Source organism: Pinus tabuliformis, chromosome X, assembly GCF_031772625.1.
Source record: "Pinus tabuliformis cultivar Carrire ecotype Pingquan chromosome X, CPIR1, whole genome shotgun sequence".
NCBI lineage: Eukaryota > Viridiplantae > Streptophyta > Pinopsida > Pinales > Pinaceae > Pinus > Pinus tabuliformis.
The window spans coordinates 1,301,210,828-1,301,282,916 of NC_142308.1; the positions used below are offsets into that span (position 1 = coordinate 1,301,210,828).

The following is a 72,089-nucleotide window of genomic DNA, read 5'->3' on the forward strand; positions in this document are numbered from 1 at the left end:
GATCCCTTATGAAACTTAAGGAATAAGGATTTTTTCCACATCTTGTGTAGTAACGATCTTGAGGGAGACAAAATGGCAAATTTAGCATGCACCTTAGAAGAAGCAAAATTGGTGATCAATGATCATAAAGACAGGTTTTCAATTCCCTAAGGGTATAATCATGAAGATTAAATTCATAATCAAGGAAAAAACTTTAGGTAGTGAAATGGGATTATTAGACATGACATTGTGCTATGGTAATTATAAATATTCTCAAGACTCAGGCTTTGGGAAGACCATTGGTGGTTGGCTCCTCTTCGAAGACGTGGCAAATTACTCTCCCTAGCATCATGCAAGATCGACACTCTTGAATTCACATGCTTGCTTCATAAAACCTCATAATTGGATCATCATAGTTCATTGTTTCGTGATGGTTCTTATATGACTTTCAAGGAAATTTATTGCAGGAGTTGCAGAGCTTGTGTGGGGTGAAGGAAGCTACGATGAGCCGTTAAGAGGAGCTCTATATTTATTAATATGCCTTTCGATGTTCTCTAACATGAGGGAGTTTAGTGGAAAGGCATAACTTATGTGGGAGCGAGCCATCAGTTGGGAATTATGTGCAAAAGTTGGCCGCAATAGAGGGGGGAGAGAGGTTTTCTAATGGCGATTCTGGTACTTATGGCATGAAGGCTTGGGCACCAGGCGAGATCGATTGAACTAGGTGGGAACAAAGAGACTAAGAAGATTGCGGAAGTAAGTTGGGGAAGGTAAAAAGACTCCTCTTGCCCTCCTTTCTAATTTTTTAGCCCAAGAAGCGATAATTTATCTCTCCAGTGGTTTAGGTAGTTTCCTCGGGGATAATTGGAAGGTATCACATGAGAGGAATTCCACTAGCATGAACTAAGAGCTTCACTTGGGTTTACTGTTCAGAATTTTATCGAGTACCGAGTCTTTAAAAAGATGGTGCCTCAGTCGACTTCCCCATAACCATTTCTGGTGGATTGCTCTGATTAAGTTGAGTTACTATGAAATTATCAAAATCCGTCAAGTCTTATGTAACAAAAGGTGTGGCAACAACATTGTAGACTCACAGATTTGTAACATAACTGCTCTAATGGACACTAACTTAGCCTTGGGTTCCTCCTCAGCGAAGAACCTCTGTTCTCATTGTCGAGATACCCATGAAGCCCTGCAACAAGTAGATTATCATCTCTAGGTACAGTTTTATCAACTGCCACACTCCCAAATTGAATCTTAAGATAAATTGTTGCCACTTCAAAGCCAACTTTCTCGGGTGATGGATGAAATATATGCTTTGAGAAGCATGTTCATGGACATAAAATTCGTAGTGGAGCTTCAGGCAACAACGATTGTGCATGAAGATGGGATGGAACATATGGAAATTGACCTCAACAAGGTTGCATATGGCAATGTTTAAGTTTATTGTTGCATTGCAATTTTTGGTTTTTTGGTCTGCTAGTTTTGTCAATGGTAAATTTTTGGTTTGTAAGTGTGTAAATGGAAAATATAGGTCAAGTTTTGTTAGCCAAGGGAGGATATGTAAAGTATACAGATCAGTTCTAGAAGTTTGAAGGTCTAATGCAAGTCTGTCAATTGTTGGTCTTGTCTGATTTCGGTCAAAGTAGCTCTATGAATTGAGCTTATTCTCTATGAATTATGAGTATGTAACCCCGTGTAACATGCTACGACGGGGCGTAAGTTTTCAATAAATATTACTTATTTTTGTTTATGTATATATAATAATTCAAGTGATTACAGAGAATATTTTTTTTCACTTTGCTTTAATTTTTATACGTAACTTTTTATATTCATTAAATGAATGCATTTTTGTAATGAAATTTAGTTTTTTTCTCTATAAAATTTGAATTTAAAACTTAATACATAAACAATTTCAACACAACATTATTACATCAATATTTTTAACACAACATCTTATAATTTACTTGAGATTATTATTGTTGTATTGTATTATATTTTATTTATTTATTTTTAATTGGAAAATTTTATATTTCAACAAATAAATATTACATTGAGATTACATCCATAGCCCGAGCATTTTAATGGCAGTATCAAGATTACATCCATAGCCCAAGCATTTTGATGGTAGTAAATAAGAGCGCAAAAACAAAGATTTCCTCCCAACAACAAGAGAGTTAAACATGACTTGACTCCTCATTTCTTCCCAACAACAAGAGAGTTGGATTGAACTAAACTTCACACAACAGTCTCCCGTTAAAAAAGAAACCCATATCTGTAATCCAGAACCAATGACATCACATAAATAAGATAACAATTTTGACTAAGTGCCTTGTAACCAAAGGTCAAAGGCAACCGAAGAACCATCCATTTTACACCACTAGTAAAAGGCACATGAAAAAGTCTAATTGTGTACCACTTGCAAGCATCCTTACCCGCAATTCCAATGACCAACAACTAACAAAGGCATGGTTGAAGTTTTGAAGCAATACCCAACCAACGCTTGAAAGGAGCAACAAACAAGTGAAGCAAATGAATTGAGACCAACTATGAGTAGTCAACCTCGCATCCCTATTCGCACCAGAGTGGTTACAAAACTAGGAAAACCACATACTGTGAGCATTAAGAATGGCATGTAAATTGAGCTTCAGTTCCTCGCTCACACCAAAACATTTGCAAAGCCAAGAAGAGAACAAAAACCACCATAAGATTCCACTTGCCCCTATTATGAAGATTAAGAAAATTGCCAACATCCTTGGAGTAAGCCTGATAAAAAGCAAACAAATACTTTGATACCAGCTACACTAGATAATAGCTAGATCTTGAGAACTGTCTACTGGTGGATTAGTGGGGTCAGGAGGACCAGTGAGATCTTGAGCACAGTCTACTGGAGGATCAATGGGGCTAGGGGGATCAGTGAGATCTTGAGCACTGTCTATTGGTGGATCAATGGGGTCAAGAGGATCAATGAGATCTCCTGAGACTGAATTTGGCACCAAAAAACCTTCAACCCAACTCAAATAAGAGTCAATATTTCCTAGATAGAGCCTATGATTCCTTAGCATGCATTTAATGTTCTCCAACATAGAACAAACATTATAATTTTCAACTTGTTTGTCTTTAAAAATTAAGTGTAGCAATGTGTGCATTTTTTGGTGGAGGGATAAAGAGTGTAGGAAATGGAGTCTTTGCTTCTAGAATCTACTCGAATTTGGAACCCATTTCAAACCGTCTCCAACAATCTCTAAATTAGAATGATAAGGGTGATCCCCTGATTATTTTGACTCCAACAACATAATCTCTCTCCTCACTCCAAGAGGGGCAACGTAAAAAATAGTTGCCATAGAATTGTAGGCCAAGCGTCGAATTCCTTTGAATCTGACACTTAATATGTTTTGGTATAAGTTTTGGTGATGTTGTTATATTTACATATGTATATGGATGTAAATGCCGCCATGAGCTAAGTTATAAAGCTCTAATAAGTGGTATGGGTGTCGTGTTATTATGGTTGTTTTCTTGTCATGTTGTCATGATGTTTTGATTTTGAGCAGCTCTTCCATTGTAAATATTACACTGAGCTAAGTTATAAAGCTCCATGGGCAGTATGTTTGCTTTTCAGCGGTTTTGCTGAGGTCATGGTGTTGTTTAACACCAAGGATGGTATTCCCCAAGGGGGAGGCTTCTGTAACAGCCTTGGTGAAAAGTTCATGTAATAAAAGTTAATAAAGGCAAAATAAGACCACGGTTAAGGGACACTTATTCCAAGCTCAATGTTGGGAAAAGATATCCTAGTAGGCATCATTAGATGTATGTTTTGGCTAAGGAAAGTAGGCAAAGGCTAAGACAAAGACATTAAAAGGCAAAAAGGCATTTGGGCACATTTATTTATGAAAATAAAGGAAATTAGGAGAAAAGTAAGGTGAAAGGTCACAGGTTGCACGTGAGGAGGAAATTGAAGGAAAATAATGGAAAATGAAGAAAATAGAGACCTCGTTTATAAAAAGGCTTATGAGGATCAGCTGGTAACCTTTTGTCAGTTCAAGTTTGGAGCTCTCTCATTATTCTCTCTCTCTCTCTCTCACTCTTAGACACTTAGAGTTTTCTTGGAGCACTCTAGCTTTTGATCAAGGAAGGAAAAGGAAAGGAAAGTAAGGATCAAGGAAGAAAATCAAGATCAAGCAGCTTTAGCAAGAATACTTGCAGGTAACCTTTTGCATGTGTGATTTCCTAGCTGGTTTGGACATGCATGGCTTTGCATGTTGGTATATGGTTTTGTTGGGTTATGACAGTGGTTTTCAGCCTAACCTTGCCTTTTTCCGGATGCCATGGTTTGTTGGGATGTTTATCTCGGTTTTGAGCTTTGGTTTACAGGATGGATTTCAGAATCCGGAGCAAAGGTGGTCTCAAGTTTCATTCCCAAAGGCCTATGAATCCCTTGACCGATTTTGGCGGGATACATGGTAAAGCCTAAGGGAGAAGTCTCTGTTTAGGGCCTAGTGATCTGGGATTGGATTGCGGTAAAGCCTGAGAGACAAGGAGACGAAAAATTCCTCAAGGATAGTGATGGATTCTGGATGGAATTCCAAGTTTGGTTTGGTTGTGATCGGAGCACCAGATTTGGTGTGATCACAATTTGGTGAGGGTGGAGATGGTTTAGCCTCTGGATTCCCTTAGTTGTTCTTGGATTGGTTATTCTATAAGATCTCATATTCATGCTTGGAATATGGCACGGGGGCGATTGGTTGAAAGAGAGGTTTGGTTCAACCATGTCTATGCTCGGGTGGTACATGGAAGTCCTGAACCTAGTCAGATTTGCCTATGATTAATAAAAGCTACGTTCTCTTACTTTTACACTGGTTTATATGTGGATTTAATGGCTGTCATATCTATGATATTTATATGGTTTTATGCTGGTTACAAGCATGGTTATATCACTGGTTCATGTCATGGTTATTTCATGTGTTTACTTGTAATTGTTAAATGGATGGATGCAAGACCTGATTGATGTTATAACAGTTCAATGGAGAAGGTGGTGATCCTTCTGGTTATGTTTCATAAGTTCTTTCAGTCATTCATGCTCTGTCTTGTATCCTAGACCTGTAGGTTGCATTGATGCCAAGTGTTTGACATAATGTCAGTCTTGGTTGGGGATGCTCAGGCCTAGTCCTGAGGTTGAATTTTGATTTGTTTATATTGTCATCATGTCTTTGATAGATTCTCGAGGTTGTAACAAGTTCTGGGAAGAGACCGAGATTTTGGGCTAGAAAAGTGGCTTAAATCTCGAGGACGTTGGCACAGGTTTGCTGAAAAGAGTCCAGGGACGCTGACACATAGGCCTGTGAGAGCGAATTTGGGTTCTAGACGCTGTCATGCCTATAACATGAGAGAAACTAGGGGTTAAAAGGCTTAAAACATTAGTGGGACTCAGGGACAGGATGTCTAAGTGGTTGACATGTCTCATGAGGGTGTTGTTGTTGTTGATGTGGATGGGTTTGTTTGATATGTTTCGTCAGTTCCATTTCCTTAAGGTCACCAAGGAGGTTGAATCCCTTATAGTGACCTCTCTCATCGCATGTTTACCCAGACTGGTCGGTTGCTTGGGTAGACCTGGGAGGAGGGGGTGTTACACTATACCTCCTCTTCTACTTACCATTCTCTTATGAGGAGGCATAATTGCAAAAACAAGGGAACAATGTAGGCAACCACTGATTGAACCACAACCAAAGTAACAATCAAACGAACAAACCACCGACCCTTCAATCCTAGACCGAAAACTACCAAGTCATCCCCTAAGTTCCAAACCAAAGGTCCAAATTCAAGCAAATTTTGGAATTCGCCACACAAAATAGACACAATACATCTAACAAACTAAATCCATACCAAATCCAACTCTTGGAAGTTCCAGATGCCCACACCAACAACACTTACTCTCCCCTTGCTAAAAGGAGATAACACCAACAACAATGCAAAAACCAGATTGTCTAAACAACTTAGGTCTAGAATTGACTGATTGATGGCCCAAATCACAAACCTAGAGTATACCAACAAGGAAAACGAGAGAGGTATGAGCAAAACCTTATTGATGTACCAAAGCTCGATAACCAAGAATAAATTCCCTCAATTTCAATACCACAATGAAATGTAACCAGGATACCAACACCCAAATGTAAGAATTGTATATGGATAAGAGATATCTTGGGAATTGCTATCTAGAAAGGGCGAAATTGAGCAGATGGCCACCAACTCAAAGATAGGCCCAACCTTTACAACGTACAAGTACAAAACAACAAACATCAACTCCACAAACTCTCAAGACTAGGTGAAAGCGACCATAATACCATACCCTCACTAGCAAGTCGAAACTCAACAACATGCAAACATAAAATCAAAGGACTTGTTCTCAGATGACAACATGCGAAGGAGGATGAGGAATGACTCTCACCTCCATTCCCGCTATGAACATACCTCCACCACCCTGGTGCAATAACCATGTATTTATAATGATGCGACATCATGTGCCCTCTCCATTTTTTCTCACCGGTTCGATGCCATGCCATGCTGAGGAAGGGACAAGTGTAATGGGCGCACGACATCCAACGACACACCATTCCCTTCACCGTTCGCACCCCCATTGAGGATATTTGAGAAAAAAAATTACTTTCAAACTTTTTTTTATATAGTGGGAAATCTATCATAACTGAGTTGTCAAATCAATAGTGAGACATCTATCACTAGGTGCTATTCAAAAAGGTAGACTAACTCATCACTATTATTTAAAGAAAACCATGCCATGTGCAATTACCTACTGATGGTTCATAAAAGGGTAGACTTTCACTCTTGCTAGATGCCTTTGGGCCTTGAGCCATTAGTATGTTTCCTTGCCTCCTAGAAAAATAAACTTTTAAGTTTAAGAAATACTACAACCCAAATTTACTTTTCAAACTTATTAACAAATCTTAATCCACTCTATAATAATTTTTTAACCTAAAAATATAATAATGTGTAAAATATATACAAATTCCTCTAATTACGATATCGAAATTACCCACATATATGCATATGATAACAATATCGCTTATTGTGCCGTTGCAAGATTATCGGAAACATTAATAGAAAATAAAATAATAGACAAATTGAATTTTAATCGAAGAGTGCAGATTAGGTCTTGGTTTATGATATGATAGCTAATTATTCGATCGCTGCAAGAGCCCACTCACAACAAAACGAAAAGTACCGATGGCATTTGTGTGGAGCCGTGGATCTCCAGTGTTTTCACTCTAATTTAGGTTAGATTCGAGTCCGAAGAGGCCCCGAGCAACCCACAAGCAAATTGAGGCACAACACTATCTCAATCCATAACACCACAGCTCCACACTGGTTATGACTGGCAATGGCACTCCTCAAGTTCGCTCCCTGCCATGGACTTGGCTTTCTTCCCAACTTTTCTGATGGAGATAACATTGCAAGGAGACCGGATTCAATGTTTCATCTTCCCCGCATCAGCAGCAGAAGTAAAGGGAGGAGAAGGAGCTTGTCGGGCGGACAACTGAGATGCAGTGCAAGCAAATGGGCAGACAGGCTTTTTTCGGATTTCAATGACCCAACTGACTCGAGCTCTGTTGTTACATTGGCCCCTGAGAGACAATTTACTCTCCCAATTGACTTCTACCAAGTATACCCACGTATTATTTATTTTTTTCTTCCGTTTCACCATCTTGGATAAGTCTATTGGAGTATTTATCTACGGGGTAATTTGAATGGTTTCGCAGGTATTAGGAGCCGAGACCCATTTCTTGGGGGATGGTATAAAGAGAGCTTACGAGGCAAGAGTTCGTAGGGTTCCCCATGAATGCTACAGCGACGAAGCTCTCACGGGTCGCAGGCAGATTCTGCACAGTGCTTGTGACACGCTGGCGAATCCTCGTTCAAGAGGAGATTACAACCAGGGGCTCATTGAAAATGAGGCTGAAACCTTGATGAGGGAGGTTCCCTGGAACAAGGTAATTATAGTTTGTTCTAAACTTTCATTTCAAATTTCGTAGTATTGGCTTCTGGGGTTTATGGCTTTTTTATGTTCAAGCCGGCCTATAGTTTTCATTTCATATTTCATGGTTTTGGCTTATGAGGTTTATGGATTTTTTTGTTCAAGCCCTCTTATACTTTTATAAAGAAAGAAATGCTATCCAACATTTGTTGAGAGAATTGGTGATGGTACATATGAGTCTCAATATATTTTGATTTCTATGTCAATGAAAATGTTCACATCAGTGGCCTTTTACTAACGCAATGATTGATTTGTGGAGGGCTGAGTATGACTGTTTACCAAATAAATGCCATCGTACTCACTTTTCTGTGTGTGGTGGAAAATCCTGAAAAGTGAGGTTCTTTCCACTTGATATCATAATTATACAATAATTAGAACACATATAAACACAGGCCCGATTTATAATTATACTAACTACAACACATATAAACACAGGTATGCGTTAATTCCATTGATATATATCTATTCGTTTGTTATGGAGCCAATGGTTGGGATTCCATTGAGCAAAAGCAAAAGGAGACATATACAGTAACATTCATGGCCATTAATGGGACCATCTACCTTTCTCTACACATATATAGTCGCAATATGCGATTTCTGTTTGGTCTACATATATGCAGCTGAAGACTGAAGGCTCCTTCAGCCTGATGTCATAATTATACAATAGCTAGAAGACAATTAAACACAGGTCTGATTTTCACAGATATGCATCAATTTCATTACAATGCTGTATTTTCACAGGTACAATGCTGTTTATTCCATATGAGGAATATACATATATTTTCAGTACTGTCAATATAATACTGTCACTTGTGGGAATTGAACTTGCGGGAATTGAACCTGGGCGGGGCGAATTCCATTCCTTCCTCCCAACCACCTGGGCTAATCCCAATGGACATAAATATGTATTTGATATGGAGCCAATGGCTGGAATTCCATTGAACAAAAGCAAAAAGAGACATATACAGTAGCAATTTTGTGGCCATTAATGGAACTATCTATCTTTCACTACCTAACTTTACATATATACAGTAGCATTCTTGGCCATTAATGGAACTATATATCTTTCTCTACCTATCTTTAGGTACGTACAGTCGCAATACGTGATTTCTGTTAGTTCTACATATATACAGTAGCGGTATGTGAATTCCGTTTTGTTTCATGTCGTTGCCATTCTCTGCACTGTGTTGCGCCAATGGCCAGAATTCCATTGAACAAAAGCAAAAGGAGACATATACAGTAGCATTCATTGCTGTTAATGGGACTGTCTATCTTTCTCTATCTTTCCCTACATATTTACATTATCAATATGTGATTTTCTGGTTCATTTTGTGTTTTGGCTGTTCTCTGCTCTGTATTGTGCCAAAGCTTGGGATTCCATTGAACAAAACCTAGAAGCAAAAGGAGACATATACAGTAGCATTCATGATTTTGTCAATGAGACAATCTATCTTTCTTAGCATTCATGATTGTTAATGAGACCATCTATCTTTCTTTACCTTGCTGTACATATAGTAGCAATATGTGATTTTGCGTTTGGTTATATGTCGTGGCTATTCTCTGCTCTGTGTTGTCTATCCCAGCAGAAGGCCAAGAGTAGTGATGTTACAGCCGCAGTCATCCAACCTGCTAAATCCAGGTTACATTGATCATCATGCACATGTGTATTTTGAGACTGGCCTCCCCTTGCTACCTACCTGATAAACACATGAATACTCTTTTTAGAGTCATGTCATTGTTGGGGCAATTGATCTACCCCCTGTCTCTAATTGTAATATTCATCTATTGGAAAAACCAATAAGCTGTGGTGTGGATTCTGTTAAATTGATATTCTTTCCAACCCGGTGAAAGTGGTCTTGTACTGAACACTGGAATTATTGTGTTTCGTAGATTTTTTTGATTTGTTTTGTTTGTTTTTTTCCTTTAATCTTCGTTTTGCTTCTGGGCTAGCAATGGAAATGTGTACACGATGGATGTTTCCACTATGTCTCACCTAAATAATAATTCACCTGCTACCATATGGTGGTTTACTGGCATTGCAGACCAGGTTAGCAGTTCTATTGGTAGTTCTTTGCTAGAATCTGTTTTAAAGTTGGCAACAAGTGCAAGAGTAGGTTGTTTTATAAAGTTCTACAGGTACCAAAAGCTTTGCCAATTTCGAAGCTGGCTTTGTGGTGCAAGCCCCCAAGGCGATGTGATAGCATCCTCTCTCACTGTGGTACTAACGATGCTTAGAGGTGCCTGTGCACTTTGTAGGACCCCTTCCTTGCGATCTTTGTTTTTGTGATGCCTTCTTAGTTGAAAGTTTGCTAAAAGTAAAAAACAAAGTGTCATATTCCTTGTTGAAGATTTTGTTTCACATTAATATGACTGCTTATTGATAACTTCAAAATTGTGAATGCAATCACCTGAAAGTTACATGAATAAATCTGAGAAGTCACTTTCACAGAAAATTCAGCTAGCTCCAATTCACTCAGAAAGTGATTATACATCCTTCCCTTATTCACTTATATCCTAAAATATTTACGTGAAACTTTAAAAGGCCAAAAAGTAGTAATTAGAACCATTCTGTTGTCAACATATGATTATGCATGTTTTAAGGTTTTACATCCGTTGGCAGGTTCCTGGAGCACTGTGCCTGCTTCAAGAAGTTGGAGAAGTGGAAGTTGTTATTCAGGCCGGACAAAGACTTTTGCAAGAGCAGTTACCCAAATCCTTCAAACGGGATGTCATGTTGGCAATGGCTTTGTCTTATGTGGATATTTCTCGGGAAGCTATGGCTGAATCATCACCAGATATTATCAAGAGCTGCGAAGCACTTGAAAGAGCATTGCAGATTTTACAGGTAGGGTAGATTATGTGTTGCATTTTAAGTGGCTAGAATTTTAATGAAATGATTGGATTGTTAAAAATACACTGTTTTCTTTGTATTATGGTTTTTCTCATTTGAATCCATCTTTTAGATACACACCTGTCTGCTGGACAATACCACCTATATGATCAAGGGTTCTTTTAGATGACGATATAATTATGCTGAAGCACTTCTGTACTAATCATTTAAGGGTGAGAGACAGCAACGGTTTTTTACAACTTATTTCCCTTTAGATTTTCAATGTGGACATTCCATACAAACCTTAACACTGATGGCAGAGTGTGTCTATCTGAAGTAATGGTCCCAGTCACCTAAGAAGATTGGTCGCCAACAACTTGACAATTTATCATCGTGTGTTTTCTCTGACTTTTTATTTACCTTAGAGCTTTGAGATTTATCAAATATTAAGATCTCTAAGCTTTAGCCTTCCACTGTTTTGCCACACTTATTTCTCAGTTCAGCCCAAACGTGAGGAAATAGACAGATTTCTTTTTTATGATTTTGAATATTGATCTCATTATTTAGTAATATGGCACAGTAACATCAGTATGGTATGGAAGCACATCCATATCAACTGATGTTAAGACAAACATCTTTTAGAAGGATACACATGTAATTACGAAAAGATCCTCAAAGATTCGAAGGGTTTGAAATCACTAGGCTGACTAAACAGAGAAGCATTGAACATGGAAGTAACAAGACAGATGGGTGCATGGCGGGGGGGCATTATCTTTTGTGCAAGCACGCCAACCATCATCATGCTTATTCGGGGAATGGCTATAGCAAAGGTGGGGTACTTCATATTGTTAGAATCTGTTTATTTGGTGGCCTTGCTAATATATTGTAGATTTTCTTGTGCTCCCACACATTTTGTTTAATATCTCTAGAGGATCCCTAGCTTGGAGGAATTCTACCGACAAGGCAAGGAGCAGTTGAGTATTTGGCCGTTTGAGAGGATCAAGTGCTATTTGTACTTTTCTGCTTCGTTTGGGACTTGCATAATACAGTTAGTGAAGATAACTTGGTTGCCAATGACAAGTAGAAGAAACTTGTAATTGGGTTTACCAATATCCATATTTTCCTTCACAAAATGAAATAGCATTGCCGCTGTAAGCTGTTGCCATGCCGTCTTGCCAGACAAAGGGCCAAGTTCAGTGAAGAAGGCGGAGACCTGACTTAATTTGAACACCATTGCATACAAGTTATGCTTGTTTGCTTAAATTCAGATTGTCTTTGATCTAGGATACCATTATTAGATTTAGATAATGGGCTCTTCAAGATATGGCATATGAAGGGGGCTAAGCCTATCTTAGAAATTTGGAACAATGGCTAAGATTGGTGAAGTTACAAATAGAATTAAGGTCTTCTTAAGCTTAATAGGGCCTTGCTAGAGTTTCTCAAATCTCTTGAGCCATAGAAAGGTAGACCTAACTTATTCAACAAAATTGTTACTTTTTTCTTCTTGGTAAGGAGGCATGGTTGTTTGCAAGAGAATATTTCAAAAATTCCTCAACTATTTTAATTCCCATTCTTCTACTGATAGCAAGAGTGAAAAATGCTCGATTTATGGAGAAAACATAAAACACAAATCTTTGGACTATAGAGATAGCCCTCTTGTCAATATTGAAGAGTTTTTGCTAGCTTGTTTGAATTTAACCATTTGAGAATCAACATTATAGAACTCAATTGTTTCCTTTTAAGTATTTCTTGAAATGTCTCAAGGCATCAAGTGATGTGATCCTCCACATAGATTTTCCTTTTTAGGTGAGGATAATGTGTATTTGGAGAGGAGTTAGTGGACCAACCTTCAAGTATTTGAAAGCTTACCTCTTTAGTTGTGTTGAATATTCCATGGTAAATAGATTCTGCACTGTAAAATAATTCCTAGAGAAAACTAAATGACCTAAACTAAAAAGACATCTCAAAACAGCTCTCTGCAATAAATGCTACAATTTATAATCATACTGCAGAAAACAAATAACAAAACTCAATAGTTGACTGTCAAACCTGTCACTATTTTTCGTTTATTCTGAACATGGAAAAGTAAACCAGTGAACTTAAAACTCCGTATAAGTAAGTAAATTTGTTAATGTCCAAAAAATGACCACAAAAGTAGGTCAATGGGACTGAAGAAGAGTACAGTCAGTATGACTACAATGTGCGAGTGCAAGCACATCTTCTAGAAAAATGGTAAAAATAACATATAGAGAGAAAGAAACCAGTGGTAGTGCTGCTGCGACATGTATGTAAAATCCGTGGTATAATTCAAAATACTCAATAGTTGCAGCATGGTAATAATAGTAATTAGTGGCCTGTCCAAAGAGAATAAGTGAGATGGCAAAATCTGGCAATGGAGCTAAGAATGTTAGGGGCTCCTGAGTCTGATGGCTGATGGTGAGGGAAGCGGACCAAGTACAGGTTTGCTGTCGAAGTCCCATGAAACCAGTGGTGGATCCGGCTGTATGATCTTGGGGGGGATGTATGAAGGAGGGATACTCCTAGCATTTGAGGATGAAAGGAAAAAACTCTGAATAGATCTCTGGCCACTCCTATAGGACTGGGAGGTAGTTGGACGTTTCCAAGGTGCCCTTTCTGATTTTTTTTTTTTGTGTTGGTCCCTTTGGTGCTTTGAGAACCTGCAAACTGATGTATGGTTCGGTATTGTTGAATTGGCCTCAGTGGTATCTGTCGATCTTGAGGAGGGGAAGACTAAGAAGAGACTTGAGATCTCACCCTTCTATTATCTGGAGCATTCTGAACCTATGTCCATCGCTTGTGGCACTGGTTTTACGAATCCACATGAAAGTATGAGGTGATTCTCCTGGCCATCTCGGGGCAGGGCATGGTGTGTAGGTACTGAGATTTGTGGCTGAAAATCTCCTTGATGAAGAGTGCTAAGCATCATTGATCTTGGTACCTGAAGAAGGTAGAGAGGGAGCCTCTTGAATCTTGATATAGACAATGATAGCATCCTTTGATCTCATAGTATAGGGGGCACCTAAAAATGAGGTGCATCTTTGTCTCTGGTTCTTGTAGGTGGCATAGTTGGCAAATCCTATCTTGCTGTGGTATGGTGGTCCGTCTCTATTCAGAGTCTATGAGAACCAACACAGAACTGTCCCAACTAGATCTTTAGCGTGTGCATCTAATCTCGGTGTGTGTACAATGCCATCTTGTAGCTCCTAGAAGTTCTCTAGGTAGGACATTTTCGGGCCCAAGCTCATTGAAGGTGAGGTCCAAGCGGTCTGAATGTACAATCTGTAGATATCCTCTCTAATGGCCTAGTTTAGTACCTGCTGGGTTGGTAAGAGATGGCTCAATGCATCAGGGGAGACACTGAATGGGGGAAGGTGCTCTAGGGAGATAGTTAGTGATTGGAGAAGTTGAGATGCCACTGAGAACCAACCTCGAGCATGTCCTGACGAGGGAGGATTTGAGGCAAGAACCTCCAATGAGCAAAGAGAAAGATAGGGAAACCTATCCCTCCCAGTGTCTGGGTCTCTGAAAGCACTGACTCTATGAAGGAACAAAACCAAACAGAAAATGATCTTGAGGCAAAATGTGTGGACACCGAACTTTGCTTGAATAATGGGGTTGTGAAATTGTCTATCTACAATGGATGATGCATTTAAGAAGCAGGGTTTAGACTCTCTCTAGGATGGTCCAATTTGTGTGCAACAAGCTCGGTACCCAAACTTCAGAGCCATAGAGAACTGTGGGCCTAATAAGTGCCTCCATGAGGTGAAGTTTGGATGAGATACCTTGAAACTGATTTTGAAAACATTGTCTCCCAATGAGGGTAAGGGAACCATATCCTTTATTGAGCTGGGGCTGGAGCGTCGGTCGCATATCAAAACGAGGTCCTATGAACTGTATTCCCAAGTAGGTGTAAATTGTGGTGATCTCAATCTCAAAGCCTCGATAGTGTAAGTGTAAGTTTGTATGAGATCTCTTCAATGCATTGAAGACCAAAACCTTGGTTTTACATAGGTTGACTGTCAATTGTTGAAGATCACAGATTTTGGACAGTGCATCGGTCTATCTTTGTAGTCCCTTATGAGAGGAAGCCAACAAGACCAAGTCATTGGCAAAAATGAGGAGCGAAATCAACACTTGCTGTAGAAGACAACCATCCCCTTCCTGGATGTGCTCATGTAGGAAAGACTCTAGGTCATTAATATAAATCCCGAAGTGGGTTAGTGAGAGGGGGCACCCTGCTTGACTCCGATGGTGTTAGTTTTTGTAGCATCGGAGGTGTTCTAGTGTTAACTTTGTGGAGAGGCTAAAACACAGGAGTTCTCCATAACCCATAAATAGTTTCTGGAAATTCCACCTAGAAGTGTCTCAATGAGGGTTAGGGAACCATATCCTTTACTGAGCCGGCACTGGAGCGCCGGTCGCATATCAAAACGAGGTCCTATGAACTGTATCCCCAAGTAGGTGTAAGTTGTGGTGATCTCAATCTCAAAGCCTCAATAGTGGAAGTGTAAGTTTGTATGAGATCTCTTCAATGCATTGAAGACCAAAACCTTGGTTTTACACAAGTTGACTGTCAATTGTTGAAGATCACAGATTTTGGACAGTGCATCAGTCTATCTTTGTAGTCCCTTATGAGAAGAAGCCAACAACACCAAGTCATTGGCAAAAATGAGGAGCGAAATCAACACTTGCTGTAGAAGACAACCATCCCCTTCCTGGATGTGCTCATGTAGGAAAGACTCTAGGTCATTAATATAAATCCCGAAGTGGGTTAGTGAGAGGGGGCATCCTGCTTGACTCTGATGGTGTTAGTTTGTGTAGCGTCGGAGGTGTTCTAGTGTCAACTTTGTGGAGAGGCTAAAACACAGGAGTTCTCCATAACCCATAAATCGTTTTTGGAAATTCCACCTAGAAGTGTCTCAATTAGATTATTATCCTATTTTTAATTATTTCTCAAGTCTAAACTTAGGAGAAGGGGTTAATTAATCAGAATTAATTGAGATAAGGTGTGAATCATCTAAAAACTCACATAGATCGACATGGAATTAATCTGGGCCCTTGATTAAGTTTTAATCTTGGCCTTTGGAGGTATAACAAAAGATTATAAGAAGAAGTTGATGGGTAGATGGAGAACACACTTGGGAGAACCACAAAGAGTTCTATTTCCTTGGAGAGTTTGATTTTTTAAGGATTTTTTCAAAGAGCCAACATTGTTGGAAGAGTTCGACCTTTAGTAGGAAAGCAGAGACAAAGAGGGGCAAAGACAGTGAGGTTGGAGCAAGTTTTCCAGATCCGGTGAAGTGCATTACAGATAAAGACCAAAATTACTCCAAGAAGCTACACAAAGGCTTCATTGGGTTCCAGAGGTCGGGCAGAGGTTCCAGAGTGTCGGAGAAGCGTTTTTCGAGTTAGCAGCAGGCAAGATGACTTGATTAGCAGTCGATTCGAGTAGCACGTGTGGCAGGCAGCTTCAGGTTGACGCAAATCCTGCGCAACCTAGTTGAACGACTTGTAGTAGTAGTTAAGTGACGGGATTGCTTGGAGTGAGGGTAATTTCCCTCGGATTATTTTTGCCAATATTTTATTTGTAGGATAGCCATTATTTGACATCCAGATTGTACTAAGATTAATTCACTGCTGCATAATAATATAAAACCCTCAGTTGCTGCACCGGTTTTCTCAAGTTGGGTTTTTTCGGGGACTTTTGTCCAAAAATAGCTGTGTCAATTTTGATGTGTGTGTGCCAGAATATTTCTCAGTTTCCAGTTTATCTTCCACATAATTTAATTTGGTGAAAATTGCAGTAGAGAATTATTCGTTGTTTGTGTGGGCAAATAAATTGTTAAATCAATTAAGTGTCGGGATTGCTTGGATTGAGGGTAATTTCCTTTAGATTATTTTTGCCAATATTTTCTTTGCAGGATAGCTAGTGTTCGATGTCTAAATTGTTGTTCAGAGGGAGCAACAACACAATTTTTCTAGGGACTGCGCAGACCCTAGTCAGGTAGTATGAGTGGCAGAGCAGAAATTTGATTTTAGTTGCGACAGGCAGGGATAATTTGATTTGCTCAGAGGGGCTTCATGAGTGAGCATTGGAGGAGACGAAGGAGCCTAAACATCTTTTAATAATGTTGACTTATTCAATTAACCACCACTGTTTGGTTATCTTAAGCCCTAGTAAAAGGAGGCCCTTGCCTTATGGATGAGGTCATTTATTCTTAAATGAATGTAGGATGCGTCTCATAGGTACACAATATTTGTGATGCCTTCCTTAAGTAAATTGCTCCATAAAATACACTAAAGAATGCTCACGCTTGATGTCTAATGCCCAACAACCATTGAAAGTATGCCATTTCACCACCCCTTGGGGTTTTAGCCTAGAAACTGGGGTCATCAAATTCAAACTTAAATATATCTCAAACCAAAAGGCCACTCGGGGCATTTCACATACCACTGGAAACATCTTGACAAGGAGAATCTAATGATGAGGATCTCTAAGGTAAACTCCATGATTTTCCACTTCGAAAACCTCTAACAAGTTTGGGGTATGTCCTTAGTCTAGGGAACCCAAACCTAGAACTTAGGGTTTTCAACCATCCAACAGTGGAGCTTTCAACTTGATGTAATCCGGACAAATATAAGAAGCATTCATTAACTGTTCGACATCAATGATTGATGTTTTATTCGAATTCAAACCCAAGGGTTGACTTCAATGACAACACCATCCAACACTTTTGGCACATTTTTAAGGGATTTTGCCACAATTTTTGAAGTTATTTTTGGCATCACTCTTGTAGAAGTTTGAAGCATATCTTGAAGTTATTCTTGTAGAAGTTTGGAGCAAATATTGAAGTTATTCTTGTAGAGGTTTGGAGCATATGTTGAAGTTATTCTTGTAGAAGTTTGGAGCATATCTTGAAGTTATTGTTGTAGCAGTTTGGAGCAGATCTTGAAGTCATTCTTGTAGAAGTTTGGAGCAGACCATGATGTCATCCTTGTAGAAGTCTTGAAGTAGATTCGAGTTACCTTTTGAGGCAGATCAACAGTATTTTCTGAGGCAAAGTTTCTGAGGGAGATCTGAGCTACTAAAAGCACAATCTGAGGTCTGTTTTAAGGCATATCTAAAGCAACTGATTGAAGGGTGGAGCTAGGGAAGGAAGTTGTAGCTTCCTTTAGGAGGTTGCCGCCTCGTTCCAATGGATGCTGGTAAACCAGGGTTTGTAGCTCCTTTCGGTAGTGGCTGGTAAATATCTTGGGGTTGTAGTCCTTATAGTTGTAGTTGGTAAACGGGAAGTTGTAACTTCCCTTGTAATATAGATATCTTATTCATATGTATCTTGTGTTCCTTTGGTGTGATGTTATTGATTAATGGTTTTGATACTAAATTGTAAGAAAAAGTGAAATACCGATTCACCTTGTTGAAGGATGTAACTAGTGTCGGTCTTCATAATTGTATTTATCAAAAGAAAGAAAAAGAAATTTATTTATAAAAGAAAATTATTTATTAAGCATGGGTTTCATGTTTTATTATTTTGATTTTAGGTCAAAGCCTCCATTTTAGGCTTCTAGGGTTAATGTCATAAGTCCTAGTCCATGTCATCATGTAATAAACCCTTCTTGGGATTTATTTGTCAAGAAAGAAAATTATTATAATGTAAAATGATTCAAATAACTCCTCCACCAAGTCGGCCTCAAAGAAGACAAGTCGGCCTCATTAAGGACAAATCGGCCTCAACAGAAGCCTCAAACCACTATATATAGGGAACAACTCGACCTCATTTGGAGCACAAGACAAGCAAGTCGATCTGCAGTTGCAAGAGGAGAAAAAGGAGAGCGAAATACCTAAGAAGGAGGAGAAAGTCCCAACGAAGAAGAAGGAAACCTCTTTCAAGCAAAAGTAAGTCGAATTTCTCTCTATTGCCACACGTGTGAAGTTTCTGGGTTGCAGAAGGGCCGAAAATTTCAAAATTGTAGGGAGGCCGAAAATTTGGAAGATGGAGGGCCGAAATTCTGTGTAGCAGCTGGATTGAAGCTGGTTGGCGAGAGTAGACTACTGAAGTTTGCATTATCATATTGGAAGGCTGACTTGGTGGAGTGAGGAAGGTCTTTTGGTCTAGTCAAAGGTCTTGGTCTGTCTTAATTTGATTTGAATCTATTAGTGGAAGAGTTTGACTTGGTTTGCCCCTACATAGGGGTTTTAGCCTTGGTTGAGTGCCTACTTCTGGTATCATTGATCTTCATGCTTTTGGTACGATGATAGCTTGATGAGAAGATGATAAAGAAGAACATAAAGAAATCTAATAAGAATACAAGAATATCACAAGTAATTATCAACATAAGAAAATCTTTCTCCCTTTCTGATTTTCTAACATGGGATCAGAGCTAAGGTGAAAGAAGAGAAAAAAAAGGCAGCTTGACGATCTATTGAGAAAAGGGTTAAGATAAGGTTTCAAAGTAGACCATAAGGAGAAGAACAATATAAAAAAGAGGAAGGACTATTATGGCCACATCAATGAAGACAAAAAACAAACTAGGAGCCACCAACTATAGAGCATGGAAGAAGAGGATAGATTATATCCTTGCAAAACACAAAGTATTGGATTTTGTACTAGGAAAAGTCAAGGAACCCTCAGATGATGCAGGAAAGGAAAAGTACAAGGAACCCTCAGACGATGCAGGAAAGGAAAAGTACAAGGAAACAAACATCTTGGCCATGAATCTAATTGTAGATGGAGTGAAGGATAACTTAATCCCCTACATATCCAATATAGATACTGCAAAAGGGATGTATGAAGCTCTCTCCAAACTATTCACCATCAAGAACATTGGACAAATAACTAGTCTCAAAAATGAACTAAGAACAATAAAGATGACAAAAGATGATACTTTATCTTCCTATTTTGTAAGAATCTCCAGAATAAGAGATGAGCTCCAACCTATTGATGAAGTCACACTAGATAAAGAGCTTGTGATTGTTGTACTACTAGGAATACCAAAATCTTGGAGTGCCTTTGCATCAGCAATTAGCAGTTGGAAATAAACGCCATCTTTTGAAGAAATGTGGAATGCATGTAGTCAAGAAGAAGCTCGCATCTCATTAGCAAACAATAAAAAGGAAGATGAAGAGAACACCACATCCAATGCATATTCCGCTCACTACGAAAAAAAGGTAGCAAGCAAGAAGTTTAAAGGACCGAAGAAGAAGATTGACCTATCTAAAGTAGAGTGTTATCATTGTTATAAGATGGGACATTATTGTTGAAATAAGTAACTAGGTTCGGACTTCATAAATATGAAATGTACTCTTGATTCTTGTGTATTGTGAAAAGAAAGAAAAATTATTATTATTATTTCTTTTGTAAGCATGGGTTTCATGCTCAAGGTCAATTTTATTTGTAGGTCAAGCACCCATTGAGTGCTTCTAGGGTTTGTCATAGAGTCAAGAAGTCAATTGAGTCATCGTCATATATGAAAGACCCCATTTGGCATATTGTATCATGTAAAGAAAATTTATGTAAGTCAATTTGAGTCATAAAGACCCTCCAAGATCAAGTTGGCCTAGTTGCAACAAGCCGACCTACAAAGTGACAAGTCAGCCTCATGAAAGCGTTGCTCAACCTCACAAGAAGCCTATATATATAGAAGCCCGACCTCATTTGAAAGAGCATCCAACAAGTTCGATCAAGGAAGAAAAAGAGACCTATAAGGAGCGAAAAAGGAGAATGAAGGAGACAAAAGAAGAAACCAAAATTTGAGTTTCTGGGCTATAAATCCTTCACATGTGCGAGAAAAGTAGGGCATTTGTTGTAGCAGCAAGACCAAAAATTGTAGTCATATTGAAGGCCAAAATCATGCATGAAAAAGATTAAGTTTGCAGGTCGAATTTTCAAGGAAGAGGAAACTCATCAAGCGAAGGATAAAAGAGACCTATTCCACCATATTCCCACCACACGTGCGAGTTAGGGTTTCTGCAGGAAGGTCGATAATCACAGTCAGAAATTGTAGGTCCATAATTGTTGTCGAAGGAGAGGTTGTAGCTGCTGGGAAGCAAGTTTGATTTGGGTTGACTTTGTGAGAAGCTACTTAATCAAGAAGAGGTTTGACTTGGTCTTTGAGGGATCTTTGTCAAGGGTCCTACGTCTTGGAATTCGACATTTGAAGATTCTATACGAAGAGAAGAATTCTTGTGGGTTTTCCTCTCAAGAGGAGAGGTTTTGGCCCTGGCTTGTAGCCTACATTTTGTGTCCTCTTGTTTCATTGATCTTCATTGTTTGGTAGCTATTTGATGATAAATAACACCAAAATAATCAAGATAAGAAGTTAACTACAAGTATATCAAATTAAGTAAAAGAAAATTAGAAGCAATTATCAAAATAAGAGAAATCACCCTAATCAAGTTTCCCAAGATTTCTCAACATGGTATCAAAGCTAAGGTGACAACAACAAGGAAAGGCAGCTTGAAGATCATTCCTTTAAAGAAGAAGACATAAGGGTCAAGCACAAGAATATCATCAAGGAGAACTAAGAAGCATCAAGGAGGACTATCCATCTCATCACAAGGATCATATCATCTACAAGGAATAACACCTTGAATAAGAAGAAGACCTCAAAGACCCTAGCTCCATTCAAAAGGACTCTACACTTGAAGCATTCTTGGGAAGCTTACTCAATGTAATATGGAAAATTCACTTTTGTGGACAAAAATGAGCTCCCTTGATCTAGTGGTCTGATCTAGAACAACAGAGGACAAAAAGAATCAATGTTTTCCTTAAAGAGATTGGAATACAGAAAAGAGACCTACCTGGAATCTATAGCAAGTCCTCTTCTCTTTGCTTGTAAGCTCCAATCCTAGCTCCACGCGCTATAAATGGAACCTGCAACAATGACTAAAACAAGCAAAGGAACTACAATATCCACATAGCATAATCCAATATATTTATTCAATGAGTCAACATGGCATTGAAATACAAGAGCATAAGCATAACACAAGTATAGGAAAACATAGTGCTTTTTGTATTAATAAATAAAGGAGAGAGTTACAACCATATATAGAAGCTGACTTTGTAGATGTCTCCCCAATTGTCTTGTCCTTCCTTGCCACAAAGCAAACCTTCACACTCAACCCTAATGAAAATGGATGATGATTCCTTAAGCTCAAAGCAACAACATGAGGGCACTAGCAATCTCCAAAAGCCAACCAAATAATCTCCAAAAGCCAACCCAAACTCCATGGGAGGCAGTAAATTTATAGGGTAAACATGGTAGTTTAGGATTTACCAATCTAGGCTTGAGATCCACTTATGAGGGAGGATAAGCTCAAGGGATAAGAGATAAGATCACTAGAGTAGGATCAGATAGGAATTCGAGATCTCTATCCATGGTAAATGGTTAAAACCACCTTAGAAGCTTCTAGAAGGAGAAGATTCGAAAATATTTTTTAATTTTCCCGAAATTCTAGAATTAACTCATCTGTAGAGTGGAGCAACCTGCATTGATCAATGCTGGTTCTCAGATATGCAACTTGCACCCAACGTAGGTGAACAATTAAGCAGGACGCGCTCAGGCAATGATATCATGATGATTGTTTGACCCGGACCCATGCTTGGATGATTGTTTGAACAATCATAGCCATCATACTGGTAAGCTTGTATGAATCTTGAAATCATAGCTCGGATGGATGGAACTAGATCCAGGGTCTTCCACCTCGTCACTCGATAGTATGAGTCTAACCATGCGAAGAAATGAGCTTAAGTCGAACATGGTAGACACCATATGATTACCGGCGAATGATGTAAGCCGTTAACAGATGCGAGAGAAACCATCGATAATGATAATGGTTCTCAAGGTACTATAGTACAATCTATGTGGTGTGAATGGACGAGCTGAAGTTGAACACCACACAAAATCTTCCGTTCGAAGGCCGATGATGAGTACATGTTGCCAAGAGCAAGGAAACTTACCATTTATGTATGCAAGCTCCAAAGTACCAAAGGGAGTTTCTAAGTCAACTTCTTGGGTAATAAGCTGATGTCTACAGGAAGCGACTTGTCGCAGGAGGGCCTTGATGTATCCCTCATCAACGACACGAAACGGGTATCAAGACTTGAGACAAAATGATGTTGATGTAGAGCTGCCTCATCAACGACACGAAACGGGTATCAAGATTTGAGACAAAATGATGTTGATGTAGAGCTGGTTCAGGAACGACAGACATGAATGAAGGCTTAAGAGTATTGTAGAAGGTAGCAACTGAAGGACTTCTCTTGAACATATCGGTGACACTTTATGGAGTTGGCAGCATTGACCCAAAACCGATTGCGGAGGCTTTTGATATGGTGTGATTAACCAAAGAGGCAAGCAGATTTCCCAACCCAACAATCATAGAGATGAAGTGAAAGAGTGTCATGTTCAAGAGCGACTCACTGCCATTAATAGGTTAAGTACCTTGTTTTCCCAATTTCCCCAACCATTTTTGGTCAGTACCTCTTTATTTTTGACAAGCTTGAGGAGGATAACATATGCTTGATCTATAAGTTCATCCTTCAGATGAATCCTTATGAGTATTTTTAACGAACCCTAAGAAGGAGTGGTTCGGTCTCGTCATGTTCGACAAGTCCAACGTTGTTTGATGATTTTACGAGTCCAGCGAAGGTGTAACTCAACTTCTTTTTCATGTTTAGAGAGTTTGAAAAAGAGGCGAAAAAGAAAACTCCAAAGGTTCCTTTTCGTAAATTTAGTCTCTTGAGTCTGAAAAGGCATAAAACAATACTCAAGAGAACCTTTTAGTCATGTTCGACTAAAGTATTCCTTTTTCGTAAATAGTCTATCCTAATCTGGAAAAGGGTTAAACTTATATTGAGTACGCGTCTTTTCATTTATTTTACCGAGTTCGGAAAGACAAGTGCTCGATAATATTTTCATGTTTTGGGAGTCTGAAAAGAGCTGAAAGAGGACTCCACCTGGAGGAATGAGTGGTATAAAGGGTAGCAACTAGTTCCGGTCATGATGGAATTGCTCAAAACATGTAGAGGTCAAGAGGTAGGCTAACAAGACCACTCATTGCGGCGGTTCCTTGGGCAAAGGTAAAAAACCAAGTCAAAGTGTATGATCAACCAAACAGATGGTGACGATGGAATGAGAAAACTAAGGCTCATTTGGCAAAAATAGGTTGATAAAAATGGTCATCATGAGAGGATAGGATGAGAATGGTTTCATTTTTACACAAGTTTGAAACATGGGAAACTATGCTTGAAATCGGTTTCATTTAAGCTTGAAACAAAGGAAAACTATGCTTGAGAGTAGTTTCATTTTTACACAAGCTTGAAACAAAGGAAAAACTATGCTTGAGAGTAGTTTCATTTTTACACAAGCTTGAAACAAAGGAAAAACTATGCTTGAGATTGGTTTTCATGCTCCTAGCATAATAACACAATTCTAGGCACATGCCCCTCCAAGCTTCATTTCATTCACCTAAGTATATTACTGGTTACTAATAGGCGAATGGAATGAAGGTTCATTTACGAGATCAAGTGAAAGACTCGACTCAACATTTACGAGATCTAATTGAAGACTCGGATTGGAGGGGGATTTGTTTCATTTTTTAACGAGCTTGACACAAGAAAAGAACTATACTCATGACACCTTGTTTCATTTTTTAATGAGATTGACACAAGAAAAGGAACTCCACTTCGACACCTAGGCAGCTCAGTAACCTTGTGGGGGAAGGTTAACTGCTGGTGAGAGATATCCAGGATAGGAAGGAATGGGTTGGGCCACTGACATTTGCATTCCACCTTGATACATATTGTTTTGATAATTAGGATATAGCTCATACCAGGTTGTCTGATCCCAGGAAAACCTGTGGCATGCTATAAATGGGTTCACTGACTTGTACCTGTTGAATAGTCTGACCAAGAAGGCAAAGGGTCAACTTTAGGATCAATTTGAGGTTGATGTTGTTCAGGGGGAGGAATGGGTTGTGAAGCAACCGAGGCATTTGGAGCCAAGGAGGTTGAAAACAACCACACCGGTAAACCTATGGTAAATCCGGGAAGGGACAATGTAGCCATACAAGGAGCACCATCATTTCCAAAAGGAGGAAAAGGACTAGGATTCCCATCAAAGGGGTATCCTTGATTGGTAGACTCGGGAACTGTTGCCATCAGTTTCAGCCTAAGATCTACTAAGGAGTTGTTCCACGATGATAGATTAATTTTAGAAATTAAAGACATAAAATAAAACCAAGGGGTAACTAGGCAGATAAGGATTACCAAGTCATTGTGAACTGCGGAATACCGTTTCCCATGCGTGTAAGCAATCTCCCCGAATGTTGTGTCTGGTGTATCAGAGTTAACAAAGCAACCAACTCAGTTACCTTATGGCAGGATAACAACCTATAGGGGACTTCCAAAATATACCAAGAAGTACGTGGAAGCGCAGTCCGTGGTGGTGTTGCCTAATGTGTTTTGTACGATAGGAAGTATCTCGATATACTTTTCATATGTGGAGTGCCATCTGATATACCCAAGTGTACGTGGATAATGATCCGATATACTTACATACGTGGAATATTGACTATCCGCAGAATGTAACGCAAACAAGTAACGACCGCTCCTACGTTTAAAGACGCTGGAACATGTCTCTAGCCTAGACCTCTATGTGTGTCGTTAATGTTCCAAATGCTCCTTAGATTGATTAAGTAAATTTAGAGTTGATCTTCAATTAAGTTTCACTTTCAAGAGTTAAAACGATGTCACCTGAACTCCTATGATGCAACTAACATGATGAAAAGAAATTTTTTTCTTTGAATGAAGATCTATCTACGGGAAGGAAGAAACAAACAATGATGCAACAAACAAAGAACTTCCTAACTAGATCTTTGAATTTCACTATTCCAATTCAATTCAAAGCCCTAAAAGATGCCAAACCATGCAATGTAATCTATGCATAATTCCCTTGAAAATTGTGCAAATTTAATCTATGCACAATTTCCTTTGTTGTTGTGAAAATGAGAATTGTAGCTATGCAAATGTAATCTATGCAAGAGAATTCTTCAAAACAAATACAAGATGATTCCAATGAAACCAAATGTAATCTAAATTTTATTAATAGAGTACTTAAACTGAAATTGGGTGAAAATTTCAAAGATCAAAAGAGATGACACTCAAAGGTGATTAACACTCATACACAGTTTTAGCAGAAATGAAAGCAAAAAGCTCAATTTCACACAAGGGATTGGCTTTACAGAGGCACAAACAAATTCAGAGACTCAACAAAACCTTTTGGATCAAAGTAGAACAAAGAGCTAGGCAAAGAAATGCAAAATTTTGCACCCTACAGGATCAACGCAGGTGCAGAACAGATAGCAGCGTGCTTCAACGTTGGTGCAGAACAGACACCAGTGCGCTTCAACGCAGGTGTAGAACAGACAACGACGTGCTTCAACGTAGTTCCAGAGAGGAGGGGTAGTGATGAGGTGCTCTGTCTCAGAACAAAGAATACGCTAGGGCAAGTTTGGTCAAAACACATCATAAGAAACCCAACCAAGCTCAAAAATGTGTTTTCTGAGGTCAATTACTGTCTGAATAAGTCAATCGAGGGCGCTTTGAAAGGTGAAAAATGTTTAGGCTAAGGAAACCACTAAGGGAAATCTCATTCCCCATTATGGTCATCAAATTTTTAATGGAAAGTTCACTTTTGCGGACAAAAATGAACTCCCTAGATCTAGTGGTCTGATCTTGAACAACAAAGGACAAAAAGAATCAATGTTTTCCTAAAAGAAATTGGAATACAAAAAAGAGACCTACTTGGAATCCGTAGCAAGTCATCTTCTCTTCGCTTGTAAGCTCCAATCCTAGCTCCACGCACTATAAATGGAACCTGCAACAATGACTAAACAAGCAAAGGACCTACAATATTCGCATAGAATAATCCAATATCTTTATTCAATGAATCAACATGGCCTTGAAATACAAGAGCATAAGCATAACACAAGTATAGGAAAACACAGTGCTTTTTTTATTAATAGATGAAGGAGAGAGTTACAACCATATATAGAAGCTGACTTTGTAGATGTCTCCCCAATTGTCTTGTCCTTCCTTGCCACAAAGCAAACCTTCACACTTAACCCTAATGAAAATGGATGATGATTCCTTAAGCTCAAGTCAACAACATGAGGGCACTAGCAATCTCCAAAAGGCAACCCAAACTCCATGGGAGGCAGTAAATTTATAGGGTAAACATGGTAGTTTAGGATTTACCAATCTAGGCTTGAGATCCACTTATGATGGAGGATAAGCTCAAGGGATAAGAGATAAGATCACTAGAGTAGGATCAGATAGGAATTCAAGATCTCTATCCACGGTAAATGGTTAAAACCACCTTAGAAGCTTCTAGAAGGAGAAGATTCAAAATTATTTTTTAATTTTCCTGAAATTCTAGAATCAACGCACCTGCAGAGTGGAACAACCTGCGTTGATCAATGCTGGTTCTCAAGTATGCAACTTGCACCGAATGTAGGTGAACAATTAAGCAAGACGCGTTGGGGCTAAAAACATGGTTTTTGAGCAGATAGACCCATACTCTCAAACTTTTTGGAGAAATGATGCTTAGGGCTTTGCAAGGGGATTATGACAAAGTGTTCAACTATGTTGATCAATCTGGTTTTCAAGCCTATTGAACAGATGTGACAAAATGGCTTGTAACACTCAAGAAAGAGAACTTCATCATCAAAGTGATCTCCCTCACATTGAAGAAAGGATCACATCTCAAACATCCTTGAAGAAGGTCATCAAGGAAGCAATCATCATCAAGAAGACATCAAGTTGAAGATATCATCATCAAAGGAGCATCTTCACTTGAGAAGTATTCTATATTTTATTTCTCAATCTACAATGACTTCTTTCTGCAAGGAGAACAACAAACTTGTTGGGTCATCAAATTACCTTGCATGGAAGAAGAGAATAGATTTGATCCTCATAGAAAATGAAGTTAGTGAATATGTCACGGAATGAATCACAAAACCTTCTCAAGAGCAATCTCAATATCTATCGAACTATATGAAAGGAGAGATAAGGGCTCAAAGGATCATCATTGAGTCAATCAAAGATTCTCTCATCCCTTATGTAGCAAAGTTGAAGACATCGAAAGAAATCTATGAAAAGCTGGTAGAATTGTTCTTTGTAAGCACTACACAAGAGATAATATCATTAAGAACCGAACTATACAAGATGAAGGTATCAAAGGAAGAAGGGGTAGGCTCGTACCTTATGAGGGTATCTCAAATAAGAGATCAACTACAAGAACTTGGAGAAGTAATGTCTGATTGAGAGATGACCTCTGCTGCACTTATTTTGTCACAAGTCCAAGGAAGTAGTTGTACAATTTTTTTCAAAGTTCAGAATCATCAGCCAACCAGTTCTTATGTCATTGTAAACTTAATTTTTACAAATTATAGTGTAAATGATGCTAGTACGACCGTTAAATTATGTAACAACCTAGGTAAGCCTATGATTTTGGTGACATATTTCATCTTAGGAGGTTTTTGTCTCACTGAATTATGTGTGTTTCTAAACACGAATAATCGACAAAGTTTTTTTCCTTCAGCTTAAACCCCAAAGCTAGGGTGGAATTCATTGACAGAGTCCTAGGTGAGTCCTAGTGTTATATCAAATCTTTGTAAAAGTGATTTGGGAATAATATAAACTTGGCTAAATTATTTTATTATAGATCACTTGGTCTACTAGATCATATTGTGTCATAGAATTGGGTAATTATTTGAGGGTATATAAGGAATATGTATTCCCTCTTTTAGGGTTGAATTTGTAATTATCTGATGTAAAAATTATTTTAGTGCATGGTCCCTCATACTTAGACACCATGGCTAAATATTTGAGGGTGGAAAAAATATTTAATCCCCTCAAATGTCAATGAATTAATTTTTCTAGCAAAATAAAATTAAATCTTAAGCCAAAAAATTAGCTATCCTGAGCCAAAAAATTAATTATTTTAGAGTCAGAAATTAAATTTTAGAAAAGTTAATTTCTTTGAGTGGAAAATGACCAAAGAATTCGTGGGTCAAAAAGAAGTTAATTTTTGGAAGTCCCCCAACAAGGAAAAAATGGATTTTTTAAGAAAAATTAAGCCCTTGGACCTTGGTGGTTAAGTCAAAATCAAAATTTTGAGGAAATTAATCCAAAATAATCATTTTTGGATTAATAAAAATAGTTTTAATGAGAAATTCGAAATTTCCTCAAAAATAAATATTTTCGACGACAAAGTTTAAAAGATGATTAAGTATTTATCGATGGTGGAGATTATTTTGACGGGGATCAAGCCAATTACTCGTTATTTTCCACTTGGAGGATTTATATATAAATTAGAAGCCATTTTGCTTCTCAAAAACAAGGATGATGACTCTGGTTCTATACTGATGTTATTTTGTAACGTTGGTGTGAAGCCACTATTCTGCTGGGAACATTTAAATTTCATAATAAAAGACTTTGGGGTTCAGTTCATCGTGTCTTTGTCTCATTGATCTGTGGTACGTGCTAGTTATGTGCTAATCCTATATTGTGCTTTAGTGCTATATAAATTGTTATTTCATTTTTTTAAGGGTGGTTCACGGACACTGAGTGGCCGCAACATCCATGGAAAAATCCAGGTAGATCAACCCGAAGGGATCTGCCCATTGACCAAACTAGCAAGGCCTAACCGCAAGGGCGTCGAGGAGATTTGACCCCGTGACCTCCCAATAAATAAGTGAGGTACTTAGCAACGAGAAGTCGATCAACTGAGCTATCCCTTGGGGCTATTGTTATTTCATTTGTCAATGATAGGAACATTCTATTGATAAGTTTTGGGTTTATCTTAGGTGATCCGATTCATTATATGATGTAACGATTTTTCTTGAGAAATATTATAGAGATCTGTTGGTACACTAGCCCATGGGCTCCAAGTTCACAGATTGTGGGCACGAGCTGTCCTTGTTTAGGCACCGGGCACCGGGAAATTTATGTGATTTTCTTACTTCGCTAAGACTATTATCTATCTTTCGAAATACATCAAGCCATTGTCATTATTATAAAAATTATTCTTCAAAAATTTCTCAAGCATTGTATATTTGTATATATTTTGTAAATTAATTTTTTTGTAAAATAATTTTTGTAGAATAATTTTTCTAACCCTTATTTTGCAACAACTGGGGTTTGGGTTTTGTTTTGAATTTTATATATATTTTTGGGTTTTGGATATTTTTGTTTTCATTTGTGCAAGTGAGCTTAAGCCATTTCAAGAAGATTTACTAAGGTTTTGATCTAGATCTAGGCCGTTGAGGGTAAGATCTTGTCTCTAAAATTTTTGCAGCACCAACATCAAGAATTTTGCAGTGAATTTGGGCAAATATTGCAGATTTGAAGCAAATTCAATTTTTTGGCAAAGGGTTTCAATTTTTTAAGGGCCTCCAGGCCCAACTTCCTAGTCGTCTAGCCCTCCTAGCCCCTGTCGTGGGTTTCTTTGACCCTCTTAGGCTTGGCTGCAGGCCTTAAAGGCCTCCGTCCTCCCCTCCAGCTCTCTGCCCTCTTCCTTGCCATCAACCTCCCTTAGAAACCTTATCGCAGGCCCTTATTCCTCTTCTTCTTCCCTCATCTCCCTCTTCTGTGGCCTTTTCCTAGACCTTGTGGCCTCTGTCTTCCTTCCCTTGCTTTGCCACAAGCCTTACATCGTTGTTCTTCCCTTACCTTACCTTGGCCCTAAAAGGGCTTCTAGCCCCCTGTCGTGGCCTCTCCATGGCCTTTCCTCCTCTGTCGCCACCATTTGTCTCATTCCTTAGGCCGCAGGCCTCTAGGCCCTTACTCACCTCAACACAGGCCAATCCAGGCCTTTCCTCCTTGCTGCGTCCCCTCATCCAACCTAGTGTTTGCCTCTTCGAGCCTTATCTTGGCCTCTCCTTCCCATCCCTGGCCTCTATTCATCTCTGTGGGTTATCATTTAATTTATGAGCTAATTATTTGGTGTTTTGCAAGAGTGTTGGTCATAATTTTTGTGGTTGCAGGTAGCCTCTTCATAAGAGAAATTGAGGGCGAGTATTCCATCCATCTCCAACGCCTTGAACCCCATTGGTTTGTCTCTTAAACTCTTCATGCCCTCACTGTTTTGCTACAACAGTCTTATTTCTGCCTAACAATGATATCTAGGTCATTCATATGACATAAGATGAACTCACACATTGTCTAATGCATTAAGGAATTAATTGGATAAATTGGGCATCTATAATTGGGCTTGATCTCATGAAGAATTAATGATTTCATCTCTTTTGGGGCTGCATAGGTCTGATTAAGCAGTGACACAAGCATCTTTTCATGGTTTTCATCCTCATTTAACGTGCTCTGAAAGGATTAAGTAATTTGGGACTGTTTGATACATTTGGCATAAATAACTCACTTCTTTCCTAAAGGTTTATTACTCATTAAACATAGGTGATCTAAGGCTTTCATTTGTTTATGCTAAGAGTTGCTCATTGTGGAAATTGTTAATCTAATTTGACAAGTTGATGAAGTAATTCTTGTGCTAAAAAAGATACCAACACCTTGATTGTTTCTTGTGAGTTTCAGAGTTTTCAGCTTTTGCACTTAATAATCTCACCTTCTAAAGCACTCAATCAAATAATCTGGTTGAATACTTGTTCGAGTGGTTAAATCTAAGATATTGGTGTCCATTGTTCATTGGCATTAAAAGATCTAAATGTTCTTAACTCAAGGACTTGCTAATCTAATTGAATATCTCTTGAATAATTGGCATTGAGGAATCTAATTGCAAAGCTTTTAATTATATGAGAACATTGATAATCTTATTGTCTCTTTGAGTAATTATCATTGGCAACTTGTATAGAATCATTGACTAATTGTTCTAAGTGCTCTAATTTTCATTAGATCTATGGTTCATGTTCAAAGTAGATATCTATTGTGAAGAGCTTTTATTTCATTCTGTGCTTGAGCAATCATCTTGGTTCATTGGATATACCCTTGTATCTTGTTGGCACTTGTAAAACTTGGCACATATTCTTGTGGTTGAGATTGTATCTTATTTACCATTGTTAAGTACTTATTGCCATAACTTAAGATCAATGATAATTAAGTACTTAACGGAACACGAGGTTAGTCTTGCATTAATAACTTACCTCCAAGCATAAGCTTGGTTGATAGAGAATAGGACCACCTTTGTCATCTAGCTTGAGGAGCCTAACACCTCTTTAGTGGTTAACACAGTGACCTTGCATTTGTTAGAGCCACAGTCTCTGCAGCGCTGGAGGCATCAGGTGGCTAGAACCCAAGGGGTGGTATCGTTAATCAAGCCTTTGCATGCTTCCCCTTGGCATTTCTCACAACCTACTCTAGAGACTAGCTTCAAAATAGTTAAGAGGAAGGATACACCTAGAATAAGCATTTAATTAAATAAACCAAAATCCCTGCATTTCACCTAGTTTGTAGGATTTGCGTTTCATCTAGGATAGTGAAGAATTCATCAAGCAACAATTGTTCATCTGGTCATTTGGTCTTTAATTGATCTAAAGAAAGAAGTTGACTCCATAAGGCATTGGTCTCTCAGACTTGTTGGTTGCCAACATGTCTTGCATTTCCATCTTCCATTGGGACTACCCCGCATAGCTTGTTGTTGGAAGATAGCTAGAACGGAGAGGTCGGGGTGACAACCCCCGACCTGAGTCATTGTCGTAGTGCCTGTACAATCTAAGCGACAACAACCACCATTGTGGTCAATGTAGTCCCCGGTATCAAGTATCTATGGAAAGAAGGAAACTACCCCATTCAATGATCTATGGTCATTATGCAAGATTGAAGAAACCATATTGAAGGCAAAGAACGACGGTGGATCAAGTGAACAAACTCAAGCATTTGCAGCTATGGCAAAGAAGAAAGGGAAGTCTCGAAAAATATTTCAAAAGAAGATTGACATGTCAAAGATCCAATGCTATGAATGTAATGAATATGGACATTTCAAAAGGAATTGTCCTAAACTCAAGAAGGACAACAAGAAAAGAAAGGAAATAAATGAAGCGCATATCACCGAAGAAGTGGAAGGACCAAAAAATAAAAAGTCAAAGAAGGTCTCTCACACACTTTATCTACTTCCAAGCATATAGAAGTGAGTAGTCATGATGGAAAGCATCACAAGTATGATAGGATGCATTATGGAAGAGATAGAGATGACATCATCATAGAGGCATGGAAGGATAGCCGAAGTAGAAGTTCATATGGTTGAAATTGTCATCATAATTGAAAGAAAGTAGATCATGACGTCTTCATTAGAATCATAGAAGGACAACCGAAGTAGCAGTCTATATGGTTGGAGAAAGTCATCTAGCAAGATAGAAGATAAAGAGATCATCATACATCATCATCATTAGAAAGGAGCATTTGCAGAATAAGGATCAACAAGATCCTTCATTGAAATCCTTGTTAGAAGGGTTCATCATTCTTTAACGAAGTAAGTGTCACACAAATAGTCTACATTCCACATAGTGTGGTATCCACAATTTAGAAGGATGATGGTATGATGACAAAGATGTGCAACATGACAAGTTGGTTGAAGTATTTTCATCTTCAAGCAAGGAAAGGAAGTCAAGATGAGCACATGAAGGAAGAGGTATGTGCACATTTGGTAATAGATAGATAAAGTCATGTCATCATATGTTTGGAGATAGAATGATTGAATGATCATCTCATGAGCATGATTGAAGAAGAAGAAACTCTTCCATTAGAATGACACATGAAGGCATGTAGGCAATGTGCCTTGAACTCTTCTACATATTGGCAAAGATGAAATCAACCTCATGGAGAATATGAGGAATTTGGCAAACTATGGTTTTTATGATGAAGGAACTATGTATAGAAGATCTCGAGGAAGTCATGTGCGAAGAAGGTGAAAGAAGAGTTCATGAAAGATGTATCTATAGTTACGTAAGAAAAGACAAGTGATCAACATCTGATAACAAGAAGGATTAGCTATGACATCTCCATGGAAAAGGTATGAAGACCTTGATATGTATGCTGGAAAAGGAGAACCTTGGTAATGTATATCTTGGAGATGGATTCATATGGTATGCAAAAGGATGTTGATGTTGCAAGTAGGTGATGTCATGACGAAAGGCCATCATAAAAAGGTAATGTTGATTTAATGTTCATTTTTTTATTTTTTATTTTTGCTTAAGCATCTAGTTGGGTTATTATAGGGCTACCAAAAGAAGGTTGTAGAAATTCATCTACAACTAAAAATGGATGGAAGATCTTGAAAGAAACATGACCTGGAAGAGGTAGTTGTATAAAGGATAACCAATTGTAAACTAGAAGGTCACTTCGTGATGAAGAGGATGACATGACTATTGGTTCAACACTATGAAGGGAAGGGATGGAGAAGATGTGTTAGGAAATTCTGACACATACGAAATAATTGAGTACAATTTGGTCTAGTGTATAGTTAGGTAAAGTGTGTTTCTTTAGTATTTACTTTTTGTAACTTACAATTCGACGGTCACGATATGTTCTAGACATGAAGTGATCTGACGGTTCATTCTCTACTCGGTATTACTGACACTTGATCAGTGGCTTAACACCCGATTGGTCCATGATCTCTATTTACAGAGCACGGAGGGTCATTTGTTAGGTGACCGTTGAGAGAAGTTTATGTAAATTTTCTTTCTTTTACATTAATAAATTGCCTGAAGTGACCGCGTTGGCTCAGGCAGTGGATTGTTTTGCTCTTTGAGAGTTTTAACCACGTCAAGAATACTGGTGTATTGATCTGTGATCTGTTTGTGAGCGGTGTCCTTTGGTGTTCTATTTGAGGAACTTACCTTGTAAATTCTTACATGGTATCAGAACTATTTAAGGGCCGCATCCGTTGTTGATCCAAATCCAAAGCCGGTACATTTGCATCCGATTGTCGTTTTTAAGATCTGGAGGTATACAATCTTTATTTGTAGTTATAGTTATTTATTTCTCTGTTTATTTTAGTTTATAGTCTATACTTTTATTTATTTGTTTACCAGATCTATACTTTTCATTTTTGCGTATACTCTTTGCCCCACGACTTTGTGCGATCTTGGCAAACCAGAAACATAAAGAAATGATTTTTCTCATGCGTATGCTCTTTTCCGCTGCGCCTTAGTGTGATATCGGAAAATCATAAACATTGAGAAAAATATTTAGTTTTCGGTGAAATCTAACTTTAAGTCGTAAGGCTTGGATTACTTTTGTGTGTTTGTTTTGGGTTGTGTGGTTTTTTTGTTTTGTAGGCAAAAAATGGTTTTTCAAGTAAGCACGCACTCCAAAGCTTCAGTGAGCAAAAAAAAAAAGAACCCCTTCCTCTTTTCCAAAAATTACTAACCTTTTAAACTAGCTCACTTGGTCCAAAGTTACATTATGAGAATAGAGGTCTTGGGTTCAAGTTTTTCTTTTTGTTAAGCTACTTTTTAAAAAATAACATGTAACTTTTGTTTTAAAGTTACTTTATGTAAAAGTGTTCTCACCCATTATAAAAAGTGAGTCACTTATAATTCTAAAGTCACTTTATCTTTTATTTAAGTTACAATTTAGTGGATAGTTCATAAAGTAGCATTGTAAAAGTGACTTTCACTTATTTATAAAAGTGAGTCACATAAAGTTTAAAAAAACAATGGTGAGTTAATTAGATTAAGTTTGGAAAGGGGGGATTTTTTTTTTTTAAATGTAACATTATTATTCACTTCCCAATTTTCACGTAGTTCGTCGACATCTTCAACAACTTTTCTTAAAAGACCATAACTTCTTTATCTGGAAGTCGTTTTGAGAGCCGTTTTTTTTTCAATCGGCCTAATTTTTCGAGATCTTTCCATTGGAACACTTAGTTTCAACATCTATAACTTCGGTTTCTTTTAAAATGGAAAGTCCATGCCTATTTATTTTTGACAGTACCAACTACTTTCAATGGCTATCCTACATTGTGGATTTACTTAGAAGTAAAGGTCTTTATAAAATAGCCCCAGGCCAAGAGTCTAAACCTAAAGATAAAGATAAGCAAGCCAAATGGGAAAATAAGTAAGATCAAGCACGTGGGTTGATAGGGATGTCTATTTCTCTAGACCTTAGATTTCATATCACAGAAATTGATATCCCTGATGAAGCAATGAAACAACTCAATAAAGTTTTTGGAATTAAAAATGAAATTAAAGCATATCAACTCGAAACCCCAATCATTTTTCTTCCATTGAAGATTTTTTGTCCAAGTTCAAGACCCTTAGACTTCTCTTCGAAGGTGTTAAGGTTAAGAAAGAAGATGGTAGCCTTATCTATTCCATTCGTACTAAGTTGGGACCAACCTACTCTGTGTTTGTTTGCACTTTCCATTCTACTAGAGAAGCCTTTATTTCTCAAGGACAAGACTACAAGTCCCCCTTTTTTGATGCCTTTTGTGATTCTTTAATAACAGAACAAGAAAAACTCTTACATCTTGGTCTTCTTAATATTGAAAACTCTTCTAAGAAAGCTTTAGCCACTCAACAACAACAACCAAGTTCAAAGAATCCTAAGAAGCAACATCTTAAAAAGAATGGTCCTAAACCAAACAAGGGTCATAAGCCATTTCGGTTTCACAATGAAAAATCAATTCAACAAAATGATAAGGCAACTAAAAACACAGGGAAGAAGATCGATAGGCATTGCAACTTTTGTAATCATGATGGCCACTTAGAATCGAAATGCTTTAAGAATATCGAAGCTTTGGAAACAACAATGAAGAAGCATAACATCCATTTGGAGCACTCTTCAACTTCAACTTTATTTTCAGGAATATCACTTTCTGCATGTGGTTGTCAAACATCTCGGTCTAGTTATGCACTAAATGTATCTGCTTTTTCTCATTCTCATGAGTGGCTCCTTGATTCTGGAGCTTCTTATCACATGGCCAAAAACAAAGCCATGTTTTCTTCTTTAAATGATTGTAACACCAAAAATAATATGTTGGTGATGATAGATCTCTTAGTGTTGTAGGGATTGGAACTATTCATCTAGACAATGGTCAATTTAATGATGTATTATGTGTTCCTACCTTATCTTGCAACTTTCTATCTGTATATTAGATAACTCATTCAGGTGAAGGTAAAACCGTTGAATTTTCACCTCATGATGTTGTACTTAAGGACCTAAGAGATCCTAGACAGATTTTAGCTACTGGCATTGCTGATGATTCTACAAGGTTGTATGAGTTTAACAACTTTGGGTCATCAATTGTTCCCTCCGTATTTGTTGCTCATAATGATGAAGTGAACAAACTTTGGCATGAGTGATTTGGTCACTTAAACTATTGCTCCCTTCAAAATCTATGTAAAGAAAATATGGTGATAGGTCTTTCTATGGTTTCTTGTAGAGATGGTGTTTGTTCCAGATGTGTACTCGGAAAACACCACCGGGATAGTTTTGAAAAATGTGCCTTTTGGCACGCCTCAGCCCCTTTACAGCTTATGCATAGTGATTTATGTGGTCCACTTCCAGTTGTTTCATTCTCTGGCTACAAGTATTTCTTAACTTTCATTGATGATTTCTCCAGACACGCATGGGTATACTTCTTAAAATTCAAGAGTGAAGTTTTTAATATGTTGTTGGCCTTTAAGGCCTTTGTTGAGAAACAATTTGGACATCAAATTCGTAAGCTAAGATCTGATAATGGTGGAGAATATGTTAACAACAAATTCATCAAATTTTCCATTGAGCATAGAATTCAATTGCAACATACTGTTCTATATTCTCCACAGCAAAATGGTGTAGTTGAAAGGAAGAATCGCACCTTAAAGGAAATGGCTAACTGTATGCTTCAATCTAAAGGACTTAGTCTTAATCTTTGGGCAGAAGAAATTAATTGTGCAAATTACATAGTAAATCACACTCCTACTAAGGTTTTAAAGAATATCACTCCAGAAGAAGCATGGAGCAATTAAACCAGATGTAAGTCACTTTCGTGTTTTTGGAAGTGAAGCATGGACCCATATTCTAGATGAGAAACATAAAGCCTTAGAACCTAAGAGTGAAAAATGTATTTTTGTTGCATATTCTGAAGATGTCGAAGGATATAGACTTCTTCAACCTAAATCCAAAATTGTTATCATTAGAAGAGATGTAAAGTTTGTTGAAAATATATCGGCCTACGAGCCTAGTTCGGCGGATGTGCCACCTCTCTCTATCCGTTCTACTTCTGAAAATATTTCTTATTTAGATGATTACAGCGAGGATGACAATCCTCCCCCACCTTCTTGGGATCCTCCTTCAGCGCCTCAACTTCCAAAATGGGTCCGCGCTACTCGGGATGCAGTAGGTGCTCTTGCAGGTGATCCTACAGATCAACATCGTACACGTTCTTAGTTTGATAGAGCCTCTTCTTTACTGGCTCAAGCTTCAGTGAATTATGATCCTAACACCTTTGCAAAAGCTTCAGGCCATCCAGATTGGGACGCAACTATGAATGAAGAATATTGTTCATTATTGGCAAATGATACATGGGATTTTGTTCCTCTTCCTAAGGGACAAAAACTTGTTAGATGCAAATGGGTTTACAGAACCAAGTTTGGACCAGATGGAAAAGTTGATAAACATAAAGCTCGTCTTGTTGCTAAGGGTTTTTCATAGGTTGAAGGCATTGACTATACTGAAACATTCTCCCCTGTTGCCAAAATGAATTCTATCCGCCTTGTTCTTTCCCTTGTTGCATCTTTCAAATGTGAAGTCCAAAAAAAAGGAGCCTTACAAGCCATTGATAGTATACCATGATCTCCACTGAAGCGCAGATAACTGCTGTTGGTAACAAGTCCCTATGTAAGAGGACGCTTGGGTATATTCCTTTTATAAGAATGAGTAGATCCTCCCTAGTTGAGAGTGGGAGATAGACACATCATTCATGTCTTCATGATATGAAGAAAAAATGGAGGATTGGGTAAGCATTTGAGACTGATATCGATACTCTTTGAGGATGTGGTAGGGCATCTAATAGATAAGAGTAGTCGAAGAGGAAATTCCATGAGGATGTGTAAATCCAAGATGGGAATGGTCTTAGAAGGACATACCTTGTGAACATTCGGATGGGGTATGTGCCTTGAGAGAAAATGATGAAGGTGTCTATAAATCATTTGTCTCCCCAACATTGTGCTTTGATCTTGTCGAGAGATAGAGTTGTTAGTCAAGGCCTTGCTATATGACAATGCTGGTTGATATGATGATATGCATTGATATAAGCTGAAAAGATAGCTTATGAGATGGCTTACCAATCCAACGCTTCTTATGAGAATTCTCCAGTATGGGAATGTCCAAGTACCTTGTATGTATTATGAATACCTCCCTAGTTAAGAGGGAGTGTTGAAATAGGTAACTAGGTTCGGTCTTCATAAATATGAAATGTACTCTTGATTCTTGTATATTGTAAAAAGAAAGAAAAATTATTAATATTATTTTTTTGTAAGCATGGGTTTCATACTCGAGGTCAATTTTTATTTGTAAGTCAAGCACCCATGGAGTCCTTCTAGGGTTTGTCATAGAGTCAAGAAGTCAATTGAGTCATTGTCATATATGAAAGACCCCATTGGGCATATTGTATCATGTAAAGAAAATTAATTTAAGTCATTTTGAGTCATAGTGACCCTTCAAGATGAAGTCGACCTCATGAAAGGGCTACTCAACCTCACAAGAAGCCTATATATATAGAAGCTCGACCTCATTTGAAAGAGCATCCAACAAGTTCGATCAAAGAAGAAAAAAAGGCCCACAAGGAGCGAAAAAGGAGGAGAATCAAGGAGACAAAAGAAGAAATCGAAATTTGAGTTTTTGGGCTATAAATCCTTCACACGTGCGAGAAAACTAGGGCATCTGTTGCAGCAACAAGACCAAAAATTGCAGTCATCTTGAAGGCCCAAATCAGGTGTGAAAAAGTTTAAGTTTGCAGGTCGAATTGTCAAGGAAGAGGAAGCTCACCAAGCGAAGTAGAAAAGAGACCTATTCCACCATATTCCTACCACGTGCGAGTTAGGGTTTCTGCAGGAAGGCCGAGAATCACAGTGAGAAATTGTAGGTTTGAAATTGTGGTTAAAGGAGAGGTTGCAGCTGCAGGGAAGCAAGTTTGACTTGGGTTGATTTTGTGAGAAGTTAGTTCATCAAGAAGAGGTTTGACTTGGTCTTGGAGGGATCTTTGTCAAGGGTCCTAGGTCTTGAAATTCGTCATTTGAAGATTCTATAAGAAGAGAAGAATTCTTGTGGGTTTTCCTCTCAAGAGGAGAGGTTTTGGCTCTGGTTTGCAATCTACAATTTGTGTCCTCTTGTCTTATTGATCTTCATTGTTTAGTAGCTATTTGATGATAAAAGAACACCATAATAATCAAGATAAGAAGAATTTAACTACAAGTATATCAAGTTAAGTAAAAGAAAATCACAAGCAGTTATCAAAATAAGAGAAATCACCCTAATTGAGCTGCCCGATATTTCTTCACAATTATAAGAATCAATGTCTTGAAAATCCTAGAAACAAGGACAAGAGAAGAGAAAGAGAACATGCCACAGTTGTAGATGAATCTCCACCTAAGAAGATCAATGATCCAAATCAAAGACTTCTATTATTAAGTCTATCACATATCCTCCTACTTATGCCTTCGACTATTGTTTTAGGTTTTGTAACGTTTTCTTTTGTATTTGATTTTGATTTGTCTTGTTAGAAATTTTTGAATTGTTTTCGATAAGTTGTAGGTATCCGTTAGAAAGATTAGATTAAGAGGGAGCCTTCACCATTTTACCAAACGATAATTACACTCTTGTTTTCTCTTTCATGTTGATTTTCCTCTACTCATCGAGATCTGTTTGTATTACATACTCATAATTCTTTCTTTATATTTTCCTTGGTAGGAAAACTTGCAGAATACATAAAGGTTATAGAGGAAACTTCAAAGGAAAGATTTGAATCATGAGAGAATCCCTGTTACAAAAGAAGCCGTATAGAGAAGATGATATCTTACAAGGTTTGTTAAAGAACAACTCAAGGTATGTTTGATTTGTTGCAGATCTTCATCTTACAAAAATGTATGATTATTCTTCATTTAAAATTTGCTTTGTATCACTAACTCTCTTGTGTCTAGGGTTTTGAATCATAAAAATTCTTGTTAGGGTGATTAATCACTAGATTGAATCTACCCTTGTCATACTATCTCTTGCCATTTGTTCATTTTGGTGAAACCCTAACCTTTAGGGTTCACTATAAAACCCTAACCTTCTGATGCTTAGGGTATGTTGTCCATAAAACCCTAGTCTACTTAGGGTTTGTTAATGAAAAGTCTAGAACATATGATTAAATCCTTCTCTATTAATGATTAGGGTTTGTTGATGTTATAGAACCCTAACCTTTTAGGGTTTGTTGCTAATGTCTAGGTTATATAATAAAACCCTAGATTTCTATGGTTTGATGAATTGGGGTTTATGAACAAAAACCCTTATAATAATTAATGTAAAGTCCTAGGAATGAAACCCTAGGTGTATGTGCTTTTGTATGATTGAAACCTTAGCCTAGTAAAATTGTTGTATATCTAATTTTGGAATTTGATACAGGTATCTAGGGATTGATATAAGAAAATAGTAATGAAACCCTAGATTTGAAATGTTAGAATACTGACTTGATTGTTAGTTTTATTGATGAAATCTAGGATTTGTAACAAAACCCTAGTAGTACTTGACATGGAATTCTACGACATCATATTGAAGATGTAAAGTGCTAGGGTTGGATTGCTAACTTGATTTAGTTATCTAAGACTTTAAGTCTCAATGATGGAATCTAGGGTTTGCAACAAAATCCCAAGAAAGTTGTTGAAGTCCAAAATATAAAACCTTGTTGACCATGAACCTAACTAGGTTTAGGTCTCTGATGTCTGAAGCTTGATTATTTTGATGCTTCCATTATAATGACATGATTTTGATATAGTTGACTTCATGCTTTTGTATATTTGTATTTGGTTGTACTTGTTGAAGATTTGCAGGTGCATAATTTTCAAGATGTTGAAGATATTTCATAATTGAAGATGACTTGATAATAATGACGAGCATAATGGATAAAGGAAGTTGTATGAATGATGATGACATTAAAGATGAATAGATGATCTTGTTGCCATAGAAAGAATGATGTCCTTGAAGGAATGCAACTTTGAAAGATTGAAGTTTTTTCGATAATATGATGATGCAAAATGAAAGAACCTGTATGGTTGAAAGAATAAAATTGTTGATCTCCCTAAGTTGAGAGGGAACTTCGATGAAGGAAAGTGTATATCCTCCATAGTTGAGAAAAGAAACTTGATCTTAGAAATATTAAAGGAAAGAATAAGATCAAAGAAATAGCTAAAGCACTACAAATGATTGTTGAAGTTATAAAGCGAATTCAAAATGGGTGTTGAGATAGAGTTTGATGTTGCTGTGGAAGTAAAAGAAGAGAGCTTTCGACGAAGATGTGTTTGGATAATATGATGATGATATAAACAACATCAAAATATTTGAGGACCTCGAAGGTTTATGCTAAACATATATATATATATATAAATTGGAAGTTTATTACTAATTGGGGTTGTGATTGTGCAAGATATCTTCGTAAGAAAATTGAACGTTTGAAGCATGCTTGGACCGATGGATATATTTGATTTAGTTGATAGGGAGAGATGAAGCATCTTGGGGCGACAAGATGCTTGGGAGGACATCTGGCCGACTTGTGATGATGTCTAGATCCTGAAGTAGGGAGGGTAGCTTTGGTCTTGGAGCTTCGACCTTGGATTCACACCTAGATCTCTGGGTTGGTGTTAGAGCTTGTTAATTTTAGGTATGTTTTATGCTAAGAGCAATTTATTTCAATTTTCACAGTTAGCTCCATATCTTTTCCATATTAGCAATCACACCAGCATTAAAGTAAACTGTAGATAGAACATAAACATAAATCGTAGAAGACAAGCCAAGACAAGAGGACACAAGATGTGGCGCTAGCCAGGGAGAAACCCCAATGTGGGGAAACCCTTGATCAATTCTTCTTATATGTTCTTTAATAGTTCAACAGAGAAAGAGAGAGAGATAGTACATTTACAACAGAATTCAACACTTTGACTTTCTAGATAAGAGAATAGATCATCTCTACATGAGATCAGTGGAAGACATGCTACTTCAATTGAGTCTCCAAGGTGACTCCTTCACCTGTCATTGCGCTGCATCTCGTCCATATGCTGCACCTCATCATATTGCAACATCATACCATGTTCCTGAGTTGCACCATGTTGCTTTACTGCTGAGTTGTACTCTGTACACAACTTGTTGCTCTTAATCATCATCATGCTGTTGCTCTAGCGGTCACTGCTTATTAGATAGGTCACCTTAAACTGTCCTCATGAACAACCTCATCACTACACTGGTTGGGGTACAAACTCTGTCTTGCTACAACATCCTATTCACACCCATCAGATTCAACACAGCCTCTTGATCAGGCATAATAGACTGCGGTATTGTCTCCCTTTCTAGCTGTTGTCAAATGTTGGAATATAAAGAAAGAACCAACCCCCATACTCACCCAACAGTCCACTAAAAGGGCTCAATGCATCCGCAATGTCTTCTGTGCAATCTGCTGCCCAAGACAGAGATAAACCTTGCAACAAATGCCCTTACAAACAACCCAGAAGTAGACTCCTGTAATGTGGCCTTAATGCTGGTTCATTTGCACTTCAAAATAGTCATGAGAATGACCCTAATGTCCTTCCCTTCTTCGCTGAAGTTGAGTGCCTTTTCTTGTTGCATACAAACCTCTTGGATTGTGACCAGACAACGTATAGATTAGGTGACTTTTAAACCTGTGGCAAGGGCTCTTTTAGAGCTTCCTTAGACAGGGGATGGAAGGTTCCATATATATCTCCTTGCTGCGTAAATAGGTCTCCTCTAGGACTGTGTATAGATCCTCTTTCTGACTGCGGATGACGAGTCTCTTTCTTGCTGCATATAGGGTCAATGGACAGCGGATTCAGGCCTTCATTTAGGGCCTATATTAGCCCTCCTTTCATCTGCGGATTGAGCCTCTTGAGACAACGTATAGGGGCTTATTTATGCTGTACATAAGTCTCCTCTTTTCTGCATGTAGATCTCCTCATAAGCCTGCGGCTTACTGCGGCTAGGGCATCACTGCATCAGCTGCGGCTAGGGCATCAGCTACTGCAGCTAGGGCATCATCTACTTAGCCCAACATACTCTTAGTGTCTCTCTCCTTCACCAAAAATCCAAAGACGTGGAGAGGAGATCACATGAAGAGTGTGTCTCCCAAATGACTTCAAGTCCTCTCCTCTTTATACTAAAACGTAGATGATGAATAGACATGACTATTGGGCTTCTGAGCCTACACAAGTTGCTGGCTGACTTGACAATTTGTCTTATAACACAAATAAATTCATAACTCCATGAATACTTGTCGGAATCGGACGATCTTTAGATCAATCCTACACCTCTCGATGAGAGGGATCCAAGTAAAATATCAGTTGCCATAAATATGATGACCCACATGGAATTTGGCCCTAGTTGCCAATTTTAACACTCCCTCTCAACTAGGGAGAACTCCATCTGCTGATCCATATGTCCGATTGTACTATCTTTGCCATCAGTGCCCTGCATTGCTCTGCTCTGCTGTGATCAATTCTACTCAGCTCTGCTCAGCGCTACTCTGCTCAGCTCAGCTCTGCTGAACCATGAAGAAGAAGAATAAATCGAGAATGTCTCATACCATCCTCTATTGACCCGAAGTCAGTCTGGAGTGTGTACCACTTTCACTGGTCCCAGACCAGTCCTCTACTGACCCGAAGTCAGTTTCAGAGGGTGTACTACTCTCACTGGTCCCAGACCAGTATCATTGATCCCAGATCAATGAAGGTCATCCTAGCATAGGGAGTACGGTAGATATAACGATGCGTCCATCGGTACTACTATGGTCCCTATCCTCATTTCCCTGCGCATTAATAAGATGAGAGGTACTTCCCATGAGTCCTACACTGCATGGGTAGGATGCCTCGACAAGAGAACTAATCATCCTGTCCACAAGAGAACGAATCATCCTGTCTAGTGGATGCCACAGAGAACTAATCATACTGGTCTATAGGAGAACGAATCATCCTGTTCCACAATCGCCACGGAGAACGAATCATCCTGGCCCACAGGAGAACTAATCATCCCGTTCCACAGTTGTCACGGAGAACAAATCATCCTGGCCCACAGGAGAACTAATCATCCTGTTCCACAATTGCCACGGAGAACGAATCGTCGTGGCCCACAGGAGAACTAATCATCTTGTTCAGCTCGCACCACCAGGGGAGGGTGAGTCACCTTCTGGTCGTACGTTGCTCCAATAAGTACCCCAAGCCCCCCAGAGCTCCCAGAGCTCAATGCATGCAACATGCAGGACCCTTATAAGAAGGTCTCTCAACGACTCCAAGTCGTTCGGGAAAGTTACAGATTTGACCTTTCCCCGGGGCTTTGACAAAAAATGTCTGCAACTTGTACATCAGTCTCAATGTGATGGAGCCTCCTCGCTCATCGACTTACCATATCCCAGATAAGGCAGTATCTGATGTCTATCTGCTGGAGCAATCATCGAATACGGGATTCCTCAATAATCGAATCCCACCTCTGGTTGTCACAGAGAATCACAGTGGTATTCATCATGTGTACAAACAACTCACTTAAGAGCTTCTGCAACCATGCAGCTTCACACGAGATCATACTCATAGTTGTGTATTCAGTCTCGGCGGTGCTTATAGCAACCGATTTCTGCTTCCTGCTCATCCATGATATCAAAGCAGAATCCAAAGAGAACCAACACTGAGAAGTGCTCTAGTGATCCTCCACACTGCTTGCCCACTCAGCATTCGAATAATCATGCAATTTCATATTTCCGGCAGTGTATCTCAATCCATGAGAGATTGTGCCCCGAAGATATCTCAGAAGTTTCTTGGCACCAATCTAGTGAGGCTCAACCAAATATGAGCTCACCATGCTAACTGCAAAACATATATCCGGACAGAGGTTCACCAAGAACATCAATGCAAATGAGTTTATGAAACTCAGAGGCATTTCCCAAATCTGATCCATCATCATCACCATATAACTTCTGAAAGTTAAGATCCTTGAGGTAGTCACTGGCTTGCAGTTTACCATTCTGCGTTCGGAATCCAACTCCCTCCTACTTTTGCAAGTGAGAGGGTCTGCACCTGTCAGAAATAGGTCATCCTCAGAAGGTGCTGGTATGAGAGGTCTATCATCCACAACCTTTAAACAATGGTTTGGATCAGCTTCACTCTTAGTGAATCTCAGCTTCATTTGACAACTATCAATCCTCTCATATCAAACCCGGGGTGGTTAGCTTCAAGCCATAAAGGGCATTCTTCCACCTGTATACGTGAGATTCCTGATCATGAATCTCAAACTCCTCGATTTGTTCCAAACCTGTGGACCTGTTACATGAGGGGAATGGTCCCCTTGTAAGATTTTCCTTCGGTGCATCTTAGACATGTACCTTCATGCTCTTCTTGAATTCAGGCATCCCTGTCACTACTTGACTCACATCGGGTAGGGCCCCAAAAGTAGACCTCCGGTGTTATAGATGAGATATGTCAATTGACATGATCCCCAATGGACCACTCTGCAACTTGATACAAATTGCCAACCCTAAACCCATGAGAAAAGGCATCTTTGAAAATTCTATTTTCAAATATGTACCTTTCCATTGATGAATGCCACCCTGAAACCTTCGACTTCCATTGCCGAAATGGACACCAGGGTCTTCTTCTGATTAGGTACATAAAAGAGATTCTGTAAATGAATCGAGTTACCCTCATTCAATTGAGGGGTAACATTCCCTACACCCTTTCTGGGATAGGTGGCATCAACTCCAAGTATATTCCCATGATTGTTTCCATCTATACTAAATTAGAGAGATGCACCCATCTATCCGATGAAGTGCCTTGAAGCACTACAATCAATAAGCCAGATTCCCAAAGAATCTGAAGGAGAGGGCCAATACAAGATAATGCTTCTTTATCTTATCAGAAACAACATTTGATTCTCCATACCTGGGGTTCCTTGCTTTATTTGAAGAGTCGATCATTTCCTTGATGACCTGCATTACTTGTCATTCCTTTGATCATTGAAGATGTCCCTCGAATGATTGTTATCTTCATCAAGAGATGTGTCTCTGCCATTCGGACACTCCTTCGCATAATAGCCGAACTTATTGCAACCAAGGCATCCGCCTTTCCTTCCACCCTTAGATCCGAACTTCCCAATGAAGTGATCTTTAGGTAGGCCATCAGAAACTTTGCTGCGCCATTTTGATAAGATTCTCTGCTTCGACTTCACCCTTGGTGAATTTGAAGAGGGATGAGGAATCCACTGATCCTTTTGTCCTTTCCCAACTGTCTTCGGCGATTGCTCTTTCACTCTTGCTTGGGCATTGTCTTCACCTCAGCTCTAATACCATGTTAATTTTAGGTATGTTCTATGCTAAGAGCAATTTATTTCAATTTTCACAGTTAGCTCCATATCCTTTCCAGATTGGAAATCACATCAGCATTAAAGTAAACTGCAGATAGAACATAAACATAAATCGCAGAAGACAAGCCAAGACAAGAGGACACAAGATGTGGCGCTAGCCAGGGACAAACCGCAATGTGGGGAAACCCTTGATCAATTCTTCTTATATGTTCTTCAATAGTTCAATAGAGAAAGAGAGAGAGAGTACATTTACAACATAAGTCAACCCTTTGACTTTCTAGATAAGAGAATAGATCATCTCTACATGAGATCAGTTGAAGACACGTTGCTTCAACTGATTCTCCAAGGTGACTCCTTCACCTGTCATTGTGCTGCATCTCGTCCATATGATGCACCTCATCATATTGCAACATCAATACCATGTTCTTGGGCTGCACCATGCTGCTTAACCATGCTGCTTTACTGCTGAGTTGTACGCTGTACACAACTTGCTGCTCTTAATCATCATCATGCTGCTGCTCTAGCTGTCACTGCTTATTATATAGGTCACCTTAAACTGTCCTCATGAACAACCTCATCACTACACTGGTTGGGGTACAAACTCCGTCTTGCTACAACACCCTATTCACATTCATCAGATTCAACATAGCCTCTTGATCAGGCATAATAGACTGCGGTATTGTCTCCCTTCCTAGCTGTTGTCAAACGCTGGAATATAAGGCTAGAACCAACCCCCATACTCACCCAACAGTCCACTAAAAGGGCTCAATCCATCTGCAATGTCTTCTGTGCAATCCGCTGCCCAAGACAGAGATAAACCTTGCAACAAATGCCCTTACAAACAGCCCAGAAGTAGACTCCTGTAATGTGGCCTTAATGTTGGTTCATTTGCACTTCAAAACAGTCATGAGAATGACCCTAACGTCCTTCCCTTCTTCGCTGAAGTTGAGTGCGTTTTCTTGTTGCATACAGACCTCTTGGATTGTGACCAGACAACATATAGATTAGGTTACTTTCAGTCCTGTGGCAAGGGCTCTTTTAGAGCTTCCTTAGACAGCAGATGGAAGGTTCCATATATATCTCCTTGCTGCGTAAACAAGTCTCCTCTAGGACTGTGTATAGATCCTCTTTTTGACTGCGGATGACGAGTCTCTTTCTTGTTGCGTATAGGGTCAATGAACAAAGGATTCAGGCCTTCATTTAGGGCCTATATTAGCCCTCCTTTCATCTGCAGATTGAGCCTCTTAAGACATCGTATAGGGGCTTATTTATGCTGTACATAAGTCTCCTCTTTTCTGCGTGTAGATCTCCTCATAATCCTGCGGCTTATTGCGGCTAGGGTATCACTGCATCATCTACGGCTAGGGCATCAGCTACTGCGGCTAGGGCATCAGCTACTGCGGCTAGGGCATCATCTACTTAGCCCAACGTACTCTTAGTGTCTCTCTCCTTCACCAAAAACCCAAAGACGTGGAGAGGAGGAGATCACATGAAGAGTGTGTCTCCCAAATGACTTCAAGTCCTCTCCTATTTATACTAAAACGTAGATGATGAATAGACATGACTATTGGGCTTCTGAGCCTACACAAGTTGCTGGCCGACTTGACAATTTGTCTTATAACACAAATAAATTCATAACTCCATGAATACTTGTCGGAATCGAAAGTCCTACACCTCTCGATGAGAGGGATCCAAGTAAAATATCAGCTGCCATAAATATGATGACCCACATGGAGTTTGGCCCTAGTTTCCAATTTTAACAGAGCTGAAGCTTCATGGTACCTATATAGGCTGAAGCTTGGAACACACCTTAGCCCCACCCAATTAGATACTTTGGTCAAGTATCAAATTTTTAGCACTGCGTGTGTTGTAACTCTTCATAGAAACATATCATTTTTGAGTTTGTCCATGTACCCATGTATATATGTAATTATGAATACCTCACTAGTTAAGAGTGAGTGTTGAAGAATATAACTAGTGTTGGTCTTCATAATTGTATTTGTCAAAAGAAAGAAAAATATATTTATTTACAAAAGAAAATTATTTATTAAGCATGGGTTTCATGCTTTATTATTTTATATTTAGGTCAAATCCTCCATTGTAGGCTTCTAGGGTTTATGTCATAAGTCCTATTCTATGTCATCATGTAATAGACCCTTCTTGGGCTTTCTTTGTCAAGAAAGAAAATTATTGTAATGTAAAATGAGTCAAATAGTCCACCTCCACCACGTTGGCCTCAAAGAAGACAAGTCGGCCTCATTAAGGTCAAGTCAGCCTCAACAGGGGACAAAAACCACTATATATAGGTAACAACTCGACCTCATTTGGAGCACAAGACAAGCAAGTTCGATCTGCAGTTGCAGAAGGAGGAAAAGGAGAGCGGAATACCTAAGAAGGAGGAAATCCTAGCGAAGAAGGAAAACTCTGTCAAGCAAAAGGAAGCCAAATTTCTCTCTCTATTGCCCCACATGCGAAGTTTTTGGGTTGCAAAAGGGCCAAAAATTTCAGAATTGTAGGAAGGTCGAAAATCTGGAAGCTGGAGGGTCGAAATTCTGTGTAGCAACTGGATTGAAGCTGGTTGACGAGAAGAGACTACTGAAGTTTGCATAATCATCTTGGAAGGCTGACTTGGTGGAGTGAGGAAGGTCTTTTGGTCTAGTCAAAGGTCTTGGTCTGTCTCAATTTGATTTGAATCTATTAGTGGAAGAGTTTGACTGGGTTTTCCCCTACATAGGGGTTTTAGCCCTAGCTGAGTGCCTACTTTTGGTGTCATTGATCTTCATGCTTTTGATTTGATGATTGCTTGATGAGAAGAAGATAAAGAAGAACATAAAGAAAGCTAATAAGAATATAAGAATATCACAAGTAATTGTCAACATAAGAAAATCTTCTCCCTTTCTGAGTTTCTAATAAACCCCCCCCAGTATTTCCAACAATTGGTACTGGAGCGTGTTACCCTCTAACAATCTAATCATCGGAGGGAAGATTGTGAGCATATACAGAAATGGAAGGCATCTCTTCTAGAACAATTTCGGTGTTTGATGGAAATAATTATCCACTATGGACTTGCATGGAAACCTATTTGAAGACTTTGGGAGTGGATGTTTGGCTCTCCATCATATATGGTTACAAAGTTCCTAAAAATCCTCCAATTGATTTTGATGAGAAGAGGTTGTTTAGTTGAAATTCAAAATCTCTTCATACCATCTTGGGTGGATTGTCAAGAACCATTAAGTCCAAGGTGATGTCCTGCACCACAACCAAAGAAGTTTGGGATAAACTTAACACTAGCAGGTCAAACTTCAAAAGTATAGAGCTCAATTTGAAAATTTGAAAATGGATGAAAAATAAGATACTGCGGATTAGGAGAAAAATTTGAAGATCTTTTGATTGTACAAAAGGTCCCGAGATCACTTCCCTTACGATATGATGCCAAGGTATCTGCCATAGAAGAAACCATAGACTTGACTAAGATGACAATCGAAGAATTACATGACACTCTTACAACATACAAAATGAGAATAGATACAAAAGATGGACCATCAACTAGAGAAGCAACTTTTAAAGCCACAAAGAAGACAATAAACAAAGAACTCAAGGTTGAAGGAACTCCAGATGATGAATTAAATGTAGAAGAAGCAAATTTCATCAAGAAGCTCAAAAGAGGAACCAGAAAACACAAAGTTAAGTTACCTTTTAAATGTTTCGATTGTGGCAGAATAGGTCATTATGCTAAGAGATGTCCTTTTAAGGAAAAGAAAAGCTTGCACAAGAAAAATATTTATTTTAAAGAAGACAATAGCTCTTCAAATGAGAGTGATATAGAAGAACCAAATGCAAGAGAAGTTCCCTTCATAACCTAAGAAAATCAAGATAATGATCATGATGACAAAGAGGTCAATGATTCAGATGATGAAGAACCAAATATGAGAATATATTTTTTCTGCGGACTCGGAAAATATTCAGACTTAACAGGGAGATGAAGATCTTCAAGAAAAGTTGAAGAATAGTGAAAATGAAAATGCCAAGCTCAAAAATAAAAATAGAGAATTGAAGAGCTTGCTTGAAAAATGCGATGAAGCAATCATCTCCTTAAAGGTTCAACTTGAAGAAGCAAATAGAGTTGAGGAAATAATAAATACTCACATGCTGAAGAAAGAAGAAGAGTGTAAGAAGTTGGAAGAGGAATTTGTGACATTGAGCGCTGAAGTTGATAAGCTTAACAAGAACTTGGACAACTCACTAGTGCTGGATAACATTCTTAGCTGCCCCAAAAATCGGCCAAAATTGGATATTTTGGGGGTTTCCCCTTTATTGACGACTGTAGCTTATGACAATGTTATTCGAACCAGATCAAGATTGGCCGGTCCAACCTGTTTGGGGGCCAAACCAGTCTGGTTTTAGGTTTGGAGCTAGAAATGGCCGGACCATTTTTCATTGAACCAGCTGGTTTGGTACCGAACAGACCATTTTTCATTGAACCGGTTGGTTCTGTACAATTGGACCAAAGATGTTCCAAACACATTTTTTTAAAGAAAAAACATGAATTTTTGAGTGGGACAACCTAATATTTAAGCCTATGGCCCTGGTATTGCTATGCATTTCATGGTAATGTTTCCATTATGGCAGAATAGGTCATTACCATGAAATGATTTAGGATGTTTGAGAGTGGCTCCAACCTCATTGGATTTCATATGGAGAAAGTAGAATTTTAGATCTCACTCAAAATCCAACAGATCTAACATTTTTTAGGATTTCAGGATTGGAGGGATTGCAGCGTTTCCATCAGATTTTGTCACGCATGAGGGTATGGAACTAGTACTTAATCAAGAGCACCAAACCCTCTATGTACCTTGATGTTAGTGGCATTGGTTGTTGAACTCCTCTATCATGACCCTACTAAAAATGTACCTATCACTCAAACAAAATCTTGACTTGACATGCTACGTTTTTTCTATCTTATTTTAATGCTTAGAGGGTGATATTTATGATGAATATCCCAATATAGGCAATTATTTTGATGATAGGTAGGTATTTGTTATAACATGATTTTTTTGGGATGCTAGAGGCCATATAAATGGTTTAGAGATGTATTTGGTTTAGAGATGCATTGCAGTCGATGCTATTTTGGTTATGTGCACCCTTACATGCCATATAAATGATAACTTTTTCTTATTTGTGCATAAATGGTTTGGATTCATATGGATGCACATGAATAAATATGTTTTTCTTAAAATTTGAATATTGTATGTGCTTTTGGTTGACTGATTTTTGGTTTGGTTTTTTTACCGATTTCGATCCGGGTTCAACTGATTCCCGGTCCACAAGGTTTTCTGGTTCAATTCTGATAACATTGGCCTACGGGGATTGATAGGCTACTTAGTCCTTCATTCATCCTCAATTCGTAGAGGGCATTACAATTTAGCCCTTCAAATATATATAATAATAAATACAAGACATGTTCTTCATGTCGATTTCAAAAGAAAGAATTTAGAATTTTAGAATTTGAATATTTTGACTCCAAAAAGATCAAGTTGTCCCAGCATAAAGAGACACCCATTCGACCTCCCAAGAAGACTATATATAGGCTACTCAGTCTCCACTTAAAGACACCAATTTGGATCACCATCTGTGGTAGAATAAGGATGATTTTCTGAGGGAGCAAGACGAGTTTTTGGGCAGCAAAATGAATTCTGGGCAGAAGACCGAAATTCTCTGAGGCAGCAGCAGACCGAAATTCTCTGAGGCAGCAAGCCGAAATTTCAGGAGGCCGAATTTGTCTCTGGTTGACGAGGTTTGACCTAGGTATGTTTGTGGTCAGTTTGACTTTGTTTTTGACTAGAAGATGAGATTGTATCTCTTGTTGAATTGAATGATGTCTCTAAGAAAAGGTTGCCGGGTTTTTCCCCATGTGGGGTTTCCTAGGGTAAATATTTGTGTCTCTTGTGTTTGGTTGTCTCTTTATGATCCTACTATCATTATTTATTCTATTGTTGAGATTTTCTGTATAATTGCTTAATGATGAATGTGAATACAAAAGGATTTAACTAAGAAATCATTAGAAGAAATTATCAAATTAGAAGACCTATGAAAACAAAATCAGCACATGCATGGACCTTTATTAAAACAGGGGAGCCTTCCCAGTGAGGTTTGAATCTAGGTCATCATTCTAGCAAGTGCTCTGCCTTACTCTAGATTTTGGCCCAATGGACAATAAATATTAAATAATTAATACGTCCAAGTTCCAATTTATCAGTATTTGGAGTTGTAACCATTATATTTGATGTGTATAATAGACTTTCCGTACACATTGTATTGGCAGTCATCCAGTTACGATTCGTTACACATTTATATGCTTCTACTTATAGACTCATGTCTTCATGATGTAATCTACAATGGTTTTGGGGTGACCTATACAGTTCTACTACTTCATTCAACTTCAAAGCATTACTTATGATAGTTCTGACTCAGATTTAAGTTTTTTTCATTTTAGCTACTGTTTGCCCTTATTCGGTTGCATTTTTTTGTTATCAACAATTGTCCAAGGCCCCATAATGCATTGGGATTTGAATATATGTTTTCTGTAAGGTTTTTACTGGGTTTTGCTTCACTAGTGGATAGGTTCTGTGCTTGGTGTGATGGTACATGTATGTAATTTTTCTTTACCCACCGCCTAAAGTGGTGGGAACTTTGGACTGTTTTTCTTGTTTTGTGCATTATCTTACATATGTAAAGGGAGCTTTTCCTGGGCTCAAATCCTCCTTCGGAAGCCTATTTTGCCTCTGGTTGTGCATGTGTGCAATGATATTGCATACATGGATTGGGATGATAAACATAAGAAAAACTTTTCAAAACTGGTTGAATGTCAACATTAAATTCTTGTTTTGGCAATTGTTTGCTGTAGCTTGACTTAGTTTCAAATTACTTTTAATCCCCTTAATATTCCTCAAACTTCAAATGGAACCTTAATATAGTTTGAAGAAGTGGGTCGCTCACACTTTTACCAAGATCAATCATTGAAGATAAAAGAATGGAGTCTAATTCAAAAGGAAAGGAAGGAAAGTTTTCCTATAAAAGTATTCCAATTGCAGATTGTAGACTAATTACATTAAATGGGAATACCCAAGGAAAGAAGATTAATATCACTATCAGCACAAGTCATGAGGAAAATTACATCAATGTTAATCTGGCAAATCAACTATTAATTCTAGAGTCAAACATAGGAGAAAGAACAAATATTTTTGGCAAAAAAGAATATGAAATTAATGACTTACAAGTAATAATTGACCACTATGAATGCACCTCTCAATTTTGTGTCGTAACTATGTTTAACCCAAAAATTGACATCATTTTGGGTCAACCTTGGTTAAAAGAATTGGGTACGTTCATGTTAAATTTAGAAAAAAAGATTTTGATGTTTCCTTACAAGAGGAAGATGACCACCTTCCAAGATGTGACAATGAAGTCAAAACCGATAAAGCCTTCATCAAAAGACTTTAAGGATATTTCGGAATTAATGTTTCAAGATAATAAAAAAACTATACCAAAGAAGCAGAAAGAGCTTGAAGAAGTCATCTCTAGTAAAGACAGAAATTTCGCGCCTCAGAGAACACAATGAAAAATTACTCGAACAAGTCAAGAAAGTTAAAGCCATAAAGAAGGAACTCAAGAAGCACTTGTTGGAACAAGAAGAAGAAAATTTACATTTAAAGAATCTTAATCAAACATTATTAGAACAAAGAACAAATCAAAAGTTTAAAAGATGATGATGCCACTAAGAATAAAATCAATAATCCAGAAAGCGAAGAGGTTTTATGTCTAAAGAATCATAACCAAAACTTTCTTACACAAATAAAGAAGCTTAAACGTGACAAGAAGTAACTAAATGACAAGTGAGAACAATTTCAAGAAGTAGTATCGAAGTCTCTAGTCGTTTCAGTCCAAGTTGAAGAAAATGGAATGAAAACTGATCCAGTGAATATCACAACTCAAGAAGAAGACACGTCAGTGAAAGAAAAAACACACTCAGAAGTTGAGATAAAGGAAATTCCAAGTGAAGATTTTGTAACCAACTCGACGACATCGGAACTTGAAGTAAATCAAAATCTAGCCACCCACATGATAAGGGAAACCAAAAGAACACTTTATCTACATCTGAATCACATGAACAGACATCTCAATCAATCTACGAATCCATATCAATCAGAACATAAACAACAAAATTATGTTCCAAAGAATACTGAAGTGCCCACAACTTAGTCCAATGATAACAGTGCATCACAAGTTTCCAGTAATCAAAAGATTTCACAAAAGATTAATTTAGGATGGTTAGAGCCTTCTTCAATGCGACAATTTTATATATCACTCCAAGGATCATATCAACTTGTCTCGACAAAGATGACTGTCTCGAGACGAGAAGACATTCGTAGCAGAAAAAGAGATCAAGCCCTTTCATCAACAATCTTTGAGGACAAAGCTTCTTGAAAATGAAGACAATGTTATGAATATAATCATGTAAAAATAATAAATATAGATAATAAATAATAAACATAATAATATGTAAATAATTAATAATTAGTTAAACAAAGAGGCATGTCTAAAGAGACATGACCATTCATAAAGGGACACTTGCTTGGTATATAAGCAAGCCCTTCACTCTCAATTGTAATATCATTCTTATCCATACATTTTAATATGTATTCTTATATCCTAAATGGAGATCTACATATTCCAAGTCTTCTAGAGTATTTAACTTGAAGAACGAACTTTGTTTGGTTCATGGTCAGTATTGCCCCTTCAGATAGAACAAAACAATGATAGAAAACCGATGCATAGGCTTGAGGTATTTATGACATAAACATATATAGGAGATGACCCTTAATTAAAACATAAAAGTCCCAGAAACAATATGCTTAACCTTAACAAGTAGTATCAACCAGAAAGGATCTGCAAATGTAAAACATGTTCTAGGTGACATCATGGTATTTTATCTATAGAGAAGAGAGCATTTTGTTGCAAAATATCTGCCTGGATGTTGCAGACTTGGAATGCTTTACCTCGATACATTTTCAATTGTCAAGATATTCTAGTACAGGAGTTTATTCTAATTAGGAACTTGAAATTTCCTAGAGAAGCAGTTAATCTTTCCAGTTTTTGACAATTTGTCTGCCTGTTATTTTTTCTTCAGAGTATCAAGTGTTTATTGTTATTTTTTCTTCAGAGTATGAAGTGTTTATGGTTAAGGGAATGAGCACGTTTATAAGTAGAAAATGCTTTGCAGGAATTGTCAGTGGATGATATGACTCATATGCTTATGCTGTCTTGATGGTGCTGTGTAGGAAGGTGGAGGTAGAAGTCTGGCACCAGACCTTCAAGAACAGATTGAGGAGACATTGGAGGAGATTACACCACGTTGTATTCTAGAGCTACTAGCATTGCCTCTGGATGAGGATCACCGAGCAAAGCGAGAAGAGGGTCTTCAAGGGGCACGGAACATCCTATGGGCTGTTGGAGGAGGGGGTGCTGTGGCACCTCTAGGAGGATTCACCCGTGAGGAATTCATGAATGAAGCTTTCTCACATATGACAGCTGCTGAGCAGGTCTGCAAAAGGCCTGTTTTGAGAAGTTAGCATCATGTTAATTCAGGGTATGAGAAGGTTTATTGTAGCTTTTTGTGTGGTCTTTTTCAGACCTCCAATGATGTTACCTTGCCTTGTTTTTTTCCCTTTATGATTTAAAACACAGATTGGTCTCTAGGCATTGGCACTCATGGGCTCCAAACAGTGTCTGTTTGCTTTTTGCTTGTTTTTATAACATTATTAAAGTGATTAGGTTGCAATAATATTTCATTAATATTTTCTTATTTTGCATAAAGGTGGATTTATTTGCAGCAACACCTAACAACATCCCAGCAGAAAGTTTCGAAATTTATATGGCAGCCCTTGCTCATATTGCAGAAGGCTTTATTGGGAAAAGGCCTCACCTGATACAGGAGGCTGATTCTCTCTTCTTACAGCTGCAGCAAACAAATGGGACCCCCTTAGAGATTGTAAGTGATTTCAGTGCTGCAGAGCAAGAGTTAGACTTTGCACTTGAAAGAGGAATGTGTTCTTTGTTATTGGGAGAACTAGATGATTGTCGTGCCTGGTTAGGCCTCGATAATAAGAAGTCACCTTACAGGGATCCTCTTATTGTTGATTTTATTCTGGCAAACTCAGATGAAGCTGAGGAGGATATGCTTCTTCCAGGATTGTGCAAGTTGTTAGAAAGCTGGTTGACAGAGATAGTGTTCCCACGGTTTAAGGACACACGAGGTCTGAAATTCAAGCTCAGAGATTACTATGATGATTCTGGTGTCTTAAGCTATTTGGAAAGGTTGGAAAGGGGTAGAGGTTCTCCATTGGCAGCAGCTGCAGCTATTGTGAGAATTGGAGCTGGGGCAGGGGCTGCCCTTGATAATGTCAAAGCTAGTGCCATTCAGACACTAAAGAAAGTATTCCCGTTGGGTAATGAACGAGGTGGGAAAGAAGCAAGAGCACACAATGCTCCCACCATCTCTTCACAAGCACAGTCGACCAAAGACCCGCCTCATAAAGACTATGCTAACAGCGACATTTACAAGCAACCTAGAATGAGTAATGAAGATATAAGTAATTTATCAGATGCCTCTGAATTTGTGAAACCTACAACAGAGAGATGGGGTGAAAATAGTGGACCAGGGGGAGAGGAAGATTTATTTCTATTTTCAAAAGAGATCGGTTCTTTTGGTGTGAAGATTGTCTGTGCAAGTGTTGTTGTTGGGGTACTTGCTATTGCAGGACTCAGATATTTACCTGCCCAATACAGTTCGACGAAGACTCTGAAGGAAGTTCCATTTTCAACTACAATAGGTAGGTCAAGTAAAGTTGGATTGCCACCCTAGGTTGCAAATTTCAACAGAACTTTGTTCACAAAGGGTCTAGTAAAAAATCAATATGATCTTGCCCAGTTCCTAAGGCTATATTAACGCATCAAGAAGACTAGGTTTATCTGAGACCATGAGAGAGAACCATGAAATTGTATAATCTGTGATGCGTATCATATTAATTGGGCATTTTTTGGCCAATATGCCGATCTCCAACCAATGTGCCTTCATGCATGAATGCTTGTTTTTGCTATTGTTCCATCCTTGAGCAATCAGTGTATATTGTGACTGTTATGTTAAAACAAATAAATTGTGATACCTGTTGAATGCTTATATTTACAATGACATGTATAGTCCAGAAGTCCTTTCAATCCACTTTACCCTTTACTTTTCCACTCTCCAGTCTGGCGTATTTCAGCCCCAAATTGTAGAATATACCAGTTCTGCCTATTTTTGCTTGCATTAGGCAATCTCAAGACCGGGCTTAATTTGTTGGTGGAAGTTCTGAACATATCCAAGGCTCTATGCTAGTATCTTAACATGCAACTAGCACACTTACTTTTGTCCCACCATGTGTTCTAATAGAAGTTAAATTGCCATCTTCAAGAGCGTAGTTTGAAATGGGTCATTGATGTGTTTCTAGTGTGAGTGATTTTATATATGTTTTCAATTCTTGCTGGTTACAGGTGACAATCTCAATAATGGAGCACCAAAAATGGACGCTAGATTGGCAGATAATTTAGTACGCAAGTGGCAGATGTTAAAGTCACAGGCCCTTGGGCCTGATCATGCTGTATCTCGACTCTCAGAGGTACATTTTTAAGCTAGCTTGGGATCATGTTTAAAGTCTACCTAGAACTTCGAATACCCTTGTTCAGTAATATTTGGAGTCTTAAGACACATTACTTTTCCAATTTTGCCTGAATAATTTGATTATCCTTATGTTATTTATTTTGAATCTTTTCTAGATTCTGGATGGCCAAATGTTGAAGATCTGGTCAGAGCGTGCAAAAGATATTGCAGAGCATGGATGGTTCTGGGAATACAGTCTGCTGGGGCTGACTATTGAGAGTGTCACGGTTTCAACAGATGGCATGAGAGCTATGGTGGAGGCAACACTGCAAGAGGCTGCTCGTTTAATTGATACCACTCATCCAGAGCATAATGATTCATATCGTAGTACATACACAACAAGATATGAGATGACAAATGTGAAGGGCACCTGGAAGATAACTGATGGTGCTGTTCTTCGTTCATAATATCGAATGGCCTGTTGTAACAAAAGGGTTGATAATTCATCAGGGATTTTTCCATTATCCACTGTAAGGAATAATATTTATTTTAGGAACATGCTATTATACAATAATTATATAGTCAACCAATTGATCCATGTAAACACCGATCTGTGTCAAGTGTGCAAGCAGTAGGCAAACATGAATTAGGAAGGAGAGGATTTTCCTCTTCTAATTACTCATTTATCAATAACAAATTTGAAGGCTGATCTGGTTCCTGACAGATAACTCTGTTTCTGATTGTTATATTGAATTATGCTAGTCATCATATATCGTTGCTGATTATTTCAGATTGTGTTTGATTTACCCCAAAGAAATTTTAGAAACTTGTTAGCATCCTCTTAGAGATGGTGAGCACAGTTCTCTGCTGTCAACGTAACTATTCTGGCACCAATGCAATGCTCTTTTGGTGGAAACTTCAGTGAAGGTACGCATACATAGGATTCTGACTTAGAACAATAAAATACCAAAGTCTCCTGATGATTTAAACAAATATTCTTTGCCAAACTACAATTACTTTGCCCTGGTCAAAGTTCATTAGCCGTACGATGAAATTGTTTGTCCCACAGATGGTTGATATGTTTGAAGACATAAACGGTGTTTATGCAGTATGTTTGCTGTTGTAAGATTATACCACTATACAATACAAGGATGTGAGTAAATGTCAAAAACTATTCACCAATTATTTGGCTATTAATATAAATCCCCATGCCTGTTTAGTGTAAAACTAGTTAAAAAGGGACTGGGACCAGTGTTCAACTTTGAAGTTTATCCTTGTTTGCCGAACACAATTTATTCATCTCATTTATGTTTTTAAAATTTATAAAATGTCAACTTTACATGCAAATGCACATTCAAAGCATATCAAACTTTTCCAAATAAGAATTAGCAAATGTCTTCTTAGGACAAAGTAATAGGGTTGTAATAGGGTTTCCCAATTCACAAAAGCATTTTAACATACACGTATACACGCATACTAAATGCAAGAAAAATGATTTATAAAACATTTTTAATTGTACGAAAAAAATATATTATTGGAATCAAAATCAACTGAGGGACAAATACCGAGTACTCGTGACCCTTTTTCAGATTTCAACCAACACCAATTTTGATCTTTGTCTAAGATTTTTACTGGTGAACTAAAAACACTTTCCTACATGCATACTAAATGAAAGAAAAATGATTTATAAAACATTTTTCATTGATACCAAAAGAAATTATTGGAATCAAAATCAACGGAGGGACAAGAAAATAAATTCTTATCAGAATACTGACGACTTTTTTTCAGATTTCAACCAAACACCAATATGGATCTTTGTCTAATATTTTTACTGGTGAACCTTATATTTTCAATAAAACATGTACAGCTTTCCAATTTGGATCTTTGTTTAATATTTTTACTGGCGAACTAAAAACACTTTCCTACAACCTTATATTTTCAATAAAACATGTACAGCTTTCCAATTTGGATCTTTGTTTAATATTTTTACTGGCGAACTAAAAACACTTTCCTACAACCTTATATTTTCAATACAACCTTATATTTTCAATAAAACATGTACAGCTTTCCAATTAAACAATTCTCTCTAGATTCAAATTCTAATATTTAACCTCCCACCTTTCCAATTAAACAACTGTTTCTAGATTCAAATTCTAATATTTAACCTCCCACCTTTCCAATTAAACAATTGTTTCTAGATTCAAATTCTAATATTTAACCTCCCACCTTTCCAATTAAACAATTGTTTCTAGATTCAAATTCTAATATTTAACCTCCCACCTTTCTGCTGGCAGGGAGTTTTAAAAATAAATTAAACCTAACATTCAACATTCCATGCAATATATATATATATATATATATATATATACAACTTTGTATGTATATGTTTAAGTAATATGATATAAAACATTAGATTAATTCTAGACGTCTCTGGATCTATTATGTGTCGGGAGGGGATCAAATACCTTGATGTGTAAGTGTTTCTTTAAGTTTTTGCACCCTAAAAAAGTTTGTACCTTGAAGGATTTGATCCCTCTACTCATTATAGATTTGGAGTTGAGATGGTTCTACGGTGGTTCTTTTACGCAATTCCACATGCATAGAAGAATTCATGCTTGGAATTGTAGTGTGAAAATAGTGGTCATATGTGATTGGGTTAATTTGATAGAACTATAGTTTGCTAAATCCACTGTAAATAAATGAAACTATCTAATAATTTGAATGAATATATTAACCATGCATTTTGGATAAGGACTTATTTCCATATAGAATACTTACAAAGGTAAAGACAATGTGATGATATAAGCATAGAGATCACACACACCTCCAATGTAGAGTTTCTATGTGTGAGTACATGTGCTCTCTATCTTTTGTCAATAGCATCAACATTTGCTGTGTTGTCGACACTTTACACCTCAAACACATATAAGAACATAGAAAACACCATTGACATCTTTTGCTTTCCACCCTTATCCTTCACCTACTCAAGTTCAATTTGTCTCATGGAAAAATAGAAAGAAATAAAGGTGCGACAGACAACCAAAAGCTCACAACAAGCTCACAAGATCTACACATGCTATATCTTGTTTTGGATTAAAACAAACATCTAGAAACACACTAAAGCTTTCGAAGATGAGAGATTAATTGAATCCATTTGGCAAAAACAAAGTTACTTAGAGATTTGATAAAGGGAACAATGCTATATCTTGTTTTGGATTAAAGAAAACATCTAGAAACACACTAAAGCTTTTGAAGATGGGAGATCAATTGAATCCATTTGGCAAAAACAAAGTTACTTAGAGATTTGATAAATGTTCCCTTCCATAAAGATCATTTGATATATTTGCATTATATGCATTTAGATCCTCAACTTTGTATAAATTGAATGTGCTTTAGTATTACATATATTCAAAGGTTCACAATCATCAAGAGATGACCCCTATTTAGAACATGTGTGTTAAAAAGTTGCTTCTTTCGATTGGTGAATACGTGCATTCCTCCTATTTCAATTATTAAAACTTTATAGAGTGAAGACATATAAACATTAATATGTATCCTGAAGACGGATTTCACATGACAAGCATTTCTAACCATTGTAGAGAATCCTTCAACACAATCTCCACATTAGCATCAACATAATTACTTAACAAGGAAATGGAATCTGACTTCAAAGCAATTAATAGGTTGAGAAAAGTCATTTATGTCAATGTAAAATGCAATTGTCATCATTACTAATGAGGACAAAGCATTACACTTAATGACCCCTCTAAACTTAAATGAATGCACATTCAAAATGATAGTATAGACCACTTAATGGTGCACATTCAAAATGATAGTATAGACCACTTAATGGTGAAGCTTTGTATTAGAAGGTTAAATGTTGAACAAAATGATGTAGAAATTGGGATTAGACTCGAGAATCCATACATGGGATGCTTTAATGGAAAGGTATAGAAGACTAAGACTTACCTTGCTATAGCCATTAAGACCTTTTCCAATGTTACCAAGGAAAATATTAACCTAGCAAAATATTAAAGCTTGAAAATAATTCCTTATTCCTTTTCATATGTAAGAAATGCACAATGATGAATCTAGAAAATCCAACTTAAGAAGTTGTAAACCAAATCAAAGCCATTCTTGAGTAGAGATGTGTTTTAGACTTCCAAAAATCTTCGCAAGTTCATGTTTTCTTAGCATAATGTACATTTCATATAGAGTTAGCACTAACTTATGCAAAGCTCCTACACTGGGTGTTCTGCTAATTTATCCATTCATTCTCCTATGCATTGTTAATCACTTCAACTTTACTAAACACACAAAAAGCCATCCAAGTTGAGCATAGATTTGTACCATGTCATATGGAAGCCAATTTCTATGGGCTCAATCATTCATTCATATTCTTGAAAATGTCTCCATTGCCTCTTTTATGCAAGATGATGTAATGTGATATCATTAGAGTTTTTCTCATTCATTCGCAGAGTTCGGCAGTGTTCATGAATACCATGCACACAACTGCGGGACAAAAGAGTCCATGATACTTTGGGAATTCAATGCATTTGATTGTAGCATCCTTAAGATGGCTAGATGACCTTGTTCATGTTGATTGAAGTTGAAAGGTTCATAATATTTTGATTTTAAACAACTAAGATGTCACAAACTATCATGATAATTGTGTTTCTTCAACTCAACAAAAGATGATAATTGGATTATTTGTTTGAAAGTTAATTGAATTAAAAGTTTATTTATTGATGTGATGAACCACTATCATAATTGTGCTTCTTCAACTTAACCAGAGATGATAATTGGAATAATTGTTTGAAAGTTAATAAAGTCAAAAGCTTATTTGTTGTTGTGATAAATATATTTTCATATATAAAATATGAACATTAACATGTAAGATAATTATCACTTTGATTAAGATATGTATAAGGAGATAATTGAAACTTAGATGAATTGGAAACATAATACTTTGGTGGAGGTATAACAGGCATCGTAACAAGATAATTGAAACTTAAGATGAATTGGAAACATAATACTTTGGTGGAGGTATAACAAGCATCATAACATATTGAAAGCATTATTCTATGATTTATAAAATTGTTTAAAAATCTTTTATTTAATTTCTTAAGAAGGATTACTTTAAATTGTTGTCAAACATTGTAATTGTATTCATATGGTGAGAGTTGAAATACCTCATATTTATTTAAAGATACAATGGTAATTCAAAAGAAAATTTAAATTTAATATTGGACCCATTTGAAGGAAAGAGGGATTTAATCTTTTTTCTCTCACATTTTCTTTCCCTATCATAGTTAAAATAGAATTGTTTTATGATTTGACTATATAACAAAAGGTTAAACAATATATTTTGGTGAGTCAAAATGTGTTCGCCTTTAATTAAATTTGTTTTAATTCTTCTAAGTATTTATGCAAGGAAATCTTTGCTTTAGACAATACATTTTTTTAACACTTTTAATTTGTTCATTAGAGTAGGAGACTTTTGTTATTGGAATCTATTTATATCTACTAGAAATAAGCTTTAAGATTTAAAATTTAATGAATTATTATCTAGACATGTCACTTTGCATAGTTAAATTTCCTTCATTGATCTAGATTGGATCATTATATTATTTTTCATCCATCTTAATGCTTTTAAAATGAAAAAAATGGAGGAATGAACTCACATCACTGTTATTTTTGGTGGGACCTAGTTTGGAAAATTGAGGTTTGCAATTCTAGAAGCAGTTTGAGGCATCAAATGGCTTTTTTTAGGGGTAAATATTTTCTGCTTAAGCCTTGTATATTTTAGTGCCATTCTACACATAGATACCTTTCCAATAGTGTAGTAATCACCTCAATTAGATTTCGCATGTAAAATTTATGCCACTCGAAAGTTGACCTTCCTGTTTTGAAAACCATGGCTTGAGAAGATATCATGTCAGCGCCCATTATTCATGGAAAATGGGCTCCATGTGATCACGATGAAGACTCTAGAAGAGTCGATATTCTAACTCTAGTTAAGAGTTAAGAGAGTCAAACCTAACTACTAGTAGGCTATTTGGCCATGTTATAGCCATGCCACTACAAGGAAAAGGGGTTCCACTCCATTCAAGTGCATTTTGTTCCATAGATGAGAAAAGTAGCTAAGAGTGGATAGGGAGAGACCAAATAGAGAGGGTTTTTGCACAATAGCAACCCACGAGCAACACACCTCACTTCTTTATACTTGCATCCATTTTCCATTTAGAGAAAGAGCACAAAGCAACCTCACATTCCAACTAGGTTTTCTCTCGAAAAGGATTTTCCAGGTTATATCTTGTGTTAATTTGTGATTTTTTTTCATTGTTTTCTATTTTCTACACAATTTTTTTCCAAAGGAAAAATAGTAATTTTATTAAAAAAACAAAATTACATGTTGTATGTGCTCCAAGAGCATTCGATCATACTAGTCAAGAATGGTGGTAAAAAAAGAGTGCCCTAAAATAGTAGCATAAAACAAAAAGGAAGACAACCTGGGCCTAAGTAAAAATACTTAGTTACCCTTTTCTTCCTTGCTTCTTTTCCACTTTTTGCCAACCTCCTAGATTAGGAGTGACATTTACAATTGCTAGCTGTTTTTCTTCTACTGCCATCGTATTTTTATTATCTGAGTCTAAACACTCAGATACATGAGAATGTTTGTAGCCTCCCATATCCTTTTCTATGGGAGTCTTCTCCTTTTTATGTCCTGGAATTGTAGTTCCTGTTTCTTTCACACCCGTCAGACTTGGTACCATTATTCCTTCATGTTCGCCTCCTCCTTCTGACATTATTTCTTGTGAATTTTGATTGATATTAGGAATGGGATTACCCATTTCCCCTTCGTCATGGAATTGTAGTCCCTGTTTCTTTCACACTTGTCAGACTTTGTACCATTATTCCTTCATGTTTGCCTCCTCTGTCTGACATTATTTCTTGTGAACTTTGATTCACATTAGGAATGGGATTATCCATTTCCCCTTCGTCCTCATCTTCTGAGAGGTGTTTCTATGAAAACTACCATCCCTTGGGGTTTTATGCCTGTTTCTTTTTCCTTCTTGAATCTTTCTTTGCTTGGGGGTAAATTTTTTGTAAATGCCCAGTTTGTAGGCATATTCAACATCTAAATGTTGTTTGTTCAAAATCTAAAAACTGGGTCCAACATGTTTTATCATGTAACAAATGAATGTGATTGGGTAAGCCTTTACTAAGGTCTACCTCCACACAAATTTGAGCGGAAGTAAAGATTGCTTCTTTTGTTCTCTGTGTATTTGTCTTTATATACATTCCTAACTTGTTTTGGATTCCTTCTAGAACTTTATGATGCCAAAAATGAAGAGGGAGATTATACAATCTGACCCACATTGGCATTTTGGAAACCACTATTGTATTGGCATCAAAATATGGGAACTATGGGGTTATGAAAAGGCTTGCGGATCCCAAAAACCATGGCCCCTCTTTCAAAACCAAATCCCCGACCTCAAGTGAGTCAAATTTAACAATGAAACAACCCCTGACACATAAGTGAATGTCACAATTTACTGTCCATGTAGTAAAAACCCATTGAAATAGATCCATTGGTTTTGGCCAGAAACATTAAATCTACATATAATTATTTGAGCTTAGAAGATTGAGCTAATATTATTTACCTCTGAGAGATCTACTGCTATTTTTAGAACCTGATTCATTTGTTCCACAATGTAAAGGCCAGGAACATTGAGAATCTGATATGTTTTGGCTAGAGAATCAGTCTTTCCTTTGAAGACATCTTTAAACGATGTGGAGTCGTTATGTTTCTTTGAATTTAAATTGGATGATCCTCCCCTCATCCTCATGCTCAGAGAGACAAAAGAGTCCTTTCCCACTCCATAAGATTCCATCAGATACTAATACTGAAGTACCTTTCCCCATATTAGATCACCTAAAAAGATGTTGGCATACCCGTATGGGATTGGATGGTGTACTTCAAATCTCCCACAAGATCCCGTTCCCAAAAACACAAAACAACAAATTTTCCATTCAGATTTTTATAAAAAAATGAAAAACTTTCCTTCCTCTGTTGTCTTAGCTCCATACCTACCAGATCCAAGGAGTTTTTTGCCTAGATCTATAATTAACATATTTAGATATGGGATTTGAGGACTCTTTTCTACCTTCTCCACCAGGTTCTGATATCTATTCTACTCTTTCCTGACGATGTGGTCCTCTTCTCCTCATCCCCAGAAGGATTACAGAGGCAGTTGGATGCCTTAGCTTTGATTTGTGACCATTGACAGTTGATGGTCAACTTGGGTAAAACAAAGGTTATGATCTTCAATGGGGTGAAGAAAACCTCAGACCTTCACTTTCTATTCAGAGGGGAGGAGATTGAGATCACCAACACATATACTTACTTGGGGGTGCAATTCTCAGGTCCCCGCTTCAGTTTGCGACCAGCGCTTCAACCTCAGATCAACAAAGGATATGGATCCTTAGCCCTTCTTGAGAGACAGTGCTTTCGACATCACTTCTAGGACATCTCGTCCAAGATGAGCCTCATGGACACCTTGATTCGTCCCACTGTTCTATATGGATTAGAGATTTGGGGACCGTCTTGACTTGAGTCAGATTGGGCTTCAACTGAGAGAGTCCATATTCTTCTTCTTCGCTGCATCATTAGGTGCAAACTGACCATGCCACATCACATCATCCTTGCAGAGTTTGGAGCTTAGCGCTTTCGGCTTGAGACGGTTTTCAGATTGGTTTCATCCTTGCATTGTGTCTAGGGATTGGCAGACTCGATAAAGAGTAGGCACTGTTATCCTTGGCATATTTCTCTTCTGAGACTATTGCCCGTTCTACTCCCTTAGGCCGAGCCAGATGTTGGTTTACAAGAGTTTCAAACCTCTTAGAGTTAGTGGGAATTCAGTTGGATCATCTCCCTCCTTTCTGATATTCCTTAGATGCTCTTGGTCACCTTTTACCTACTAGACAGGAGCTAAACAAGATCATCAGGGAGGACATCTACAGGCAGTTCGTCCAGGTCACCTGGGTCAATCCTCCAGGAGGGTTGCGCCCAAAGATGGCCTTCTACGCTGAGCACTTCTTGGAGTTGAGAGACGGGCTCATTGTTCGACCCCAGTATACGTTTCACCACTGGATGCATGCTCTTTGCATTCCTCTAGGCCAATTCAGAGTAGGTTCTCATAGACTTTGGGTAGAGACAGACCACCAAGTGGATAGACTAGACAGACTCTGCCAGGTATGTCATTTACATGAAGTCGAGATTGAGGTGCACGTCATCCTTGGATGCCTTGTCTACTACGAGATGAGAGGAAGGTTTCATTGCTTGTTCAGAGATTCTCGAACCCTCGGCGACTTTTTCAGGTATCCCGATCAGAGATGTTTGGCCCTATATATGCAAAAGGCTCTTAAATTCCGAGTGCATATTCTTCAGCCTCCCATCAGACCAGACCCCACACAGAGGATCATGACATTTTTCAGGGTACTACCTTTAGACAGGGGCACCAAGAGATCAATTGATGCTAGTACGTATCCAGAGTCAAGATCAGTGAGGATCTGTGGGACCTCATCCTGCCACACGAGATATCAGCAGCGGTTCTATCTCAGATCCGTTCCTGGGAGACAGACTAGGTCCTCCAGCATTCAACAACGTGTGAACCCCCCACGATACGATTTAGTGGACAATGTGCACTTGCCCTCAGATCTTCATCCGGCCAACAAACTTTGTTGAGTTTCTTCAGTGTTATTCATTCAGCCTCAGATTTTAGGAGAGATGGGTCTGATCCTCATACCTATTAGCTCCTGGATCTTCTTCGATAGGGCCAGATGTTGATTTAATTCATGCATTGTATCTTTTATAGGAGACCGTTTCGTTCTCCCGCTTCGTATATACATCAGTGTACTCAACAGTCCGTTTGACCTACTTTGTGGTCATTAGTTAGACATAAATATAATTATCTTATCTTATCTACTTGGTTTCCTTAGAGATGTACATGGTTTTCCTCGAGATCTAGGCGAGAGTAGCAGATCTTAGAATGAGGGGGATATATTTTATCCTAACAACCTTTTCCTTGAATATTTTTCTCATGTATAAGCCAGACACTCCTTTTCTATGAATATATCCACAATTTTCTATGAATATATCCACAATGGGAAGATGTAGATATACCATTACAGGACTGGATCCGCCTTAACCTGCAAACATATCCACTATGAGAAAGTGTAGATCTATGATTGCAGAAATGGATCTGTATGAAGCTGTCAAGTAAGAAATCAGATATGCCAGCGCCTTTAGAAACCAGTGAACATCATTGAACCCAAAAGAAAGAGTCACCGCCCCTTCATCAACAGAGGAGACGAGCTCGATCCTTTGACTAGAAATATCCCTAGTGGCGACGGCCACAAATCGAAGCCTGATACGTGTGGTAACCTTACTTTGCGGTCTCTGATCATGGGGGGTCCATTCACTAGGGAGATCTAGATATTTGCGTCGCCGCTTATCCTCTGTGATCGAAAGCACCTCGAGACGAAGATTCATCCATTCCGCCAAAAATAAGCTCTTGATTTACCACCGTCCATAATCCGGTATAATAATGCATACTGCAACTGCGATCCATGACCGACCCTTCACGTAGAGATCGAGCTTATGATTAGTGACGATGACAAAAACGAACCGGGAACTAGCCGTAAGCGGGAACGTTGTAGCTCCAATTTTGAATCAATATGTTTCTATTTTATGCATAATTATAATTTGCATAATTATTTTTCTGCATAATTATAATTTGCATAAAAAATAATGGTTCTAAAAATCTAGAGAGAAATAAATTGTTACAATGTAGATTTTGGATTTTCTAATATATTTTAAGAGTTCTATTCAATTTCTTTAAAGTTTGGGAATTTTTTTAATGCTTCTAATTCCTTTTCGTTTCCTCATTCTTCACCTTAGTCTATTTGTCCAATGTTTCCTAAGAGGCAATATCTTTTGCATGGAAAAGAAACAATTTCTTTAACCTTTTCTTTTCCTATAATCATTTTTGGTTACTTCCTTAAATAACTATTAATGGAATCATTCTCTATACTTAGCCCTGCATTGTCCCGAGACCATTTCTCCACTATCATTCATGTTTTCTTGAAAAACCACTTCTCTCATGCTTAACATGTTTCCTCGAAAGAAGAGGAGACCCTCTTTCCCAATATTTAGAGTGTTTGAATCCTCTTCTTTTACTACATATTTCTAGAATTAGGATCAACCTCCTTATTGGGAGTTTTGGATTCCATCAAGTGATGTTGTTTTGTGGTTCCCTTCTACCTAACAGGGCTGTGTCTATTACACTTTTTGACGTGGGACTCAATGAGTTTATGGACCTCCATACAAATTCTAGCCTTGTGCTTATGACATGAGACCATGGAATGCCTTATTGGACATTATTAACAATGAAAATAAATGTATCCATAATCTAAATTTTGCTTCTTGACATAATTTGTAACTTCCAATTGTGCTAGTAACCCTTTAGAAAAATAGATTTCTACACTTATTCTTCCATAGGCAATGATGTAAATTTTTACAATTTTGTATAGTAGAATTGGGACTTTGGCAAGATATTTACAATAACACTTAGAGAATCCAATAGCTAGATGTGTAGTGGAGGTTAGGAATCCTAGGTCCCATTAGAGTAGAGGAAATAATGTTCAAGGAGTGAAATGTGGGAAATAAAGGCTTCATGTAAAGGTCACTTGCCATAGAACCAAGGACAAGAGTGTAAACTTATCCTTTTCAATAAACGAAATGAATTCAATTACAAAGAATTTTTTGGCACAAAGATAAATGAAGGCTCTTTCCTTTAATAACAACGTCTAAGTGATAGAGAGCCACTTAAGTAAATCAATCAGTATTGACCAAAATTTCATTAAAGTGACATATTAGTGAGTGATCAACATAATATTTTAGGTGACTTGGCATTTCACTATCCATTGGGATTAATGGGAACTAGGACAAGTTTTTCAAAAATAACATGGCATGAAGGGATGCGCTCAAAATCAGGAGAATGAACTTAAGGACAACCAACCAGACTAGAGATTATTAAAACATCCTTAGAGTACTTCCTTGGAGTCACAAATTTCTATGCACTATAACCCAAATGAACCACAAGGCAATTTCCCACTACCAAAGGGTGAGAGGCCTCCATAATCTATGAACAATTTCCATGAGCTTGTTTAAGGAAAACCAACTAGACTAGAGATTATTAAAGCATCCTTAGAGGATTTCCTTGGAGTCACAAATTTATATGCACTATAACCCAAATGAACCACAAGGCAATTGCCCACTACCAAAGGGTGAGGGGCCTCCACAATTTATGAACAATTGCCACGAGTTTGCAAACTTACTGAAAGCTATAAGGAGGGAATATGTTGATATCCTTACGCTAAAACATAGCCGATTCCATTAGATAATCTTGCAAATATAGTAGTGAAATAGAGCAATTGAGTGGCTAAAACTTGAATTCCTAGCTTTATGCAAGCAATGTATCACAACCATTATTTAACTGCTTTAGTACTTGGAATTATTCAATTTATAAATATGATAAATTATTATACTCTTATTTATGGAGATACTAATATTATTAAAAAAAATACAAATAATTATATTTCTGTTTTTACAAATATTGATATTATTAAAATAATTAATTGAATTCCCCAGGAAAAAAGCGTAATTTTATTAGTGAAAACAAAATTACATGTTACATTTTCAAAGATTCATAGCAGCATCAATCCATGACTGATGATAAGCAGAAACATACAAAAATAAAAAGCAAATTAATATACACTTAGGAGGAAAAGCTAGGGTTTTCTCCCTTTCTTTTTTTCCACCTTGCGCCATTCCCCTTAGGGTGGCGAAGAAGAGACAAGTGCAAGCTGATTTCCAGGTCCAAGTCCTGC

General features: G+C 37.8%; 1 protein-coding gene across 1 annotated transcript; it reads left to right on the forward strand.

The window, feature by feature from the left end:
- The first annotated feature begins 7,177 nt into the window (after positions 1-7,177).
- Positions 7,178-59,860, forward strand: ARC6 (Chaperone DnaJ-domain superfamily protein). Its single transcript, XM_089453222.1, has 7 exons — positions 7,178-7,651; positions 7,749-7,979; positions 10,644-10,868; positions 56,776-57,036; positions 57,312-58,326; positions 59,027-59,151; positions 59,309-59,860. The coding sequence occupies exons 1-7, from the start codon at positions 7,370-7,372 to the stop codon at positions 59,597-59,599; spliced, it is 2,430 nt and encodes an 809-aa protein (XP_089309348.1). The 5' UTR covers positions 7,178-7,369; the 3' UTR covers positions 59,600-59,860.
- The last annotated feature ends 12,229 nt before the right edge of the window (positions 59,861-72,089 follow it).

What these genes read in the sequence shown, in the direction of transcription:
- ARC6 (XM_089453222.1), top strand. Translation starts at nt 7,370, where the DNA reads ATGGCACTCCTCAAGTTCGCTCCCTGCCATGGACTTGGCTTTCTTCCC. An exon ending in GGGAGGTTCCCTGGAACAAG is followed by an intron (nt 7,980 to 10,643) that starts GTAATTATAGTT and finishes ATCCGTTGGCAG; the next exon opens with GTTCCTGGAGCACTGTGCCT. An exon ending in CTGTATCTCGACTCTCAGAG is followed by an intron (nt 59,152 to 59,308) that starts GTACATTTTTAA and finishes AATCTTTTCTAG; the next exon opens with ATTCTGGATGGCCAAATGTT.